General features: G+C 44.0%; 1 protein-coding gene across 2 annotated transcripts; it reads right to left on the reverse strand.

Moving 5' to 3' along the window:
* Window positions 1–8,443: 8,443 nt before the first annotated feature.
* Window positions 8,444–45,083, reverse strand: LOC146195835 (evasin P1180-like). 2 transcript variants are annotated; one of them, XM_084596289.1, is made up of 6 exons: window positions 45,013–45,083; window positions 30,627–30,674; window positions 25,570–25,619; window positions 21,813–21,881; window positions 17,861–17,981; window positions 8,444–8,773 (listed from the first exon to the last, which is right to left on the reverse strand). In XM_084596289.1, the coding sequence occupies exons 1-6, from the start codon at window positions 45,059–45,061 to the stop codon at window positions 8,703–8,705; spliced, it is 408 nt and encodes a 135-aa protein (XP_084452415.1). In that variant the 5' UTR covers window positions 45,062–45,083; the 3' UTR covers window positions 8,444–8,702. The 2 variants fall into 2 exon arrangements, with proteins under 2 accessions (XP_084452415.1, XP_084452416.1); XM_084596290.1 differs by lacking the exon at window positions 17,861–17,981 and having other exon boundaries at window positions 8,448–8,773.
* Window positions 45,084–60,997: the final 15,914 nt, after the last annotated feature.

The raw sequence follows: 60,997 nt of genomic DNA on the forward strand, positions 1-60,997 counted from the left end.
ACTGACACAGAAAATAAAAAGGGTCGCAAGAAAATGCTAACTGAATATGTATGTACTTCTAAGTTCCAGGAATATGTCTCTTATCTGACAAATCTGGCACAGTAGCTGTAATCAAGCCTGCTTCCGGTATAAAAAATAATAAACATTATTTATTTCACCCTTATATCTCTGCACGTGGCAGTAAATGATTTTTTTTTTTCGAATGTTTTGCATGCATCAAAAACAGTTCTCCTTTTCATACTGTCCATGCATAAATTGATAAACCTCAGGTTGAACTCTGTGCTTTGTGTTTTCTGAATTTGTGCGACCTTGCTCAATGATCACGGCAGAGAATTATCTCAGCACGACTCCTTACCACCCATGTGCAAAGGGCTGGTGGAGAATTTTTATGGCGCACTCAAGCAGATGTTGCGGAAGCTTAGTCTGGAGCAACCCAAAATATATGGGATCAGTATATCACCGCGTTGTTGTTCGCCTACTGGGAGGTATCGCAGGCGAGTGTGGTCTTTTCCGCATTTGAATGAAGTTTTGCACGACATGTGCGAGAACCGCTCGCAGTTCTCAGAGAGCTCTGGACAAGAGAAGAGCTGAGAGATAATACAAAGAAGATATATGATTACGTGCTTAGCCTGAGTGAACGTATCGAACAGACCATGTGGGCAGAACACCAAAATTTGATGCGTGCTCAACGGTCTCAGTATAGATATTATGACAGGAGCAGTAAGAAACGGTTAGCAATCTAGCCCACCTTGTTTTGCTGAGTAGCCATAATAAATTCGTAATGCAGTGGGAAGGTCCCTTTGTGCTTCTGGAAAAACGATAGAAGTATATTATTGGATGGATTTCCACAGCGCCTTCTGTCTGTTTCCTTGCGTCCTCTGCGTCGTAAGCGCTGGTTTTTAAACGATGGATAAAAGATACGAAGAGGGCGCACACCAAGAGTACGCGCAGGCGTCACTCATATTTTGTCATAATTAAAGAAAGTAACTGGGAATAACAAATGCCTATCCTCACAACCGAGCTCAACCGAGCTTGATGAAGAGAAGCAGGAAGAGATTTGAAGTTCATTTAGAACATATGAACACATCGTTTCCGATATCTCGTTTTGTGCCAACTTTGCCTCTCCACTTCGGCTGTCGTGAATACTCTGCAATGCATATTGCCCATTTCTATGAGTTGGTCGAAAGCAACATAGACCAGATGGTCAAATTAGGGGTGCTTGAGCGTTCAAAATGTCCTTACAATTCTTGACTCGCTTTGGCCAAGACGAAAGCCAACCACATGCATCAAACTTACACGTAACAATTATGTTCTTGTGTCCGACGTGGAACCCATTTCAAGAACTAAAGAATTATTTACGGAGGTGTAAACTAAGGTATACGTTTCGAAATTTGACCTTGCTAAACGCCTGCTGGCAATTATCCTTGCAGGAAGTTTCAAGACCGAAAACAACGTTCACAACAAAACTCGGTCATTATCAGTTCATCTACATGCACAACGACATCAAGACAGCATCGGCTATCTTTACACATCTCATGCGCATTCTGTTGCAGGACATAGAAAATGTTGTTCAATACATCGACAATGTTCTAGTAACGACGTCTTCCTGGGAAGAACATATTCGAACTTTAAAGTGGCTGTTTATCAAGGTGCGTGAGGCTGGCCTCTCGAATAAACGGCAGAAGAATGAGATATCCGTGCCGTTAAAATCAATTATCTTGGGCACCAGCCTGAATAAGGGAAAATCCGACCATTGTAAACGATGGTAGAAAAGCTCATGAACGTGCCGCTTCCGATGATCAAGATACAGTGCGTTCATTCTTCGGGCTTGCCGGAGATTACCTTGGGTACTTACCTGGATACACCGACAAAGTCCAACCGCTGGTGGAGATAAGACGCAAAGCTGAATCCAACTTTGCCTCCTGGACAATTGCTTTGGACGACCTCAAAGAGGCACGAACTTTTATGCCCGTGTTAAGAGCTCCAGTTCTCAGCCAGTAGTTCTTGCTTCGCACTGATGCTTCCGAGGGTGGCATAGGCGCTGTTCGCTCACAGGAATACGATGTTCTCCACGCGGTATCATATGCTACCCGACAATTGTTACCTCGCGAATCCCGCTGATCGAGCGCTAGTGTTTTGCGATAGTCTGCACTGTGATGAAAGTCCACATATTCCCATACGGAACACTTTTCGTAGTTCGGACTGAACACCGACACTTGCATTATCTGACGAAAGCGAAGCACTTAAATAGCAGGGCACTGCACTGAAGCCTAACATTACAAATCTATACCTTTCGTGTAAAGTACATCAAGGAGCCAGAACATGCATGCGCTGACTACATGAGTCGTTTGGCAAATGCGGGGGGTGATCCCCACCCGTCGCGTAAGCCCACGCACAAGTGCGGAAAATGTCGAAGTTCGTGCTTGGCGCGAAAAGCGGGGAGGTGACGTCTCTGGAAATTGAGGTATCGAGGAACGCAGGAGACCAAAGGAAAGGTATTCAAGCGTAGAGGTGAGCAGAGAACCGATTTCTACTTCATGCTGCTAAGAGGCCTTTCTTTAATTTCCCGCATAAGACGAAGTGCGTACAATGGCATCCACAGCGCAACAGGATTCGTGCGTAGGAGTGGGCAGTTGATGGACGCCTGGTCCGTGCAGCCGCGAAAAACCTTTCTTGGATCACCAGTGAAAAGCTTGCCTGATTGAGCTTCCATCGTGACTTGACGCCCAGGACGAGTCCGGCGCTTGGGTCGGACTTCGTTACGTGGCCGCTGCCAAGTTTCAGGGGCTACCGATGTAACTACACCGGCGTCTCCTTTCGGTACTCTGTGCTCCTGCTTCAACTTGGCTCTTCGTAGAGAATTCTTGAGCACTGTTCACCCAACTACGTCAGCCCTAGCTGCAAAACGTCAATGCTTTTTCCTGGATGTTTGTATCCTGTGAACGCTTCCATTTAAATAATAGCGATTAGTCCTACAAAACCTCGGCCCTCAGTCACCAGCGGCCGCAGAGCAACTGACCACAGCGGCGGTCAGACCTGTGACGCAGCAGGGAGTGCTAAGTATCTCTGGCTGCGCTGTACAGGCTGCCATTGGAAACTGAGCCTGGCAACGTTTAAGGCTAGAACGCTATCTAGTGAAGCTGGTTAACAGTCCGGTTAGAGGAACTAGAGAGTTTGAAACGGGATGTCATAGGGCTAAGTCAGGTTAGGAGGCCGATTGAGGCACATACTGTACTGAAGGATGGGCATGTACCGTGTTATCGATGTTTACCGGAGAAGCGAGAACTAGGGGCAGGCTTCCTTGTCAATAAGTATATAGCTGGTAATATAGACAAATTCTATAGCATTATTGAAAGGGTGGCAGGCCTCGTAATTATAAGCTTAACAAGAGAAAAAAACTGAAGGTTTTAAAGACCTATACGCAACTATATTTAGTCATGATCACCAGGCAGCTGAAAGCTTCTATGAAGATGTAGATAGAATTGGCAATGATGAAAGGAAAGACGCAGTATACTGTACTATTGGGCAGCTTCAATGCAAAGGTAGGGAAAAAGAGGCAGGGGACCAGGCAGTGGGTGATTATGGCCTTAGTTCTAGAAATAGCAGGGGGGAGTTACTAGTTGCGTTTGAAGAGCGCAGCAACTTAAGAATCATGAACACGTTCTTCAGCAAACAGAAGAACCGGAAATGGGCATGGAAAAGTCCTAACGGGGAAACTAAAATGAAATGGACTTCATAATATGTTCTAACCCCGCATTGTGCAGAACGCAGAAGTAATCGGGAATGTGCGATGTAGCGACCACAGGATGGTAAGGTCTCGAATCAGTCTAAATCTGAAAAGGGAACAAAACAGCTTAGTAAGAAAGAAGTTCATCTACTAATTCGCGGTGAGGGGAGGGCAGAGGAGTTCAGGAGCTCGCTACAGAATAGATATTTAGCTCTAACTGAGGATGGCGACATTAGCCTAGAAGCAATGAACAATAATGTCAGTGATATCATTACTGAGTGCACTGTAGAAGTAGGTGTTAGGTAGTTAGAGAGGATACCGGTAATCTGTCTAAAGAGACGAAGAATTTGATTAAGAAACGCCAAAGTATGAAAGTTTCTAATCGGACAGACCTGATAGAATTGGCAGAGATATCAAAGCTAACCAATAAGCTCAAAATGGCCCATATAAGGAAGTATAACGTACAGGAAATTCAGCATGCTTTACAAAACGGGGGAAGCCTTAAAGCGATGAAGAAGAAATTGGGCAAGGCAAAAATCAGATGTATGCGCTAAGGCATAAGGCAGGCAATGTCATCACAAATATGGACAAGATAGTCAAAGTAGCCGAGGAGTTCTACACTAATCTCTACAGCAGCCAAACAAGTCCAGACAATAACGAGATTGGCGGTAGCGAAATGCAGCCAGACGTTCCGCCAGTGACGAAGGACGAAGTTAAGAAAGCATTAGAAACTATGAAAATGGGAAAAGCAGCTGCAGGGGATCAGGCAACTATAGATTTGTTGAAAAATGAGGGGATATCGCTCAAGAAAAACTGGACACACTGTATCGCAGTGCTTGCAGTGTCATTCACGGTACCGGAACCATGGAAGAACGCAACCATTATCTAAAGTCATAAGAAAGGCGACGCTAATGACTTGAAAAATTACAGACCAATCAGCTTACTGCCTGTTACGTATAAGGTATTTCCGAACGTAATCGCTAATAGAATTAGGACACCTTTAGACTTCAACCAAGCAACAGACCAAGCAGATTTTCGGAAATGATACTCTACTATCGATCATATCCATACCATCACCAGTTGATAGAAAAATGCTCGCAATATATCCAGCCCTTATACACAGCATTCATTGATTAACAAAAAGCATTTCCCTCAGTAAAAAACCCCGGTGGTGATGCAGGCAGTGCAAAATCAGGGTGTAGACGAGCCGTACGTGAAAGTGCTTGAAGGTATATATAGAGCGTGCACAGCAAGCAAAGTTCTGCATAAAGAAAGTAACAAAATTCCCATAAAGAAAGGTGTTAGGCAAGGGGACACGATCTTTTCAGTACTATTCACAGCTTCCTTAGAAGAAGAATTCAGAAACTTGGAATGGGTGTAGTTAGTGGTAAGAGTAGGTGGAGAATATCTCAGTAATATGTGATTTGCTTATGACATTGCCTTGCTAAGTAACTCGGGGGGTGAATTGCAGAGAAGGTTTGATGACCTAGACATGAAAAATAGAAAGCATTGGAAGCAGAAGGCGAATATGTCTACTTAGGACGGGTAGTCACCGCAGATCCGGACCATGCTTGAAAAGGAAATAACAAGGAGTATAAGATTGGGATGGAGCGCATTTGGCAAGCACTCCCACATTATGACTACCAGCTTACCGGTATCGCTCAAGAGAAAATTATACAACAGTTTCATCTTACCTGTACTTACCTAAGGGGATGAAACGTGGAGGCTAACAAAGTGGGTTCTCATTAAGTTGAAGATAACGCAGAGGGCTATGGAAAGAAAAATGGTAAACATACCATTAATAGATAGGTAACGTCAGAGTGGGTCATAGAAATAACTCGTCACTGACAATCTAGTGGAAATCAAGAAGAAGAAATGGGCACGGGCAGGACACGTAGCGCGGAGAAAGAATAACTGATGTTCGCTTAGGGCAACAAACCGCATTCCAAGGGAAGAAAGCGTAACAGCGGGTAGCAAAAAGTTAGGTGGGCGAATGAGGTTAAGAGGCTCGCAGGGATCAAGTGGATGCAGCTGGCACAGGTTCGGTTAATTGGGTGATAATGGGAGAGGCCTTCGCCCTGCAGTGGGTATAGACAGGCTGAGGATGATGATGATGATGATGACGTGGGTGATTTGCGTGTTTCTTTAGCGTAGTTTCTTATTTTCGTTCTAACTATATTTGGAAAAATGCTTGTTTTGCATTGTTTTTCTCTTTTTGACCTTTTGCAGACCTACATGCGATAGCTCTCCCCTTAGTATTTTGGACGCGTTCACGAAATAGCGAAAATGTTCCGGCATTTGATAGGATGATGTGCCATGTTCGTCTTGATGTTCAACTGGATACCCCCCCCCCACCCCCCCCCCCAAAAAAAAAAAAGTCTCAGTCTCTTCTTGCACGTGCTTCAGGAACCTCTCAAGTTCCACTTGACTTTCTGTATTAATGTGGTATCATCCGCGTACCTGAGGTTGTTGATCGGTTTTACAGCAACCTTCACTACAGCTGAAGACTTGTACAGCCTTGTCTTCCCAATGAGGTATTCAAAATATGGTTAATAGGCAGGATAACGGTATGCAGCCTTATCTCACTGCTTTCGAACAAATAACAAATCAGTAAGACAATGTTCAGTTCTGGCTGTAGCTTCTTGCAATCAAAACCGGTTCCTCAAGAGACTGATGAGGGGAGTCGGAACTCCCATCTCTACAAGATCTTGCAACAATCTGTTGTGATATATGCTATCAAACTCATTCGCACAATCAATAAAGCAGAAGTAGATAGGTATCTGGAGCCTGTTTGTTTCTTCCATAATCTAGCGAAGGTTGGCAACCTGGTCTGTAGTTTCTGTTCGCCTACGAAGCCCACATTGCATGCGTGTTAGCTCCCGATCCACATACTGCTCGTGCCTGGCGTGGAGAATTTTCAGCATCCCCTATGTGTGATGGCGCAGTATTTAGAGCAATGTTTGACAGTGCCCTTGTTTGGAATGGGGACATAAACTAGTAAAATTGTGTTTATAACAAACTGGTTTACGAAGCATTTTTTCTTCCTCATTCACTCGTAAACGTTGTTATCCAAATAAAAAAAATAATGCTTAAGAATTACTATAGAAGGCGACAGCACATAAGTTAAATAATAGTTTGACAACCAAGGCCTGCACTCTGCCAAAACCCCGCCCTACTGGCTACTCTTTGCGAGTGAAAATAAGAGCATGCATCTTGAATACCACTTTTTCTATAACACAGAAATTTACACAAAGAAGAGAATGACAAGGTATAAGCAAACGCTCACGTCTGCCTATTTATGAATTCAAGACACGCGGTTTTCGACACCGCGTTAAAATGGCTTATAAAGATTCTATAGCGTTTCGCTGCTTACGTTTGCCACTCAGGCCATATATTATGTTTTGAGAATAGCATAAAATTGATTTGTTTTATTATTTACGCTTCCCAATCCAAATAAAAAACCCCCACCTTAAATTTATGGAATACAAGAGAAGCACAATTTCAGCAATCGTTTCAGCTCATTAGTTTCCGTGAATCGGGTTGTTAAAACAATGTTTTGCATCCCAATAGTTACACGCCTACCTGGACAGCAATAACGCTTCCATGTTCACTGTAATGAGCCCTATTGACGTGCAACAGTATTGATGGGCATTTCAAAGTTACACAGGATATCATAAGTGTGCAGGTAGTGGGAGTTAGTTCGCTCCTAAAGTATACGGAATATAGCTACTGTGCAGCACTGCTTATGACGTTTTGCAGACCTCTTTCTTTCTTGATATATACTAATTTCGTTCGTGTACCGACGACCCTTGTATAGCGCCCTAGGACAGCCGTCGGTACTGCGTCCAGAGAATTTATAAAACCTTGATCCATAACTATAGCCCAAAAGTCAGGACAGAGATGAAGGAGGGAAACCACACTGCACTGACTCGCAACTGGAAGCTTTATTGCATACATGCAGGTATAAATACCTCCCTGGCAGCCTGGCAGCCAGAAAGAATACAGTACGCACTTGACATGCCTGAATGGTATACCACAAGTATACCAGGCACGTGTCAACACGCAACTGACTTGCGTATGAATAAAATGTAATTAGTGAGCAGGCACTTGTCAATATTCACAATCAAGGCACCATTCTTCCTTTTCTGACAACTCGAGAGATAAAAAAGCACTGATGTAGCGTTGACACGTGCCAGGTACACCGGTGGTATTTCATTCAAGCATGTGTGCACTGTACTTTTTCTGGCCGTGAGAGTAGTATTTATACCTGTTGGCATGCAATAAGGCTTTCAGTTGTCAGTCAGCGCTTTGTGGCGTCCCGCCTTCATCTCTGTGCTGTCTTTTGCTCTGTAGTTATGCATCATCGAAAACACCAACTTGCCCAAAAGCTGCTTTCTTCTATAGAACCTTGTTACGGATGGGAAATTTTAGCAGTTACATTCGAGCAATAACTGGAACATAACGGTTCGGGGAAGAGTGCTCCATCCGATAGCAGCATTACTCAAAATTACAATTAACATAACCAAGATATTTCTGCGTGATGAGCTACTTTAATGTGACGATACTCTTATCACAATAATAAAAGAACACGTGCTATTCACAATATTAATCTGCTACTTTAGCGGACAAAATCATTCAAGTATTTTCGATTTTTATAAATTTGGTTTCATACGATGGGAAGTATGCGGATTTGTTGTTTTTTAAAATTATGCATTAAAAGAAGTCACACAAAAATTCAGTTCTCTATTGTTTAACTTGCAGTGTATTTATTAGAATTCACATGAATGTTTACATACAAATGGTGGAGGGAAATTATAAAACTGTAATCGCACGTCCAAGAGCGAAAATAGACAAAGTTCCTAATTATCTTTCTTGCCTTCCCATGCTGCTACAAATCTATCTGGAGGGACCTGCCCAATATACTGGATACTTCTGGCAAAATGTGTATTTGCCATCACGCTTGCAAAATCCTCGATCACACGTGCCGTGGAAACAGCTGTACGTTAGATAGTCGGTCATCCTTTGAACCACCTGAAGCGAAACATCCTGCAACAAAGCAAAGAAACCGTTATAAAATATTCAGTTAACGAACTGCCTACAAAATGTGTCTTTTTGTTTTGTGTTCACTTTTTACTTGCTGTTTACACTTTATGTGATTTGCTACATTGCAAAGAAAGAGTAACGAAACTTAAACCAAAATGGGACAAAATGAGAGTGTTTACATATCAATCGATAAAATGAGAAACTAGGAATTATAGTAACTGCTACAGTGCGCGAAATAAATTTACCTAGCCTAAATGGGCTTCACTGATTGGTTAAAACATGAAAGACGTCCTTACCCTCCCAAATGTTAGCTGACAGGAAACAATTTCTTGCCGCTGTTGTTCGTCAGATGACACCGAAACCGACTTCAATTCAAGTAAGTACATAGTGCTGAGTTTACATCAGGGACAAGAGCAGTATTCACTGAGGGTACTTTCTCGGAAACGGTCAATCAACCGCCTACTTCAAAACATTACACTTTTGCGTCAAATGGCCCAGAAGTTTTCAGTCGTGTTCAGACTGTCTTGTTTCACAAGTGCAGTGACCGCAGAACTATTTATATTTTTGGGAAGGAAGCTAGCATTACGTCTAAAGATCTATGATCAAACTTGTGGGCTTAGCCATTTCGTAAATATTTAGGCCTTACTAAAGCGCTCCAGTTTGAAAAAGAAATAAAGAATAGAGGCACTTTTTCCCTGCATTGAAAAATGTCGATGCATGTTCGCACACCAATCATATTGAATCGGTCTCATTCTTTGAACGACTTATCTCGTTACTTCATTCGGCGGGGTCTGGCATTTTCATTCAAACAAAAGGATAGCTCCAGTTACCAAACAATAGAAACCTGCCATTTCTTTAAATTTAAAACTGCATAAATTATTCGAAACAATTAGGAATAAGCTGAATTGCACAATGTGCCAGGATTTGTTCCATGTCATAGTACTTCACAGCATGGACTCGGCACCGGACAAGTTTCAGCTTCACATTCTTCAGATTTCTGAATCGAAGTTGCCAAGGTTTTTATAAAAGCTTTTCTTGAACAATTTTTAATCATACAACACCCAGCGTATGCCACTTTCCACAAGGTCAGCAACAAGTAGGTAAACATGGGCAGTGCAATAACCAACAAACGACTTCGAGAAGCATCTAAAAAGCATATAATCCTAGAAAAAAGGTTCTAACTGTTCATATTTTTACTTCATCTGCACCTATTCGAGGTGATCGTCGATTTGGCGGCAACGTGTAGTTGACACGCAGGCAAACGAAGAACGACGACAGACAAAATAACAAAAAGTATTTACAAAATATAGGCAACTACACTTGCACAATAATCTGAAATCTAAGCACAACTCCTCAAGCTGGCCGCTAAACGATACTTGAGGTCACAGCTCTCCTTTACAATATCGCTAAGCCAAGGCCTGCCTGCTACCGTTGTGGTACCATCATCCAGAACCGGTGATCAACACACGGCGCGGTCTCAAATAGCCGCGACCGAACTTTCCGAATGATGAAAGGGCGCTGTGAGAGAGCACGAACACCGGAGCTCTGGCGAGCTATGCCTCTCTCCTCCGACCTTATAGAGAGACCTGCAATTCTCCAGAAGCCGTGATCAGCATTCACTGCTTTTCAAGGACACAGCATCAGGAAGACCGGTTGCCTGCGGTGGGATGCATGCGGGAGGTGGGGAAACACGGTACTTATCCTCCATGTCGTTCGGACTGAAGAGGTATAGCGCGGTGGCTACGATTGCGCGATCGACTGCGCTTGCTTCTGGAGGTTACTCGGTTTTCCGTTCCCGCCAACGTCTTCGGCAAGTGTGCACTAAAACTTAAAGATGGATCACCGCGGCTTGGCTTAAACCCCCCGCCATAAGCGGATAGCTGGCCTTTCTCGCTCAGCCAAGCCGAGAAGGTAAAACATGCCGCTGTTTTTCGTTCGTTAACACCGAGTCCGGATGTAGAGCCTCTCTCCACAGTCCCTTCGTGGCACCACGCATGACAGTCAAAATAAGTCACTGACCTTGCCTCCACCCCCCTAAAAAAACGTACGCATGCACATTTCGCGTTCTCGGACTCTACACCACAGGTCCCAGATGTTGGAGTTGTAGAGTTGTACACCCACGACGCTTTACGAAGGTACTTCCGTGCAGCACCGTTGTTTGCTGATCACTCGCCGTAAACGACCCTACACATGACCATGCACAGGAGAAAGGGACCACCAACGTTCTTCGGCGCAACATGGTTCACGCTTGTCTGGCGAAGTCGTTTTATTCTTGTGTCTAACCAGGGAGGCGGAACGCATTTTTTGCTGGCCTATGTTTAAACTGCATGCTCATTTTCACACACGGTGCTCGCTGCGTCGCGTAGCCTCTCGGGCACTCCATTGAAAGCGGTGGCTAATTACGCGCCTCTCGCGGCTCTGCTCGGCACTTCCGATCGGGACAGAGGCCGTCGATCAATTGATCGCATTTGCTACAGTGGATGCGTCATGGTTTGTCGGAACGAAGTCTTCACGATGGCGATTTTCTCACCATGTTCCTAGTGTTAGCAACGCTCGCTACCGTCAGTGTGTTAGTACTACCGCCTCCTCTGCGAAGAATTGCGTTTCAGTCGCTTGCTGCTGCGCGCTTTACTGTCCACCTGACGGAGCGTTGGCACCCTCGGCAATTTAAGCACATTCGGGAGTTTCTACTGCTACGTCTTTCGCGGCGTATTTCACATCGCTACCTTCTCCGGCTGGCATCGCTTCACATGCACCGAATGTGTCACTCGATATGGTGAAGGTCGTCGAAGTCAGCTTCGTGCTCGCGGTAGCGACAAACACCACGGCTGCTTCGTCACCATACACAGCTTGCAAGCACTGCCCAAGGCCGCTTTATTGCTTTCGCGTTGGTCATCTGATATTAGCTGTACGAGCTCTGTTGAGATATGTGCTACTCTGCGCTTTTATCAACTCGGGTTGCTGGGACTTGGAGTATATTAATCCAGTCTGGCTTGATCACGTGAAATGTGCATCTTCTCTCAAGTTTAACGAAATGTATGGCCCGCTTGAACACCTTAGGTAGGTGTAACTTGATGCTTTTACGATCCAGCACTGTATTTCCTAGCTCTCTAAGGAATACCGAAATAGCTATGGAAATAAAAATGGTTGGGGCAACATTAAGAGAAATTACTTTGCCATGACTTTGCCAGCTGCGTCGGCAAAGTCATGGAGAGAATGTTACTAACACGCGTGGAATGGACCTGGAGCGATACCAAATTTATCCTGATTTTATGGCCAGGTTTTGCCGTGGCCACTCCTCTATCGACAATGTGGTTAACCTCATAACGTCTGCGCAGCACCAAAAGGCTTTGAAAAGACTGACAGTAACAATGTTTTGGACATCAAGGGCACCTACGACAACGTAACACATCAGGCCATTTTGGACGCCCTGGTGGCTGCTGAGATCGGGTGCCGCATGTTTAGCTAGATACGCAGCTTCCTGTCAGAGAGCTTCCTTTACGTCCAGACTGAAGGTGGACCAAAGTCTCTACATTGCATTTCTCGTGGAATTCAACAGGTGGAGTGCTCAGCCCAAGTCTATACAACCGTACTGTCGTAGGCTTCGCAGACTTGATTATTACCACATTCTGCTCAAATCTTCATCTATGCAAATGATATATGTATTGGCTATCCAGTGTGACTGGGCCCCAAGTACGTGCTAGGCTAGAAAAGGCTTCAACAATATTGACGTCGTACCTTCGTATGTAAGACCTAGATTTTGAACCGAGAAATGTTCCCTTGTGGCATTCACTCTCAAAACAATGTCACGTTACCTCATATCCAGCAATGCCAAATCCATTCCCTACGAATGAAGCCACCGATTCCTCATAGTTGTCATTGACAGAAATCTTTCGTAAAGTTCTCATACCAGGGGAATTAGAAGCAAGCGTGCAACGATTGTCCAAGTTCTCTCCTTCCTTGGGGGAAAGTTCTGGGGCACACCAGTGCACTCGATGCTCCAACTGTACCGGTCATTATTTCTGGGATGCATGCGATGCAGCTTCCCCATATTTATTAACATTAGAAAAACGAACCTCAGGATCCTTCAGTCTGCGAGCTCAAGCTCTTCGTATATGCCTTGGAGTTCCCAAATGTGCCTCAACAACAGCGACTGTTCTTATCATCCGGGATCATCCTGTTACCCCACCTATTGCTGCTGACACAATGGGAACGCATATTCGGTCTCTAACCAGGGTCCGTAGTCATCATCTAGCGACCCTTCCAATAATTAGACCAAGCACTGCATTCGCCAAAGATATAGAAACCCATCGCACCTATATTCCTTCGCAGTTCAGCCCCGCTATAAGACCATGCATCCCCATATGGAGTCTGCATGAATCAAGGATGCAAATTAATATTTCAGGAATAACAAAGAAAGCCGGAATGTCATCACCTGCTCCTAAACAATTGACATTGGGTTATCTGCACTTCGAAAATCAAAATCTCATACATGTCTGCACACATGTCTCAGTTATTCTAACCAGTTCCGCGGGATCTGTGGTAATACTGGCCATTTCAATCCAGATAAAAGTTAAAATATCATACATGACTTCTTCAACTGGTGCTGAACTTGTTGCCCTATGCGCGGCAGTTGAATTCATATACAAAGAACATCCGCATTACTGGATATAAGGTAAGATGGAGTCTAAAGTCAGACTCCGCCCGCACCACTAATGTATCGCGGGGATGTGTTTACAGATTCTAAAGCAGCCCTTCAAGGCCTGCAAGCAGCACTACGCACGGGTCACGTGAACAACTCGTTGGAGGGATCCGCCAGCTGTACCACGACGCAGTATTGAAAGGTCACAATATTATTTTTCAGTGGCTGCCAGGACACTGCGCCATCAAGGGAAACCACTAGGCGGACAAGGCTGCCCATTCTGCCCAAAGTTATAGCGTTCTAGTTAAAATCCCAGTAACGAGGGTTAATGTCGCATGTGCCCTACGCCGTTTGGCCCTGGAGGTCACAATTTTAACATAGAACACAGGGGAGTTAAGGACCCACTGCCTCAGGGCACTGGATCCCGACCTGCGCCTCCGCCTACCCCATCAGATTGCTCGTAGAGAAGCAACGTTGCTGTGCCATTTATGTCTCGATGTTGCGTTCACAAACAAGTATACGTTCAGGACTGGAACGGCCGATAGTCCTGCCTGAGAAGATTGTGACTGTGAAGAGACCATCGAACATCTCTTATGTGAATGCCCTGCATTTGTGAGTGAAAGACATAAGCTGCGTTGTGTGTAGGACCGCCTCGATCGTCGCTCTTTAACGGCAGTTAAGATCCTTGGTCCATGGCCACGGCAGTCGACAGCTTTTAAGGCACACAAGCACGTTTAGTTTTCTAACAACCACCGGCTTGTGTGACAAACTCTCACTGTGCTCCGAGTTCGTTTTTTATTCCCCTCTTTAATCCCCTTATCTTTTTCCCCAGTGAAGGGTAGCCAACCGGAGGCCTTTCTGGGGAGCATCTATCTATCTATCTATCTATCTATCTATCTATCTATCTATCTATCTATCTATCTATCTATCTATCTATCTATCTATCTATCTATCTATCTATCTATCTATCTATCTATCTATCTATCTATCTATCTATCTATCTATCTATCTATCTATCTATCTATCTATCTATCTATCTATCTATCTATCTATCTATCTATCTATCTATCTATCTATCTATCTATCTATCTATCTATCTATCTATCTATCTATCTATCTATCTATCTATCTATCTATCTATCTATCTATCTATCTATCTATCTATCTATCTATCTATCTATCAATCTATCTATCTATCTATCTATCTATCTATCTATCTATCTATCTATCTATCTATCTATCTATCTGTCTATCTATCTATCTGTCTATCCGTCTATCTGTCTATATGTCTATCTATTATCTATCTATACCTGTCTGTCTGTCTGTCTGTCTGTCTGTCCGTCCGTCCGTCCGTCCGTCCGTCCATCCGTCCGTCCGTCCGTCCGTCCGTCCGTCTGTCTGTCTGTCTGTCTGTCTGCCTGCCTGCCTGCCTGCCTGTCTGTCTGTCTGTCTGTCTGTCTGTCTGTCTGTCTGTCTGTCTGTCTGTCTGTCTGTCTGTCTGTCTGTCTGTCTGTCTGTCTGTCTGTCTGTCTGTCTGTCTGTCTGTCTGTCTGTCTATCTATCTATCTATCTATCTATCTATCTATCTATCTATCTATCTATCTATCTATCTATCTATCTATCTATCTATCTATCTATCTATCTATCTATCTATCTATCTATCTATCTATCTATCTATCTATCTATCTATCTATCTATCTATCTATCTATCTATATTTTGTCTCAGGACGCCAGACTGTTCTGTTATGAAGGATGATGAATTGATTAAATTAATTTAAAAGGTATGCCAATTTTATGAAGTCCAAAGTGAGCGATGATGTGGGCACAGGCAATATATTCAGCAGAATGCAGATATAAACCATACACAGTCATGCCCTGTCTAATTCTTTTCTATATCAGTACAAGGCAGTCACACAGAAAGTGGTGCATGTCAGCTTAAGTGAGCTCACACTTGCATATTGGACGCCCTGAGCGGTGGTATAAATGCCGCAAATGAAGCCACATCCGAGTAATGGCAAGAGGGAGGGCAACGAGAACCCGGATGCTTCGAAGTGCAACCTCCTCTACACGTATGGTACTGCTGGGAAAATTGAGCACTCAGGGTGAGATAACAGCATGTGTTCGTCCTGACATTTAAATGTCCTGATAATTTGCTGGCCAGCGGCAGACACAGCGGAGCAACGAAAATGCTTATAGGGTGCCAGTAAGGATGAGAACGTGGGCCGCAGACGACATAGTGTTGCATTGTCACCCATTAATAATTATATTTTATTAACGATGCGCGACTAGTATTGCGCACACTCCCAGACACCCTTAGAGTGTGTAAAGGTAGCTGCTTCGGTCCTAAAGAAGATGCCCTCGACTTGGGTGGGAAGCTGAGCCGAAAGTCAGCTACCTGTAGTGACAGAAAAAGGTGGCCGTTTGGTGCCCAGCTTTTTTTGGTTTGAGCCAAAGTAAGACTATGTGTCAGATGTGTCAGAAAACCCACTTTATGCAGCAAGAGACGATATATAGCACTAACAACACTTAAACCATACAAACTTATTATCTCCGTGTACAGCATCCAACGACAGAGGCTCTAATAAAAACAGAGGCTCCAAAGCAATACAAAAGGCACGACCAAGAGAGAAAGAAACCTTATTATTCACCAGGCATTCTCGCAGACCAGAATTAAGCCTTCAAGAATGATACTACTACAGACAGACGGACTTTCGGCAACAAATGAGGAACATTTACACTTGTGGCTATTGTAAAATAATAAGAACAGGAGATTGCTCAGGTTACTTGAAGGAAATAGACTGCATGACTTCTTTTAAGTTAAAAGACTGCTTCATTTTATGCCACATGTCACATGTGGAGAGCCGTGATGTGGCTGTCCCGCAGACGATCGTCGCTTCCTCGCAGATTAGTGGGCTTGCCGAACAGCGACTTAACCCCAGGAGTCGAGCATTAGCACTTGATGACTCGCTGAAACACTCATTACGACACTGACTATTGGCCTCGATATTAAGTAGAGTCGCCCCCTAGCGGCATAGCGGCGCACCCTAGCCAGTGTGTATGCGTGTTCGCGTTGCGTGACAGCCCACAGTGATTTGCGTGCGTACGTGCGGCGTGTACAAGACTGCTTTTTGTTTGTTTCGCGGTTCCTGTGTGCTTTTGCTCACCAATTAGCCTCTTCCAAAATAAGCATGAACAGGCTATTACCCCACGCTTCATTAAAAAAAATACTTGTCTATGTCCAGTATGTCACGCTAGATAAGGGCATCATCACTCGCAGTCATCGGTGCTTGCGATTCTTTGTCAAGCGGTGTCTCAAACGAAGCGCTCTTGTTGTTAGGCGCCGAGTCAAAGCCATCCAGATTGCTGCAGTCAATGCAACTTAATTAAAACGCTCAAAAATTGCATATTCCTGTTCTGTTTGGGATACCAGAACTACTGAAACTTCCGACCGCCGACTGCTGCATAGCAAAATCCAGTTTGAACAAGCCACTATTTGCATTTGTATCCACATAGAGATCTCTGAGTAATTTTGTCTGCTGTTAAACCACTGTCGCGGTGTCTCAGTGGTAGGACGCTCGACTGATAATTTCGAGAACGCAGGTTCGATCCCGGCCATTTCGAAAGGCGCTCATCGGCTTTTGGATTGGACTGCATGTCGCAAGGCGCGTTAAACCCATATATGCATTTCATTTCTTTTATTTTCTGTTGAAGGATTGTGCGCATCCGTAACAGTGGTAATGCGCACATTTCGCTTTAGAGAAATTCACAATTGTTTGAGAAACAAATCTTCGCAGCACCAGTTTCACTACATATTACATATTACACACAGATCAATGAACACTGGTCGCCCATTGAAATCATTATAACCCTTTTCCTATAGGCTGTCTTTGTTTCTGGTTGTTTCAGACAAGGGGAGTAAAGTAGCTTCATACGGGCTTAGCCATCGGTGTTTAGTTCGGGAACGAATACATATTTATAGTCACATGATAAAAATAACACCATTTCTATCAGGATAGTTTTATATCCGGCACCTGTTTTGGAATTAAACAGCAGAACCACCCCAACTCACTGCTCAACAATAATTTCAACGACAAAGAAATCTTCAGCCTTCAAAATTCCTTGCCACAACATGACAATGACCAAACGCAGTTTTTACGATGTCCTCGCTGCTACTGATTTGTCGCTTGCACTTTAACCTTACTGAATATTAATCACTGATAGCCCTACAATTTTTCAAGTGTGTAAAAGTTCTTTCACATGGACCAATTCATTATTTTACAAAATAATTACACTATTAATTTACCATTTTTAAACATCACACTCATCAGAAATTCCTTATACTTCCCTCGGTTTCGGGAAATCATTTTGTCATTTCTCAGTGCAACACCAGACTATCGCCGCAAGAAGCATCCGCCTTGTTGTGAGCTCAGCAAACTCAATGTACTCACCGCTGTGCACTTGAGCAGTCAGCTTTTCTGTACTGCGGGGTTTCCTGTACAGTGTCGGCGTTATCTCATTTTTGGGGAATACTTGTGCTGGTTGCTTAGCCACAGTTGATGTCCACTCAGTCTACGGCAGCGCGCCAAACAGTACTCTCTCAGTGCTACATTTAACATGCCTAATCCTTGAGTCAAGTATGATATAATAAAACAGACTGCCTCGATTCATTCTAAAGTACTGCAGGTCAGGGCCCGAACCTTGTCTCTCCGTGGGATTGACACTAAATTTGTCTGTCTCACTCGTATAAGACACGCGCATGCTGTTGAAAAAGCAATACGATACGTCATGTTCAGGCCTAAGTATCAGGACTGTGACCGCCGTACAATGCAAAAAAGTGGTGCAAACGATGTCAGTAAATCTAAAATACGGGTTGTTGCGTGCCTTGTTTTCCTAAACTCCGCGCATCTTTTTTTTTCTGCATTGGCGATATACACTAAGTATACCACAATATTGAAACACTCTAAACAGTAAATCTGTTATACAATGCATAAGGCACGTTTTATTCACCAACAAACTCGCCGTAAACTCGGAAGCAGACATACGCCGCGGGCGTTTCTGCGAGCTCCGCCGGCTTCCGATCCCCATTATGAATAAATGGATGGAATATACTAGCGTTTCCTTTGAAACGGGGTGGTAGCAGTTGCTATCATGCTCGGAGTGGCGGTGGCGCCACCTCTAGGTCGATCTCGCGGAGAATATCACTCGCATACGTGTTGAAGCGACGTGACTTCAATATACAGGATGTGCCGCGTCCATCTGTTACAAAGACCCAAAGCACACGCGCACACACCCGTAACATCATTATCCCTTTTTCATAAAATTCACTACAACAGCTACCAGAAAGAAAGATTACTAACAGGACCATCTTACATATCAGTGCGCATTGATCACCGCCATAAAGTCGGGGCTCCATCTAGTCACACAAAATGTTTCCATGACTCATTCATACCTAGAACTTGTGCCAGTTGGAATCACCTTCCCCATGCTATCGCACGTATACCAGATAACGACGCATTTCGCAAAGCCATTGTTTTTCTTTGAATATATCTATGCTTGATACTATGTTGTTATTTGCCCTTTACTTCATGAATATAGTTTTTACTTATCCCCACTGCATTCTGAAGTTTTGTTTTCCTTTTTCTTTTTGCGCATGTTTTTGTGCACTTGTATTGTTGTTTTTTGTGTACTTGTACTGTATTTTTTCTGTAACTTTGCTGTACTTTCATATACTTTTATGTATCCCACTCCCCTCTGTAATGCCCTCGGGCCTTGAGGGTAAATAAATAAATAAATAAACTTTAGTGACACAAGGGTCCTCTCTTTCTCCAACCAAGACGTGCGTCGTGATCGGTCAGATTCGGCAAAACATTCTTAGGGCCTCCAGCATCTCTCCGCTGGGTGGGTCATTGCACCCGCCGAGGGATTTGAAGGGGATGAAGGCTATGCGCACAAGGCGACACGCAGTGCTCGAGCGGAAAAAGAGAAATTTCACTAATGTTTTGGAATCCCTTACGCGACGTGGTGCGCGCGCTTCCTTCGGGTAGCGCCAGCCGAACGAGAATATAGGACGATTTCGTGAAAGGCGGCTACGGAGTGGAGTGTCTTTTGAACTGCAACTAGCTCAGTACAAAATGATGTGGGTTGTTTCCTTAGTCGAAACGTGGAGGTCTGATTAAGCTTTGAAAGGAATGTGCTTGGGCGTTTGGTTCATCGTCAACAAAGCAAAGCGCAAAAAACGACAAAGGGCAACAAGAGCGCTTGTCCCGTCCTCATCTCGTTCTTTGTCGTTTTTTGCGCTTTGCTTTGTTTTCTCATTAAGGCCAAGTATTCACGTACACTATATGACTGTTATTGCTTCGCAACCTTGTATGCTGGCATCCACGTATATACCAATGGACCCTTGAGGCAGTTGAGCCTCTTGTTCATCCAATCACTGCCCAAGCGACATTGGTGAAATTTTGGACATTGGCCTGCGATTACTGTTGGTTTGTTTTCGCTAGTTGCGAAACCATCAAGGGAGCAAGAACTGGCGCTGGCGGCTAAAGAATGGAGGGCCTAGTTGCATAAGGCATCAGTGTTTACGCGAAGTGTCACAGACAGGCCTTAAGTATTCAGCATCACCATTCCGCTGCTCGTCGATGGTGTTTAGCAGCGCATTCTATTCCAAAGCCGTTACCGGTGTGATGCGTACAATGCGTGTATGGTTCACATAGCTTCTCTGTTCACTGCGTCAAGGTGATCCCGTTTCGATCTAGTAATGCATTGCAAATGTGCTTGAAAACCAATACGTGGCTGCAAGACTGCCCTCACCAATTGGCGTGCAACGGACGAACCAGCGCCGCCCTATTCAGTAGCAATTCTCATAATCAAGCGCGAATTCTGATAGCTACCTTTTTCCCTGCGAAAGCCATGCTATCGATCTCAGTGCAAGTGGGGGGACTCTCTCGCACACACTTGTCCAGAAAGAAATCTTGCTGCACGCCTATATCTTACACCTTCTGCATCTTATGCCTGAGACACGTATTCCCGCTCAACTCAGCAATGGTTGTGCTTTTCTCGCCGCAATGCTCCTATCTTTGGGGCACGTCCGCTCGCCGCTGCCTCTGGCCATGACCTTGAGGGGTTTCTAGGTTCTTGCAAGCGTCGATGCGCCCCCCCGACTGGTAGATCTCGGTGAGTGCCTATAAGGCTAGCCTTAACGAGTGCTGTGCTTGCTAAATTGTCCTCTCGGCTGCACCAGTAAATACGATTTGATCTCTTCTTTTTTCTTCATATCGTCTGCATGTCTTCCAGGAGCTCTTCAACATGGCTTTTGACGTGTAGGTAACACACAGACGAACGAAAGACAACGATGGATTTCATTTCTATATTGTCGCTTTTTGCGGAATACAATAAACGAGAGGGCGAGAAAACAAACAGCGCTCCATCACTGATTGAGAAGCCTGCTGCTTTGAAGCAACAGGCAAATTAACAGTATAAATAATAACAGTAGGTACAGAAACATATTTGCAAAATACAAAGAGGCAGCTGCACTTGTGCAACGGAGGCTGACCGAATATTATGCGCAGTTACTCGAGCTTGTGTGCTAAATTGCTTGAGTTCATAGCTCTCCTTCACGACTTCGGAAAACCGGGGCCTGTCTAATACCAATGTCGAAGCATCATTCACAACGTGTGACGCTGATCTCAAAGAACCGTGAACGAATATTCCAGATTGAGGAAGGGGGATGTTGTGACACGGCCATTGAAGCGCTGAAGTCCGCTTTCTACTACCGAGCGGCCTTGGTTGTGATGTGCACTCGTGGCCTTCCCAAGGACACAATGTGAGGACGACCGGTTGCCGGCGCTAGGATGCATGCGGGGGGCCATTGTCCCTTCTGGCCCGTGTCAATGGGGCTGAGGAGGCACAGTGCCTCAGCCACAATTGCGTAATCGGCAGCGCTCGCTTCTGGAGGTTCCTCGGCCTTTCCATTTGCGTCGCTTTCTTCGGCAGATGCGCCGAATCATTTGAAACAGTACCACCGTAGCATTATAGTTCAGCGGAGAAACTAGCTGTAGCGCCCAGCTAAGAGGCCTCATTATTACCTGCCCATAGCAAGAGTTTATGTTATATCCATATCAATTCCATGCTTCATTGACAATGAATCTTGCAACGAATATGCATTACGCGTCTGCTTTTGTTTAGGAAACTATTGCCTTTTCACTAACATGTGTGCTATAAAACGAGAAACATACACAGGTCAAACAGGCTGGGGTCTCTAGAGCTTAGATATACTGAGATTACAAACACTAGTTGGTAAGCACATATATTCCGCACTATAATGTTAATATATTTGGCCAGACCTCCACCCATATTGTTTTGTTTCACTGCGATTACTGACTACCAAGGAGAGAGACTTACAAGGCATTCAGCTCCGTCCTGGAGAGTCTTATTTCTTTGAACACAATGAACAAAACAGCCTGCTGGGAGCTGAAAGGAAAAAAGAACATATGCGATTAAACAGTTCTGTGAGCAAAATATTTCACTAACGCATTATGACTACTCACTGAGTAGAACGCGAAAGACAGTCTCACTGCGAGTTCTGTTGCGAGATTCAATCACCAAATGACGTACAGGGAGTTTTGCATGACTTGAACCGATGATTAAAGAAACTGTGCAGTCATGCTTTGTGAAACCAACGACTTATCATTTTCCGTCGTGTGGCGCCCCTCAGAGTATTTACATTCCGCTCAATGTTTTAATTACTAGGCCTTTATTTAAATCATTGCTACTTTGGGGCCTAATGGATGTCATCAAGTTGTGTGTGTGTGTGTGTGGGGGGGGGGGGGGGGGGGCGGGGGTTTAGAACAACCTATCCAGCTTTTTGCTCAAGTACACCTATGACGTGGCTATGTTTTCCAGAATTCGAATAACACTCGCACAATATAAAAATCGCGTGACGCGCGCACATGCCTTGCATTATTGCAGCTCTCCACCAAACCTTTGGACAAACGAAACAATCGTGAGCAAAAATAATACACAACACGCAGCCGGTGGCGGAGTTCGGGAAAACTAAAACTTCAATGCAATGCCTTCTAGTAACAGTGACCGGGACAGCAACAATGACGCATACATGTGGACAAAATGGAGCTTCGCCGCGATTGTGTCGATTCCAGATAGGTGTTGCGGACTGGTGTTGAAACTTATTTTATTTATTTCTTTGTACCCGTTGAGGGCATTTGTGTAGGGGGGGGGGGGGTACAGTAGCAAAGCATACATCGTCATGCAGGTGAAGCCTCGCAAAAAAAAATACCCCCCCCCCCCCCGCATGACAAAATAATTAAAATACAACGCGTTGCAATCCTGAGCAAACTGACAACAAAAGAATCATGAAAGCAGGAAAGACGTAAAAAACATGGCATATTGTAATGTAAACCAATCGCACACAAAAAATTAGAATGCAGTTTTTCTGCGATCCGCCACCGACTGCGTGTTGTATAAAACATGTTTTCACAACTGAAATGTACGCGGCGAATGGGCCCTAGTGAGCGACCGCCGCTTATGTTGTGGGGTAGTAATAATACAAATAAATAAAAAACGAACCTGCCTTGAAATAGGTGATTTGATAGCTTTTTCATTTTCTTTTTTCTTTAGTCAGCGTGACAGCACGATAAGGCTCCGTCCGAAGTGGCTGTTGGTGGCCTACATACCACCCATCGCTGATCGCGGCTCGGGCATTTTTTTTGGCTTCAGCAGAATGCGCTGGTGTAGCTCTCAGAATATGCTGATAGTGGCTTCGGTCAGCAGCTCCTTTCGAGACCATGAGCATGCAGGCTTCGTTAATTCAAAACTCGTTTGGCAGCGCTGCAATACTGAAGCCCGGCAGAGCAGCGCCAAAATATTGTTTTCTTATTTCTCGAGTTTTCTTTAATACTGGAAAAAACATCACTTAAGGTACCCTAACAGAAATAACTAAGTCACTTGTATCTTAACCCCGTCTACCACCTAAGGAAGTGCACTTGCCGCTAAAGTGAATAATAAAGATTTTGCTGAGTTAATTAGCTGAGCCTACTATAAGAATACTCTGAAAGGCAAGCACTACATGACGACCAACATTATACCCTTCGGCTCAGCCAGCTAAAAGCACCGCTTTCTTTAAATCCTTGGTTAAAGTTACGTGAAACACCTTGCCTAAAATGCATTAGTTCCAAATCATACAAGCACGGCTTTCCCACTGAAGTCAGTAACGTGACTGTGCCGCGAACCAGGGATAGGTAGTTCGAATCTGGTAACATTTTCTTTAAACATAAACAATTCTGTTTTAAAGGTGACTTATTTAACCCTTTGATGAATGCCAGGACACGTAAGTCCCTCATTGTATGCTTACTTTCCATACTGAAAATAAAATGAAAATTCAATATAGAATTCCGTTGCATGGATGCCTGCGTGAAGTTTTATAAAAGATAAACATTGAAATTTTTCTGAATGTATCAAGACATTTAGCCACAAATAAGTTCGAGCTGTTTACTTCAGTTTTTGTCCCACTCTTTCGTTTTCTACCGGTTTCAGAAGGCGCACGAACAGCTGTCAGATGCCTGATAGATGCGTTTAGATGCGTTTAGATGCTTCTTGCCATTTAACAACGTTGAGAGAAAAATGGACTCAATTTCTGCCAAAATAACTTTTCATATGCCAACCCTGTGGCATTGGCGTAGTTTCAAGCACGTAGTGCTTGGCTTGCAGGTCTAGTGCGTGCACGAATATGACGCTGATACTGAATCCCATGTTTTATGTTATTTTATTTTCCTTTGGTAAAGGAAAATGCTTGAGCACTGGGAAAGCTTCAGGGCCTTTTCCAGTTTCACTGCCACAGCCAGTTTACACTACTCGGTAGCGAAAAATAACTGCGCGCCATCTTCGCCCAGAAAGAGAAACTAAGGAGGGAAAAAGGTTAGTAAACTTTATGATGACTTAGGCGCTATTTTTAGGCCAACGGATGATGTCGAAGTTATTCACGATAATTTGAGCAAATCACAGTGCTTTAGGATCGCAAATATGTCGAAAAGAAGAAATGCAGTTGATGTATCCATGCTGTATTCACGCCTTAAGAGAATGTCTGGACACAGTGTGTCTCACAATACTTATATCCGAAATAGTTAGGGGTACGTAACCCAGCATTTTTTTTTCCTTGAACAAACAATATTTATCGGAGCTTATTGCTTTACATAAGTCTCTCATAAATTGTCTGGCAATGAAACAATCCCCTAAATTACTTCATCTCATGTTTCCACATAAAGGGTAAAACATGCTGCGACATATATCACATTGCATGTGAAGCTTCATTCTCTTTCCGTCATTCGTGACATGACGTTTTACGTCATCATGCTGGGGATATGAAAAGATTGTCATATGGCAGTTACTTCACTGCCACATCTAGCTCCGAAGTAGATATACATCGGGAGGTGTTTTGGCGACGAGACAGATATTGATTGGCAATTAAATAAAAATGATTTAGGCATCCGAGACAACAAAGTAGTCCCCCTTAAAGTTGTCGGCAATAATCACCGACAGTTAAGTAGCTTGAGCAGCTCCAAAGAGCTTAGTTGTGGACCAATTGGTGGAGCAATGTGAGAAACAACAACGCAGTAAATAAACGCAGAACAGAAGCAGACAACACAGTGCGGTCAGTAGTGCATGTGTTGTCTCCTTGCCTCGGTCCTGTGTTTTCTGCAGTGATGTTTGATACCAGACGTTGAGAGCTGGCTCAGATGTTTTACTTAAATGATACGTGCATGTGGATACATATTCACTAATTGTTTTGAGAGTACTCCCTCAAAACAGCCAGTTGAGATAATGTGCATTCAATTCAGTGGTAACAGCATTTATAAAAGGATGAGTCCGGAGACACGATGAAACTGCAGTGCATACATTTTTCGGTGCCCTGCTTTCTATTCCGCGTATTTTTAGCTGCTGCTTCTGAAACCTAAAATGATTTAAGCATTTGTTATAAGGTTAAAGTATTTAGATGATGGCCTAGATCCTTTTAAGTGATTTCAATCTTTTTACTGCTACTTAACGCGTTTTGCTACATTACCGAATATAATTATGTCAGTAATGGTTATACGTCGCATAATACAAGCCCAGCGCGTCTCGCATCCCAGCAGTCGTATACTCATACCGCTTTTTCCTTGTGATGTGGTGTCGCCAGGAAAGGAATCAGGCAGGGCTCTGCGTAAACAAAAACATGATGAAAAAAACAATAAAAGAATGTTATTACATCCATGGGAAAATATTTATAACTGTTTGATATACTTGCGGAAGGCAATTCTTTTAATGCAATATGTCTCTCATGAGCCTTTCACTTGTTACCTCATGCGTCTAAAATTTTACATCAAATCTGTTAACAATATTAAGCGCATATGCCTTTCAAGGGAAGTAATGATAAACCTCATCTTTGTGAATGTAGGATGGAAACTTGTAGCAAAAAATAATCATCTCTCGCATAGAACACAGTAGCCACAGTGGAGTCAAGGACTCGTATTCATGTCTCGAACGACGTTCATGAAAACAACATTTCATAAAAGGACACTTTTTTCTTATCGTTGCCATCTTGTATAGAATTTACTTTGTACTTTCGCACTTCCGACAAAGCAGGTTGGTTTTAAGAGTGTACAATTGGGCGTAACCGACTTACAGGCACGCAGGGAGCCTGGACTGGAGCGACAGGTATCAGCAAGCCTCAAACCAGCTATTCGCATGGGACATTATTCTAAATACACCTAAAGCTTTCAATCATTCGCAATATTTTCTAACAATAACTGAGCCTAATGGCCACGCAGTAAGGATAGTATTTCATTGAGTGCTGATCTTGTTTCCATTATTCATTTAAATACAAGAAAAACAGTAAATATTGTTTTATTGCATTTAAATAAATTTTCAAATATACAGATTACATCAAATATCTAATTCAAGCATTAGCCCTCTGTTTACGTGCTTCATTCTGATTTCAATGAGGGATATGGTCATTGTCTGTTGAATGGTGTAGTGAACATATTTCATTTAAAACTTCAGGTAACCGAGAAAATCAGGTTACTAATTTAGGCTGTACCCTTTGAAAAAAATATTTTGTTGACAAAAATTTAAGCGGCAAATTTGAAGGATTAAAAATCGCGTGTGGAAAAATCTGAGGAAGATTTATTTCTTGTCTATTGCATAATGATCAGGCATAGCAGCAAAAATGAAAGGTAAAATCTCTTTGCCTTCCTGAAAATGCTAAAACTCTCGGTATCATTTCATCTGCAGCTTGGTAAGCTTCACTTTCGGTTGACATTGTTGCCATCCTCCTCTTTTACTTGTCACATGTTACGGTTGCCTTGGAAGTCAGCTAGCTGAATGACTTGAACATTTTATAAATCCTGGTTTTAGAGCTCGGGTAGAAACAGTAATTTTACAAACGCTTCGTGAAGGTTCACTTATGACCACAGCATGCCTGAACCTTGGGATACCGAGTAACGCATTCTGCTCCGAGGTCACTCGGACTTGTTCGTATGGCGAGGTTAAAGCGGATATCAATATATATATGTGTGTGTGTGTGTGTGTGTGTGTGTGTGTGTGTGTGTGTGTGTGTGTGTGTGTGTGTGTGTGTGTGTGTGTGTGTGTGTGTGTGTGTGTGTGTGTGTGTGTGTGTGCGTGCGCGTGCGTGTGCGTGCGTGCGTGTGTGTGTGTGTGTGTGTGTGTGTGTGTGTGTGTGTGTGTGTGTGTGTGTGTGTGTGTGTGCGTGCGTGCGTGTGTGTGTGTGTGTGTGTGTGTGTGTGTGTGTGTGTGTGTGTGTGTGTGTGTGTGTGTGTGTGTGTGTGTGTGTGTGTGTGTGTGTGTGTGTGTGTGTGTGTGTGTGTGTGTGTGTGTGTGTGCACCTCGCAGTCATTGACGGAACATCACGGTTCTCCCAACAAGGCTGCCTCTAGCCGGTGATGCCGAGAATATACAGGGATACCGTCAAATACAAATTCCGTTTGCTAAGAAAAACCAACGCAAAACTGGCTTTTCTGCGCGTTTCACTTCGTGCTTCCGCGTTATACCTGTTATACCTGTCAACCTATTTTTATTGCTTCACTTCGGTTTCTGTTTCAGAAAGCTGCAACCTAATTTTCCAGGTGGTGTGAACAACGGAAATACCTAAACAAATGTAACGTCCAGTAGCAAACACAAACACGCACCACATTCACCCGACTGCAACGGTCTTCGGTATATGTTTGGGCTTTACTCCTTAAAATATTTGTTTTGGAACGTTCAGAGTATACACAAACATTACAGTAGCTATCTAGCCGATCCTTCTAGTTTACTGAACAGAAATTTCTAGCCTTTTTATTTGTTCTCTATGTGGCGTAATGAAACCATAAAAATTACTGTTATTAAGAAGCACTTGTTTAACTGCAAAAAATAAAGTGCGAACAAAAGAAGCAAAGATTGACAATTGGTTTTGCAGCAGGCTTATAATAGCAACATAAATGATTGATGTTGTTACGTCTTATTAGTCTGAGAAACCTTTTTCTTGAACCGTAATCAACAGTCGTCGAATTGGAGGTCAATGACGATATAGTGAAAAACATCTCGCGATAAGATCTGTACCAACATTCACCTACTACCTCAGAAAGGAATCTGCTCTAAACTCTCCTTTTTCACTACCTGCAAGGGCACAGAAAATGACTTCCACCTGCTACCATCTGCTGCTGCTGCGAACGTTCTTGTCCTGGATCATAATATAGGTCTGATTTATTTATATTAATCAATCAAACAAACAGGGCCAGGGCTCTGTCGTTGCCGTTGGCCCAATGGCATTCTTTCGTGCAAAACATAATGTTGTGCAAAGCATAATGTTGCGCTGCATATAGTATCAGTTCCCAAGTAGCACATATTACGTGACCCACCTGGGGCCCGCATGGGCAAGTTGGGCTTGGGTAACCACAGTAACACCCATGAGGGCCCCCTTTAAGGATCAAGCGGGCAAGCCCAAGTTGGGCTTGCCCCTGCTTTTTCTATCTGGGCATCATATAGGCGCGGAAAGGGATAACTGATTACATATTCCCAAATCTGGCCCTCAAGGGTCCCGCTTGGGAAATTTTAGGGCCGATGCAAATAAATTTTGGGCTCTGTGTAGGAAAAGCCTGGGCTAATCTAATTGGGGCTGCCCACTCAAAAGCCGAATAGGTCCCGCATGGGCCGCGGCGGGGCCAAATACGAGTATGCCCGCACATTGCCTACATGGGACCCTTGAGGGGTACTTGAGGGAAGGTCAGACGAAAATGTGGAATTCATGCAGAAAATTCCTGGGCTGCCCCAAATAGGGCTGCCCACCAAAAACCTAGATAATTTCCGCATGGCCGTTAGCGGGGCAGGCAAGTACTCCTTCCCGCTTCTGCCCGCATCGGTCTCTTGCGGGGCAATTTAGGGCACATGCGATGCAAATGTGGGCCTAAAGCAAATAGATGACGGGCTAGTCCGATTGGGGTTGCCCACGCAAAACCCGAATAGGTCCCACATGGTTTGCGGCCGGGCTGAAAAGCGAGCACACCACCGCGCTGCCCACACGGGTATTCCTTGGGGTACTTGCGGGAAAATGCAACATATATTCGTAGTCCATGCGGTAAAAATAAAGTCAGCCCAATTGGGGCGGCCATGAAAGGCCGCAGTGGGCCCCAAATTGGCCGTAGGCGGGCATACCGCTCTGAAACCTCTCCACCATATCTTTAAGGCACCATTTTATTTATGTAAATCATGTTATACCGGCCACTAATTGCCTCTTCTGGAGGTTTCACATAACTGTCCTAAGCATATCTATGCAATGAATAAAGACTATCTATGTTTACTCTATAAACTACGCTAATTATGCAGTATCGACATAAAATATGCAACAGTAACTGTTCCACTTTACGAGTATGTACTGAACGACCTCCAAATGTTTCCTACGGCATTACTATTCTGCACGCAGCCCCGAAATAAATATTCAGACCAATATGTTGGGGTGATGTGGGCCAGCCCACATTATTGTAGTGTTGGGAATAAATTTCTCTCATGTTACTGAGTGTAGCATAGAAGCAAAAAACATAGTGCTTAATGTTTCACACTTGATTATTGGAGCTTGGGCAGCCCTGAAATTGCCCGATTCAACCCATGAGGGCAGCACGTGGGTCAGCCCGAAACGGACTGGCTTTCGCAAATCCCGCGCCTGTATAATTCAGGCATTGGAGGGATTAATCGACTTTAACATTAAAACCTTGATCAATGGGATGTCACTGCCTGCACAAACGTGGGACCCATTAATGCTTCTGGTGTGCTGCCCCCATTCGTCTACCTGGGCTGAATGCGGGCAGCCCCATTTGGGCTGCCCACACTGATACAGTTTGGGGCCGATCGCGGCTAAATTGGGCAGCCCACGCGGGGCCCCTCTGGGTACGTGTTGCAAATCCCGCATGGGGCCCGTATGGGCTGCCCTCATGGGCCCAACGCGGGCCCCCGCTTCATAGCCCACTTTGTGCTACTTGGGTTATTGAAGATCGCCATAGAAATGCAATATTCCTCAATAACACCCTTAAATTTATATGTCAAAGAAAAATGGTGGCATCGAAGCTTCAGTACATAGCCTTATTCATTATATCACAACTTGCTGATACGGAATGCTATGTTTTTTTTATTACCAGTGGTGGCGAAATTCACTGTTAAAAAATAAAAATGGCGTAATGTTAGGAGGAATCAGGAAGTCTTTTACAGGGTCCATCGTGCCACGAGAGCTGCTAGGGGTTTATCTATTTGCAAACACCTAGCTTGGCAAGTATGAACTTTTTTTTTTTATTTATTTCGCACAAGGTTTCTTTTAATCAAGTTCAGTGAACGTACCTGTACATGTTAGTCGTAGGTATCCGACTTCCAGACCAAAAATAAACGAGTTCGATTCTCACATCACCACAATTTGTCTCGCCACAAATTAGTTAATATTAACATTTTGCATTTATAATAGCTTGAGTCTTGCTGCGATATTATCACTGCAATTAATTGCATGTTGTAATAAATATAATTTCACTTTGGCATTTTTTCTTTCGCAAGTCACCCAAATTTTTTGGACATATCGCCGGCGGAGCACAGTCGGCACCTCCGTATAAACCCAAATGTTTTATACAAAATGAAGTTCAGGACGCTATTTGTTTTGGTTTGCCTTTTTACTCCTTCGTTACCACTTACCATTAGGATCGTATTCTTCGTTGCAGTACGTGTACGCAACCTGGCAGCCTGCCAACAAACAAGAGTTAGATTAGGCAAAATTGCGTTTTTAGGGAAAAAGTTTTGAAGATTTATTCATTATTCTGCCCCTGTGATAAACTTTTATGTACAACTTCAGGTAATGGCGACAACGCTGTAGACAATTCATGAGAAGGCCAAAGTGTCACTAGACCGAAGGCCTTACTAGTCTGAACTACGTCCACAATGAACTGTTTTCGGCGGTCATGAAAGAAGCTAGTGCGGTCAGCGGTCATATGTCGAAGGACAGAATACCGGCTGCTCTCGGCCCCGATCATTGAAGCTGATGAAATTCTGAGATTAGGCGAGGAAATCGCTTGTATTCCCTGCAGAAAAGCATAGAAGCAGTTCCGTGTGGCTACAAACATTGCAGATCTCTAGTGTGGTTTATTCTCATTTATGTCCAAAAGTGAATCTGGCGATAAGAGATGCCGTTAGCAGTGGACAACTGAGATTGTCCGGCTGACAATTTACTGTACACTGAGGCCCTGTTTTGCGCTACCATTAAAACAATGACGACAAGGCCGGGATAAAACTCGAGCTTTCCTTCACTGCAGTCGTAACGTCCGAAGAGTAAAAGGTACAATGCACAAATTTCCTTGGTCGTCTGAATGTTTTTGGATGTTAATAGCTGACTACAAGGTACCAAACAGCCCGGAGGAAGCTGCGTGTTTCTTGTTATCTGTACCTTTTTAATCGCAAACGGTACAATTGATTACTGACCAGCTGTTTTGGGAGCCCCGGGCGTAAGCGCGGCCGCACATGACATTGAATTATTTCTAATGAACCTTCCTGCGGCGCCGCAAAGCACCATCTACTGATTAAAACATTTTAGACTTCAGCAACTGTACCGTTTGGCCGTTTTATTTCTACGACGTGGCAGTGGATGTAATAGGTCTCTAGAATAATAGATTTATTCGTAATGTTGGTGTCCGGAACAGGGCACACTAAGCGCGAATCCACCCAAAGCGGATTAAAAGGCTTGTCCTCTACGGTCTCCCTAAACAAGGTTCGATATAAAAAGCAATTTGTGGGGTAACATTTTACCGCCAAAAAAGGAGCAGTCGCGGGTAACGCAGGGGTTCATTTGGGGTTGAATTTCGCGTAAACATTTACGGTGCACTAGCGGTTGGTAAAGGGTGCAGATTCTCAATGCAAAATATACATCCACTAGCGGTTAATATGAGACGTTGTTACCGGGGCCTTTACAATACTATCAGGTTCGACTCAATTTAGCAATTATGGAGCGCACACCGCTGCCACACATCGCGGTTTGTTTCTTCCGAGTAAGGTGATACGTTGTGGATAATAGCGGCGTCATGTATGAGCACGGCGCCGCGTTTTTACCCACACAGGTAAAGAAGGCGTTGTGATGCACTTTACGTTTGGCGCTCGCGCCCTGTTCTTAAAATATAGCAGGAACTGCACTATGTCATAAAACATTGAAATTGCAAAAGGACTTAGCAGCTGTGACATATCAACTTGAAATATTCTGCCTAAATCTTTAAGAAGCAGTGTAGTAAGGAACACAGTGAAAATGTCAAAAGAAAACTCTCTCAGATCGTTGAATTTATATAATTTAGGATGCCGGCTTTGTTACATCGTGATGCCATAATACAGCCCACGTCGCTGCCACGCGGAGCCCATCGCCGTATGTAGTACAAGAAAACAAGACCACATTTGTCAGTACTTTTTGTAATTACAAATTTGAATCGGACCTAACAGCTGTGACAATGTCTGGCGTCAAAACCTCGCACACTAACCTCTGACCCCAAAAATGACAATATAGAAACGGTAGAAAAAGGAAAAGGGTTCGGATTGCCCTCAAGCCCGCTTCGACTCGAACAAGGCATCAATTTCCATATTTATACCCCGTCCAGGGTGACCTGTCTGTAACTCCCAGAATAGCGAGGCAGATATTCCCCACTTGTGAGTTTCCCGGCACTGAAGCCGAAGAATTCGGCGCCTGACAGTAGTGGGTCTCTCGCCAAACTGCATGTAATCTTGTATTGCTTGTACTGTGGATCCTCATCATTGCTTCCTCTTGGAATATAATACAACGGCCAACCTTTATCTTTCATGTATTACCGCTTTTTTAGAACTTCTTTTATGCCCTCAGCCAATAAACATTATATAAAAAGACTCGAAGCACACGTCAACATGAAGAGGTGTGACAAAGATTATAGGCAGCACGCTTCGGCATTTCCAACTTTCTTACTCATTTCGTACTGAAAATATGACGGTTCCTTAGCTCCATACGCTAATGCACGAGCGGAATGAGGTAACCATGCATGAGTTTATTTTCTTCCTATAAGGGGTAACAGGTTAAAGCGCGTTCCACAACGTCGGCCCCAGAGCTGTGGTCTTGCATTTCTTCAAAAATAACCATGACTAGGGCCAAAATAAATTAATTAACATGAAAAAGGAAAACGCGTGAAGGAGAGGGCCTTAAACGTGCAATCTTGATTGACAGAAAAGCAAGGCACTTATGATTTTCAATCACGAAAGTGGCGTCTAATTCATGAAACAAAGTTGCCAAAGAAAACAGTCAAGTTCAAACTATGGCGAATGAGCAGGTAATTGAATTGCTAACCAGACGTGCATGATTCGTTTTTCTTGAATCCCACAAGAAGACGCTTCAGAAACGTCCGGCAGGACAGAAAGCATTTTTTGTAACGAGCACAGGAGGAAAACGCATTCCTCATCATTCCTGGAACTGCCAGGCAAGACAGTCGGGAATCAATGCAGGTGCTGCAAGTATGCCCGCAAACAAAAATGAGTATTATTGCTGGCAGCGCTTCACAGAATTAAGATGTCGAAAAGCTACCTCCACTACCAAAAGCAAACATCAGGGCAGACATATGAGAAGACTAGCACAGAGCGTGAGTTCTGTGGTCGGCGGAATGTGACGCAGGTGCACCATGCACTAACAATGCTTCATTCACACGCAGGTGTATAGGCATGAATATTATATACGCAAAGTGCTCTTGAAATAGTATTTCTGGGCTAATATGTTGCTTGATTCTCCTGCACATGAGCGGTCTTCACTGCTGGCTTGACGCTATTGAGCCCGGAGGCACAAAAACACAACAATATTTTCGACCCTGACAGACACAAGGCAGAAGCCCTAACAATGACCTTTTTCGCCCAGACAGAGAGTACGTACGAGGGAAGAGCATTGCAGCAGCTGGTAGTTTTCCAAGGCAGACGTAACTGCAGACAGGCCAACAGGGATGATTATCGGCGACGACGCCCTGCCTAGGTACTAAGAGCTGTCGCTTGTCTTCGAAGTTCCGTCTCCGATCCGAACAGGACATCGCAAATCGAAGACTGAATTTAAAAGCATTTTCTGTTTCTGAATGCAAGGCTTCGTTTTCTATCAGCGTATAGCGCACTTCTGCTGGAGATAGAGATATTTAAGCCTACGCAACTTGGCGCTGGTCCCCGTCTGGCTGTGTTTGTAGCTGGCGCCCCCAAACCATGGGCTGGTGCATCCGATGACAACGTTGAAGGTATAGGGGATATTCTGCTAAACGTTTACAAGAAAGTGGGAGAGCTTTCATATTCGTGAAAAATATATCATGAGTAGGTCCTCTATGATGCATTTTTGAGGAGGTAGCAAAGCTGAGCAGCTTTTCGGCCAAATGTGGAAGAAACCTAGCCAAATGATTCACCATTCCCAAAATCTGCGGAGTCCTACGATATCTTTGAAGAAGGAAGAGATATCACTCCTAAACGTTTCTATGGCCGGGGTGGATACTCTAACGGCTGATGACACAACCCAGGAACGTGACCTCCTTACCTTGGAAACGCATTTTGATTGGATCAAGGCATCCTAAGGATGCAAGTCGCTTCAGCGTTGCGGCATGTTTACGGTCATGCTCCACTTGTTCCCGGGCAGAAGCGAAATATCGTTTATGAGACTAACTATTATACATGCCTTTTTGAAAATATTCAGCGCCAATTGGCGCTGTGCGTACATGCGCGTACATTTCATACATTTACCTCGATGGCGCAGCAAGCGCTTTCCCGTAAGAACGCGGGAATGAGTCCGCAATCATTATATAGCTTCTGACAGACCTTATTAATATTTACTTTGCATTCACTGCATTTATTGCATTATAGGCATCTAAAAGTGTTATGTAGTAAATGCATACCTGCAAACTGTAGACGCTAAGCAGTTGATGAAATGTACGTTATTGAGGCTTGCTATTACTACGCTGCGGATAAGCGAGCTTCCGAACAGTTTTTAATAGCGAAGTGTTGTATTAAACCTTCAGAGCCGAAAGTTTAAGAACGTCATAGATTTGAAGAAGCATTTACTAACAATGTAAACGCTTCCTGAAAATGATGTCATACCACATGTACGTGCAGGGGTCTTTGCACAATGTATTTGTCTACACGAGCTCTATTTATCTATATAATTAAAAGGAAAACATCTGAATCTAATAGCTTTCTGCCAAACGGGTAGGCTTAAGCGCTTAGCAAATTCGCCTTGAGACAAGTGCTGCTCATGTGCAACAAGAGCTTCGACGTACCATGTATATTGGAACAACATATCATCTGGGTTAGTCTAGAATGCACCCACTGCGCGCTTGTGGTCCTGCCGCTTTACTTTGGCTTTGTGTAAAAGGGTTTTCTCAGTAGAGGAGTGTTTGAAGCTGAACAAAATCGCACCAAGGATTGTATATTGCCGTGCATCAGTAACCTCCGGACGGCTGCTCTACGGCCGCCTTTACTAAGGAGTGCAACACGCTAAAGATCCTCCCGACTTTGTCTCTTTGTGGCTAGTGTTAATTGTTACCAACCAGGTCAGATCCGCCTCACTCCCATAATAAAATCGAGTGTTCCTGGCTCATGCGGCTACGCGAGGCTTGCGGTGTTGCGTGTTGCGAATTTTACATGTCATGTCTTCGACCTCAACATAGTGGCTCGTTCAGTCCCGACCCACTCTCGTTCCTCTTCACTCCTTTCGAATCCCAGGAGTCGCTATATTAAATTTCTAATCCCAGATTTGGTCCTTCCAGACGCAGCTGCGAGCAGTGGCCATTACCCCTGAGATTCCTTCCGTATTCTAGACAACGCCTTATCATTTGACCCTTCAGCAGCACCGTAAGCCCCAGTTTCGTGGTGTTGTTGCGGAGTCGTCGGCGACTGGCTTGACCAGATTAAACATATGGATGATTTCAGCTATTAGTGCAGCGCTAAGAAGGTTCGCAACATTTACGTTGCGCTAGAAGGCTCTGGCAAGGCATGGTACGAGAAAAGGAAGACCATTTTTTGAAACCGGTATAACTTCCAACAGCAAGTGTGAGACCCGATTACTTGCACAGACCGTCGTGGACGAGCATGCGACCAAATGGAACACCGAATTCAAAAGTCCGAACGGGAGCGCTGCCATGTTCGCATAGGTTGTGACCATGTCTTCATCGGCAAGTTGCTCCCGGTGGAAGCCGAAAAGTACCTCCACCTGAGTCAAGGGGCTAAGGAATGCCTCTTCTCCGGTTGGGAGCTCAATCCCCCTCTCAGTCTGTGCCATGGCTTCATCGCTAAAACCATTTTCGCTGCGCGACATCTGCCCCTACGTAACAGACGCAACGCGTATGCGTACAATCCGCCCTTCAGCGGTGTGACAGCTTTCTGCTCCTAAAATCAGCTTTCATCTGAGTGAGCTGATCCGGCAGGTAGTTCGAACCGGCTCTAGGAGATCCCTCTCGACTGGCTTACTGTGGCGACTGATCGCCGTTGTCACTGAATCTGTACGCTGGAAGACACAAAAAAATCTTTTGAACCTCCTCAGTTCCTTCACACCACGCTCCGTCAATCAGATTGTGAGCTCGCTGTTTCAACAGAAAATCGTATGCAGCTCAACTTGCAGTCTTCATCTGCTGCGAAATCGGTCTCTGGTGGTTTGTACTATTGCCAGCTCAACTGTTTTTTGTCACTTTTGCTGTCGTACCACGATGCGGCTAGGGCACACACCAGGTCACCTTTGTGTTTAATCTCTGTCCCCCATTGCAGTCAATACATGATGGAAGAACATCGACATTGGGCAATATCTCAACATAGCGGTTAGTCTCCTTCACTTGCCCCTAGTTTTAAACCTCATCTTAATCTAAATCGTTTCTTATGCAGACGCATGCTGGAATCTGCAAACACGGTGCCATCATCGTTGTATCTCATCGGTATGTGACATTTTCAATGCCTCAAATATCTTCAGCAAGTATGAAATGATCATGCATAACTTTGTACATCATTTATGCGAACTTGGTTACGCCTTCAAGCTCATGCGCTTTCATTACCGTCAGACGCGACGACCACTCCAATGCTGCCGGGAAAGGCGAGCAGAACATTAAGCTTGTACTACAGCTTTGCTTCTAAGTTTCACGTTTCTCTTTCCGACTAGCCCCATAACAGCGTACTTCTCACAAACTAAGCGAATGCACAAAAACTGATAACTAAGGGCGTCATGGTAGCAGCCGTGAATTAAGCAACCCAAAAAGAACTGCTGCTTTGCATTTTAAAACGAAAGATGAGCCAGTAGGAATTCGCCCTTGTGAACTTCGCTCCGCCACCACCCTAGAAGCATAAATATTCTGTCTGTTAGGGAATGATGAGCATTTTTCGAGAGAATCCAGCAGTAAGAAATATTTCCTTCAGCAAGTATTCGTAGTAACAGACGACAGTATCTGATCACTGATCAGTCCAACAAAATGAATAAGCCGGTGTGATCACGTGAGCATAAGTGATATCCAGAAAATAGACGAAATGTTGAATGACGATATCTTGCTGCGATCGTTTAATCCCTTGGCTTTTGCTAGACTTCTCGATAAGATGATGGTATTTTATGATATTCTGTTGAAGGCAGTATACTTAACCAAGTCATACAGACCGCTATCCTTTTCTGCAAGTTGATGACTGAGTAAGCAGCGCCAACCGTGCCGCTTTCTTTCATCACATTTAATCTGCCCTTATTAGCAGATCAAAGCTGGTGAATGCGGTCTCACAAAACAGCGTTCACCACGCCGCATTTACATTATGAATCCAAATTCGTAATTTTCGGATTTTCTCCAACCCGGCGATTTGCAATGCATGATAGACTCAGATTTTTCTAGCAAGTAAAGGGAAACCAATTTAGTCTACCTGGGCGACCTTGTTATACTTTCGCCAACGTTCGAAAGGCACTTCAAGCTCCTTCTCATCTTAAATCAGGCTGTAATTTGTCGTTAAAAGCTGCAAATATCACTGGCCGCGTCACCGGCCATCCAGGCTTTTGGCCCTACCCGCGCTACCGCAGTCGTTAAACTGCCTTACTCCGAAAGACGAGAGAACGGTCAGGCGTTTATAGCGCAATAGCTCTATTACGCTATGTTTCAGCAAGGTGGCCAGGCGGAACAATTTGACATTGAAGCCGACAGTTTAGTTTAATGTTAAGTAGGCTTTTAATAGTGGGCTGACCAATTATTCTAATGACGTTGATTTCTGACGTTTTACATGCAACTTAAGAATACCTGTTACAAGGCCAAGCACGCCTCTCGCCCTGCATCGAAGTTTTGAAGAGTTCAACCTACAATAATATTCGACCACCGATTGATCGAAAAATTTCAGGAATCACTGCCGCGTTCGGCACGTCTCAGGACAGTTGATGTTAGCCTCACCTGCACAGGAAACCAGCAACAGGCATTCAATGGATTGCGGACCAACTTGCAAACAGCCCTATTTGCCTACTTCAAGGCTCGTGTGGAGAATAGTTAACACGATATAAGCAACGAGGGCACAGAACTGTGGTAGTCCAGCGGCGGGGCGTCGACAAGTGAGTCAATTCTCTCACCAGTTGAACTGTCATGTCGAATCTAATAATTTATCTACTCATAAAAGAATACTGGGCTTTTGTTTTCAGCAGTGATGAAAATTCAATAGTATTTGTATGCTCAGAAGTTTCGGGTTGTCAGCGAAAACATTTTTCCTGCTGTTTCACAAACTTAGTAAATTTCTATTAGCGTTTTGCACACTAAAAACAGCGTTAAAAGGAATTTTATTAGACAGTGTACAGGTGCATTTTTCGCCTTCCATGGAGTCTTGAGTAAGGACGAAGAGCTTAACATTCCTCTTATAAAATTCATCGACTCGGGTCCTGCTTCGCCTCAGCAATATTAGAACGATGAGCTCGCACCTCTCCGACTTCCTTGAAGTGCGTACAATTCATGGGCCTTGTACCTTCGCTTTCTGGAGTCCTCATTTTTTATGCAGCTAAGGTGGTATACATTTCTAACTGCACTTGAAATACAATATCTCTGGATCATGACAGGGTCTCCGGAAAGGCGCTTTACTGGTGTATGATTATAACGCCACCGTCAGTCATCTAGGCTACTCCTCAAATCTGGTAGCAGTAAAAACAGATATTATTTGCCAAAATTTGCTGGTGCAATGAGAAAGTATTCGTGAATGCACCACGTTTAGCGGCAACGGAAAACACCGCATCTGTGACTGGCCGGTTTCCAGCAACTTTTACCATTGACAAGACACCCATTTGAACATGTTGGTGCGGATCTTCTGCGTACTGTTCCAACGTCGTTTAGGGGCCAAATATGGATAATCTTCGCTGCATATAAACTATCGCGCTGCGCTAAAAAAAAATCACAAATATATCTGGCACTTAAGGACGCTGATGAGCGCTAAGGTGAGAGTTTTGGGGGCTAATTATACTGAAGTGTTTATTTGAATATCACAAACCCCCGCCTTTACGCTCAACAGAGGCGTGGGATCCCCTTTACGGCTACCTGTCGTGCTTATGTGAGGTTTGAGAGCACGTTTAAAATTCGGCGGTCAACCAGTGAAGTACGTGTTTCAGTGTGTGGGTGAGGGATACGTCCAAGAAAGTAATTTTTTTAAAAACAATGGGAATACTTAGAGCTAGTAGTCCAAATTACACTGCAGAATGATATAGCAAAAAAATAGAAAAAGCTTAACACTGCCACGGCACGATAGTGATAAAAGACGACCCGGTAAATGACAAAAGAGAAAATCCGACAACGAACAAAACACTGCGATAAAAGAACACTCTAAAGTCAACCAAGCACATCTTCCAGATATAATAAATTGCGCCAAGAGTGGCGCAGAAAAACACAGCGCAAAATACTAAGCGAGATCAATATTTAAACAGAGGCGAAAGCAATATTAAATTAACCAGCAGTGAGTGTTAAAAGAAATTTTCAATGCTTTCTTGTTCGATGAGGCGTTGTTGTCGCGAATTTGATCTTTAGCGGCGACAGTACAGGATTCAGAGAAACAATGAGTTGATCGCGGGCTCGGTGAAAACCAATGACACTTTCCCAGACCGACCGGCCACTGGAGAGGTCCGGAAAACAATCTTCCCAGAAAGCACTGCCCGTTGGCGTGCTGCGGTCGGTCATATTATACTTTTGGCTGGTTGCGCTGCAGCCCATAGTCAAGGACGCGAGCTTGCCGGTCGCTGCCCTGGAGATTAATGTCGAAGCATGCTCTGAGGAGGGGGGACATCGCGTAAGTTCCGCTTTATATGTGAGGCAAGAGATCCCGCAACTTCCACTCTATATGTAAGGTAGCTTGTGACACTGCCTCTTCCTTTGAAGAATATTGTCTCGGAATATTCTAGATTTCCGCAAGCGCCAATTCTTGGTGAACGACGTTATTGCATCCCACAGAAGGATGCAGTGGATTGGGTCCGTTCGATGCACTAATGACAGGCACCATATATGCATTGATCAGAACCGTGAAACCACAGCAACACTCAAGTTTGGCAGTCATGCTCTGAGCACATGTCACAAGTCACTGATCATCGATAACAATCAAGCAAGCAGAAATATACAGGCACAACATGTACGATTTCATTACACTAATCAACACAATGCAAGTAGGCAGCAGTGCAAGCTGAACAACTAATCCAGTCGGATCATGTAATCTGCTCCCACGTTCTCATTGCCTTTAATATACTCGACACGGAAGTTGTATACCTGAAGCTTAATACTCCAGCGATGAACGCGGCTGTTCGTAAATTTCCTCCTTTTATAAACTTCAAAGGCTGCTGGTTCTTTCGAACGAGAAACATTCTCCTGTAAAGGAAGACTTTAAATTTTTCGATTCCCCATTACGAGTGCTAGAGCTTCTTTCTAAACTGTTGAATAGGCTACCTCTATAGGGAGCAACTTGTGGCTCACATAGGTAAATGGGTGCAGTATTTCGTCAATCTCCACTATCCGCAGTTTAGACACTCGTTCTGCCTCCTCTTTCCGCCCTGCACGTTCCTCACTGCGTTCCTCTTTGCGACGAGCCCACTCCAGGTATACACATTTGAGTAGCACTTAACCCTCAGAGCCAAAATTTCGGCCATACAAAACAAGTTGTTCTACTTTTGATTCGGCCATCTTAAGTGGGAAGCGTTATGTAGGGCTAGGACACAACCCTAAATAACGTTTGTACCTACTCCTCTGTCTATCACCGATACTTGATTGACACGTCCTGTCCGCGGACGCCAATTATGTGGCAAACCCCCGCCTTTACGGTTAACAGAGGTGCGGGATTCCCTTTACAGGTACCCGTCGTTTCTATATGAGGTTTGAGAACATAAACGTTAGGGAGAACCCGTGAAGTGCATGTGTCGGTGTGTGTTTGAGGAATAAGTCCAAAAAAGGCACTTTTTTTACAAACAATGGGAATATTTATAGCTAGTGGCCCAAATTACACTTCATGATAATAGAACACGAAAGATGAAAACGCAAAACCTTTATGGCACGATGGTGATAAAATACGACTCGGTAAATTACAAGAAGGAAATCCCGACCATGAACAAAACACTGCGATAAAAGAAGATTATAAAGTTAACAAATCAAGTGTTTCAGATATAATAAATAGGGCCAATAATGACACAGAAAAACACTGTGCAAAATACTAAGCCAGATCAATGTTTATTCAAAGACGAAAACAACATCAAAATAACCGACAGCATGTGACAGAAAGAAATTATCAGGGCTTTCTTGTTTCGATTAGACGTCATAGTCGAAGAGTTGATCTGTAGCGGCGGCCGTATAAGACGAGGAGAAACGATGAGGTGATCGCGGACTCGTTAAAAAACAATGCATTTTTCCAGAGCGAGCGGCCGCGAGAGAGGCCTGGAAGACTCTGCCGCGGGCGTGCTGCGGCCTGCCTTTTTATACTCTCGGCTGGTTGAGCTGCGGCCTATCGTCAAGGACGCGCACTGGCCGGTCGCTGCCCTGAAGATTCATGTCGAAGCATGCTCGGAGGAGCGGGAAGATCCCGTAAGCTCCTCTCTATAAGTGAGGCAGCTTGTGACATTGACTCACTCCCTGGATAAATATAAAGATGGTAGGAACGCTAGAGGATAATATATAAGATGCAATTGTCACTTTACCGGCGTGACTTAGGTGGTTCGCGCGTTCGGCTGGTGTTCTAAGGGGTGGGAACTCGATTCCCAGTTTAGGACAACGTTTTCTTAGCGCTTAATTGAAGGTTATTGGATTTACTGTAGTGGCTGAGGGCTAATAGATGGGATTGTGTACTGTTACGGTTATGGAGAAAATTTTTGTTAATCTTGTTATCAGGACTATGTTCGACTGGATTTGAGTCGGCCGCGTCAGATGCACGCACCGATAAGCTGCCAAACGATGTCGCCTTAATAACCTCCTGGTCAGCAAGCAGCCTAGGCACTTAAATTCTCCGGCCAGTATATCGTCCTGAGTTACGGCATCCTGACACTTACAATAAAGTGCCAAGGCACCGCTTTCACTGTCAAGCTGCTGAAATCCATCATGCACTTGAATGGTACTACCTATCAAAAATACATCGGCTACAATCCAGGCAAGAATAGCCTGATCTAAACTGTCAGCTAAACTGCCACTGGCATGATGCCTCTATACGTCGCTGTTGAACATCCGTCTTAAAAGAAGCTACCGTTGTATGTAACACGCGCATAGAGCATGGCACAACCAGAAACCCTTTCTCTCTATTTTATCGCTGCGATGTATCATCATACAATATGGCTGCGGGGACATGTAGCCCCGTAATAGCTAAGATATCGAAGTCGCTACAGAGTAATTTATTCAGCTTGCAGAAGCCCGAAATCTGACAACACTGCCCAAACAAAATCAGCGAGGTCGTGGCACCCGGCGTTACAACCGCCGCCAGAGACAAGTCACGTTTGAACTCAATTGCAGATTGGGCGTATGGACTCCGATTCCACGTCAAGTACTTTATCCGAAATGTATAAGGCAGTACGTCTGTCCCTACAAAGTTCTCCGGCAGCTATGCGACGTCACATACAAACTTTCTGTGGATAGTGCTTTCATTACTACTTGCAGTCGCAGGTACCTGAGGTAGTCCATTTGCCTCGGAACCACGGCATTTTTTACTGCTTATATATATATATATATATATATATATATATATATATATATATATATATATATATATATATATATATATATATATATATATATATATATATATATTTTTTTTTTTTAAAGCGGTTTGGCGACATATTGGGGGAGAATATGCCGGGTCTGCGAGAGCAGCCCCTGTGAGGCTGCTCTTTATGAGCCTCGTGTGCCGAAGAGTGAAAGCAACTAAATATCCGCTCCGGTGGGGTCTCGGCTCTCTTCGCTTGTTTGTCGGTGCTGTCCAGGTCAGCCTCCGAAAATGCCGAGTGTTTCCAGCTAACAAGGGCACAGAAACACTTTTTACGTCTTACAGTTCGTTTCAACCTTAAAGAAACCATGATAAAGTTCAGTGTAGTAAAAGAGCCCAACTCATTGGTCCCAAACTGGACTTGCCAGAAAACCTTAAATTTTTGTATTCAACATGTTCTCAAATCGGCAACAACTTCAGCTCATTTTTGTTGCTAATTTCATATAAAGGTACGTTAAAAATCTTTGAGGATAACTTATGCCCTATATTTAAGGATATCAGGCAGCATACTGAAGGGGTTCCATCTGCAGCTTTGTTTGCGAATCCTCTTCAGCGCAGAAATTCATTTATGCGCTTAAGAGAATATGATAGAACCCTGTTGCCACTCTTTCACTTTCTTCCTTTCTTTCTATCTCTAGGTGTACAGGAGCCCACATGGCGTCGTCTGGTTAACTTCCTACTTTCTGTTGTTTTGTTTCCCTTTCTTTGTCTCTTTAGCCCACATAAACATTGAAACTCGCATAATCGCAATTTTCTTGCTTTCTTCGCATACACACCAACATGGAGAGTAGATGGAGTAATTTTACGGGTATGACACCCCGGGGAACTATTCAAAGTCCTTGCTCTTAAGTTTACAGTTGTCAGTATGCACGGAAGTCTCCGGTCCTCATTACACCCATGAGAGATAAAATTACAATTTTTCTTTACTTTCTGCAATAGCGGGCAAATATATTTGAATAAATGCTTTGAGTGCAACACACTTCCAGAAAAGGTAGTATTCGACAATGGCGATTGCTCAAAGTAATACTCTTCCACTCGCGCCTTATTTGAGTCATCCACGGCGACGCCATCGACTCTTTTACTTTTTGCAGTCTTTTTTACATGTGGCTATCTAACATGAGTTGCAGAATCCTGAATGGCACGCATATGGCATGGGCCAAATGCAACATCCCTGAAGGTGAAATTGAGGCACGTATAAAAAAGCCTAATTATCATGCCTATGCAACTTATCGGCGACCTTAGCTAACAGAACGTGGAAAAGAACTGCAGCAAGAAATTGCTTGAGTCGGCAGATACCGAGACACTCACCTTTACTTCAAATAAAAGAAAATAATGGAAACATTTCTGGATACGGTTTTCTGTTAGCTCATCATTTTACACAGCAAAAGATAAGTCATCAGTGGAGTGAACGCATGCTACTTATATGTATACATACTCGATATTGAAAGTCACGGCATTTCCCTCACTATGAAACATTCATTGCTGTGTCCTAAACAGTCTAGTGTGCATGGTGCATTGAAAGGTATTCTCTCTGCTAAGTGCGGATAACTGTGGCTATCGCTTCTTCGAATGTCATGCGTAAAGCGAATTCTATCACTTATACTATCAGCTCGTATTCTGCGTACATGATAAGCATATCTATGCAATAACACTGCTACACCACGATGCTGTCGATAAATTGTCCCCAAGTCATAACAAAGTGCTACGACATTTGCTTAAACTCGCTTGCGAATACTAGAGCCCGACCAATTTGATATTATCTGTTCAGAAGTTGATCCAGACCTTAAACGCTAGAGTGACGTAATCAGTTCTGTGTTTCACGATCACAGTGTTACATCTTCGCAAAGTGCGGACGACGGTAGGTACTTACCAAACAGAACCATTAGTACCAACCAATTACGCATGCTTCTTGTGTGCATGTTCTCGTTTTGGAAAACCACTACCGACAATGTTCCTCGTAATGTATGGCCTTAAATATATCTTCCACAAGGTGAAAGTGAAAAAAAAAATATTTTCTTGCATTGTTCAGCTCTTGAGCCTCAAACTTCAGCCATGGAAATGTATGAATAAAGATCAAACCTGCAAGTTTTTTATTTATGCTTTTTTACACCAGTATTACACAGACGTCCAAGTCCGACATCAAAGGATAACAATGTCACTACTATTTTATTTCTTAAACATGAGCGGGGAAGAGAAAAAAACGATCGTAGCAGAGAAAAGTAGGGCAAAAGTTTTTTTTTTCAACACTCTTCGATATAGCTACATAATGATTACCATAGTGTGTAGCTAGCGGCAGTATCACATAAATTATTGCTTTCGGGGAAGCAAAGTTGGAACTTACGATTGATCATAAATTGTGTGTATATACAAGGACACAATCGCGGTAGCGAAAGAATCGCGAAGGAGCATATGCATTTGTGGGGAATAGTCACAGACTGTAACTGTCGTGTCGGCCCTTAAGCATTGCAACTACACCGACACAGTGGGGAAGGAGCGGAATATTCTGCCCACGACATCCTATTGTGAAGCCCTAACTTCGATTCTCTCAAGCTTGAATGGCATGCGATGCACACCATTGTCTTCGGCAGCCGGACCGTTACGGAACGCTGTACTTCGCGCTTCTGAACAATTCTAAACTAATACTCGTTGGTTTAGACTGGGCATAATTATTACGTGGAGGACGATGTATACTCTTTACTATAAAACAAGAGCAAGCTCACAGCGAGTTCCTGTTACGGAATTCCCGTCCCTTATTATTCTGACTATCAAATGCGGTACGCCGTGCCCTAAGCTTTAGCTACTAAGCCAGCCCTCTGGTGAGCAGACTGTTTTCCTAGGAGGTGCTGGATTGCGTATAGAAGATTGCCATTGCCATAATATGTGAACATTCTTGTGGTAAACGTCGACTTGTGGTCTTTGACATTTAGTGTAGTGGCCATTGTAGCAGATTCGGTAATTTTACGTGGAATTAACAACCGGGGACATGAGTCAGTTTGCAGTCGCCCAAAGGATGATTTGTATCTGATTGAATGCTGTAGAACTGTGCATGCGGCCCGATGACCTGGTAGCGTAATTTGAGTGCTTGATACACTTGATAGCCGAGTGAGTCATCCTGGTTGGCGGTTACAAAAGGATTCCGTCAGTGCCCAGACAAAATATCTCAGGCATACACTTAGCTCGTTGATTTCCAGGGAACACTGTCTCGCCGGATCTTCATGTGAATACGAGGGGTCGAAGTAGCTCCGGTGCGCCTTTGAGAGCACAGAGACAGCCTTCATTACCCTCTATAAAATAGATAAAGTAGAAATAGCACTCACTAAACTGAATAATTTGTGTTTGATGTTCACTTCGACTGCTCAGGCAAAGCCGTTGCAGACAACAGTGCAATACCAAGAGAGACCTGTACAGTTGGATACAAGTTTACCTCTGTGAAGCACAACGTATCTTATAATGCATATTCTCATCTGATAGTACCAATATCCTGGAGAACAGACGAGCATATTTAGGCATCAACGTAAATAGCTCTTGTGACAGCTGGAAGAGCCTGCAATGAACTGAACAGCTAAATGACACCGAGCGTAACAAGCGTCGGGGCTATCGTTGAAAAATAGAAACCTCGAAATCATTCTTTCTTCGCAATCATTTTAAAAGTTTTGAAACCTATTCGTGTTGCTACGAATAAGCAAACTACAGCATCTACATCAACTTGTACGAACTTCACATGGTTAAAACTATTCTAGATAAATAGGGTTCCATGCTCCGTCTGCGAGGTAGTTATATTTTATCATGCTTTCCGAACCAAAAGTCAAATAAAAGTCATCACAGCAATTTGTTCCTCTTACGTTCTTGAAAGGCAAATAGATTGTACCTCATCAAAGCCATTACAAGCTAATCGTTTCAAGCATTTTTGGAATTTAAGTTTCAAACATTTTTGGTATTTAAGGGCACTTCCAGGGTTCTATCAAGTCTGCTCATTTTTCCAAATCAGCTGGCTCCTTCGAGCATTAAAATAACTTGCTCGTGTGAGCAAAAAACCTCAAATAAAAAATCAAATTAAGGCCTTATTACTCATTAGCGACGAGCGGAGCAATACCTTTTCTAGAAAGAAGGAATATAACGCTGCTTCTGGGGCTCAAAGCAGTTAAAGAGAAATTTGCCCTCCTACAGGAATTGAACCCAGTGCTCCCATTTTTTAGGGTATTAACACATCCAGCACCACTACACAAAATGACTTTCAGATGATAGGCGAACGTTGAGATAAAAAATAACCCGAAAACCCCAGAGGATCAATCCAATTATTTAGGAGAACCCTCAAGAAATGACAGGCATAATATAGTTCGGGACCAAATATTCATTAGTGTCCCAACACTCGCCTTCATACTGCCAAAGCAGAAAGGCAGTTTCCACTGTACCCGTAGTGCTAGGCTCACGTGCACAAAATTAATTTCTAAATAATAGATTCTCTTCCTGAAGGGACTCCCGGAAGTACATATTTCACAAAATATTTCGAAGTGTTTCGACAAGCACACACATATCGTTCACCATCATCCAGAATTGCAGAGTTCTGCTTCTGAGCAATATTCTTCTTGATGAAACACTAGCGTCATTGAATATACTCTTTCTATGAGTTTGGATACCAATCACTCGTACGTATTCCTACTCGTTGCTTACCCGGTGGTTCACGAATGCTAATCGATCATGTCCTATTCAACTTCATTCCATTAGAAAACTGCGGTAATCTAGAGGCAAATATAGCAGATCATTATCCCGTTTTCGTTCGTTCCGAGCACTATTCTGTTACACACGACCATTCATTCCTGAAGACACCTGTCAACAAAAAGATTTTATTATGCGCGCAAGCATTGTAGATTGGACCAATTTGAGCTTAATAACTGATTCTAGTCTTTCTGTCAATACAGGTGCGATAAAACGTGTTCAGACAAGGCCACTGAAATTAACTAATACCAGAAATAATCAGCTCCTCATATCCAGGGGTTACATGTGGCTTAAAAAATTCAATGAGGAAAAATGTTCTTTACAGAAAAACAAAGCAATGTAATCTCAGTATACGACTTAAAACACGATACACTTATTACTGCAATACTGTGAACAAATTAAAGAGAAGCTAAAAGAAAGTACCATGATTCCAAACTTAATGAAGCTGGCAACAATATGAAGCAAGACTGAAAATATGTCAGTCTATTTTTGAACACCTCGAAAAAATATACAAATAACTCGCGCACAATTACTCAGCAGTTCCATTTGCGATCAACCTTTGGACAAAGGAAAGGTGCTCAACTATCACTTCGCCAAGAGTGCATCAAATTGCGCTGCCATCCTTCACTAGTCATATACGCAAAGCTCCATATTGTTTTTCTCTTTCCAGCAACCTCTAAAGATGTTCTAAAGATCATTCTTGAATTAAAAAATAATAGTGCAGGTCTTGATTGTATTCTTCGAATCCACATGAAACAGGTGGCTCATCTCATTATTGAGCGGTTTTTTCAAATCATCAACTTAATTTTTTAAACTATAGTTTTTCTCGTCTCCTTGAAGATATCTAAGGTTAAACCTGTTTTTAAGAAAGGGGATAGAACTTTCGTTTCCAACCATCGTCCGATATTCATACTACCGTTCTTTAGTAAGACAATTCAGTAGTGTTTTGAATCCCACCTCTGAATATTTTTCAATACTTAACCAACTATCCCCACGTCAATTTGGATCTTTCGGCGGAAGTGGAATGTCTAATGCTGAAATTTAACATCTATCCCGGCCTACTATGGCACATCATACAGAGACGAATACTTTGAGAGAAAGGTTTAACCACACCTTTGGTGACATGCTCTCCATGTACGTCGCGCCTGGCCATTCCGGCTGAGACCAGCTCCAACCATTGTTTATGTATTTACAACATCGCCATGCAGACCACTTCTTGCTTCTCACCGCTTTTTCTGCTTTGAGGGCACAAACCTTCCTCTCTGCTGGACACGATCCTCCCTTATGGGCCTGAGGCGTCCGAATGCACTACTGTCTCTGAAGCTTCCAAGCAAGCTGAGGAATGCCGTCGACTCGCTCGGTTTTTGATGTCTTGACAGCAGGGACGCCAAAAATCTCTCTTCGACTCTCCTGACATCTTCCAACCAAGCACCTTCACCAAGTTGTAACAGGGTTTCAGCAGCGAAGAGGACCCGAGAGCACCTCGCAAAACTGACTGTGTTAACCTTCGTGCTAACAACTCGCTCTCACTATGTGCCTGCTGCCAGAACTCATCTTCTTCTTTACACTGCACTAATAAATATATAAATAAATAATTAGATCTCCACGACTATTGCCTCGCCTTCCAGGCGGTTAGTCCTAGAGCGCGCGCGTCAGTTGTGCAATCGATTCGGAGAGAGAACAGGACCACACGACATAACTCATTCTTCAGAATACTTGTCTGTATAAAATTCAAAGTTAGCAAAACGATCGCGCAGATTGCCTTCTTCCTAACGTTTTGCTGGAATGCCTACTCCGTAGTACCCTTCATACACTTGTAAGACGTCAAACATACGCAGCCTACTGATCTTGATCATCCGAATTCTAGGCGAAAAAACACAATACAGAGCCTACAAATACCAGTGTTATTTTTATTTATATTGAACTTGTTAGACACAACAGCACATACATGCGCACATTTCGTCCCCTTCTAGGTTGATTTGTATTCTTCAAAGTAGAGTTATAAGCGTAGTATATCTTTAGGTCATCGCATGTTGGGCCACCTGCTAGTGCAAAATAACTTAGCTTCGTAAACGCCACTGAAGCAAAGCTGAAATATCAAATATCCCCGATTTATGTGCATTTAGAACGCTAGATATCATAATATTGGGACAAAATGTCGTCCACGGCAGCTATCGCCGTTTGCTCACAATGAAAGTAGCAAGCCAATAAGCTGTCAACGTGACGAAGAAAGATTTATACACCTCTTCAATTAGGAAGTTGCCGTTTTTCGGATCAAATGGTTTGCTGCAACCAAAATAAACAACGTCAACATGAGAGACTGCAGGAGCTATACAACTTAAAACAAGATCACTTTCTACCGAAAGATATTTTTTAAAAGCAAAGCACGTGGTTTAGAAAACAGAACTTAGTTGTGAATGAATTCTTATCTCGATCGTAACTGCAAACGAGGAGAGCAGGAATATAGCAGGAATTTGAAAACCAGTTCGTGCTCCGGCCCTGTTATTCCAATGACGTTTTTCGGACCGGCTTGTAAGGTTCGCGAGTAAAACGAAGACGTGGTTGCTTCGCCGCAGAGTCACGTCCCAGGACGTGGCAACAACCATTAAAGATGAAAGGCGATTTGCCGTCCGCTCAGCAATATATTTAGAGGGTAGACGGCGGATAGTGTCAAAACATCTAGTAGAACTACGTTCTTCAATACTCATTACGAGCCATTTCCTACCTTACTGGGTGTGCCAGAGGTTTTCTCTCTGCATACAAACAAGGTCACGAAAAAAATATCTCAAAAGTTTATAAGGATGTCCCCAAAATCGCCAGTTACCGAAAAACCACGCAAAGAAATCTTATGTTGGTCAAGAACCTTTTCCAATGTGACTGCCTTTTCTAGTCGCGGCCGGCCGTCTGCGAAGCCTCACATTTTTACCCTAATAAAGCGATATTTATTCCGCCTGCTACGTGCTAAAAAACAATTCTCAAAAAGAATTCATTAGATTTTATGAAGAAATATCGACGCAGGATATCTACAATCAATGTCACATCTCATTTTGCTTCCTTCCGCGGCGTTATCTTACTGTCTCTGTAAGCGAATGTCATCGACCTATAAAGATCGCGTAAATCACTTTATTCCGCACTCTGACCAAGTGCAGCTGCATCTATGAAGCCATGAGGCTCGTGTAGCTGAGGCACTCAAGTCAGTATAGGCACTAGGTGTGATGTCGCGATAAGACATCTTTCGCTCGAATTCACAGGCGCCACGAAGTTTGGCACCGCTTTTAAATTCACAGTTTACCAGATTAGGTGCTTCCTTACCCAAAGCAGTGCAGGCTTCTAATCTCGATTTAACCATAGAAAGTCACTGTTTAAAGTTTTTGCCGGCTAGCGAGCCCGTAGAAAAGAGATCTGCCTTGGCCACCACGTTTAGAGCAATAAGCCATCTTGGTTGGCGGATTCTTCACGTGCTAAACAACTCGCCTTCAATGGTCTGTTTCGTATGTAGCCGTATTATTCGAGTTCTTATAAGATGAACTCAAGTGGGAATGACCGGTATTAATTTTCTCTCGATGGCTGTACTTTGATACCTGTCCAGCACGCGGAAAGAGGGACGACGCTACACGTCATCTCTGAATGTAATTCGTTACCTTCCTGCCCTCTAATTTTCTTGCCCTTAACGGCGTCATCGCTTTGCCTAGACATGGCTGGGCAGATTGGGACTGCTCTTTCGGATTGGTCTGGAAGCTAATGCGAATTCGCTGGCTTCGTCTGTAAGATATTACCGCATACCTCAATAAAACGACACAGAATGCGCGAGTGAACTGATCATGTGACTGTGCCTAAACAGAGGAAATCAATTGCAAAGCATCGAAAGGTGCGCCGAGAGAGCCCTATGCTTCACTAAGTGCTATTTGTGCTGTTACTCCAGTAATTAAACAATGCGTGCTACAGAATCCTTTCTCCGAATGCGCTGATGGAATGTGTGTTGATATGCCTGTGTGCGGGTGCATGAATGGAAGGGGCACACCAGCTACCATTTCACTCTTATGGTTCCATATACTCAATTTTTAGAGAAGATAATACAATTACGTGATACGTTTTTGCCTGCTAATATTTAGGCTCTCAAGCACACGTAAGTTACTATGCTTATAAAACAACTCAAGTTTTTTTCAGTGCAGTGCCAGGCAAACTCGGCATTTAATCGTTTGCTTGGAGTGCTTATACCAGAGGTTTTAAGTTGCCGCTAGGATGGAATCATTTTTGAGCTTCATTAGCAACGATGACAAGTAGCTTTTAACACCTCATGATATCAAGGTTTCTTGTGTAGCAGGCTATTAATTACAAGAAACTCATGATGATATTTTTATAATCAAATGCGCCCGGGGAAGCCACATACGAGAACGCTTCAGGGAGCTGACTAGGCTTTAAAGCAGTATTTTAGTTTGCGTTGTAATGAAATACCTTGTCCAGAAGGAAAAAAAACATTCACCCTGTCTCCTTTTAAACCGTATGCAAAAGGTGATACAGGGTGCTGTTTAGCAAGTAAAATATTGTTTTATTGGCAGCAGGACATGTGTAAAACATATCATAAAAAACGCCACCACAAACAAAATGCGCTGTCAGACACTCATGCTGATTTATCTTCTCTGTTTGTTGTAATTTTCTCAGCAGCTCCGTATTTACACAAAGTCAGTGAATTGAATTTTTCTCTAAGTTCAGAGTATTGCCTCTTACGCGTATCATAAGTTAGCGCCTCTTATTGTGCTGCCTGCTTCATGAGGAGCTTTGAACCAATATTTTCAATAAATGCTCATGTAGAGTGTCTGCTGTGTTTTTCTAAATCATCTGCGCTTTTCACGTAATTAAATTGCTAATCGGCAAGTAAGCATTGTTATCATAATTTGCTTATCCTGCTCACGTACTGGAAAAGAATGGAGATTTTAACGAGTTGGTAAGATTTGATCGCGAAAGAGCAGCGTGAAGAAATAAGGATTCGAAAGGAAGTAACGCAGGCGCTCTCTTCAAGATCGCTTTCTTGTACCCAACTCGGTGTGCGTGGTTGAGAATCTAAGAAAAGGAAATCGTGTCAAATGTTTAGCAATTAGTCTTGATGCAAAGGATCTATTTTATTTTATCCCACATGGAAGGCCTCCTGAAAAGCCTAGAATGTGTATTTTAGAGAATAGACCCACATGAAGGCCTCATGAACAGCCTGCGTATGTGTATTTCCGAGAATAATGACTACCTTGCGTTTAGAAAGAGTTGCGCAGTTCCAACTGAGTCTTTTTGAACTAACATCATTTTAATACAAAAACATGTTTCTAAGTATACAAATATACTATATGTTCAATTATCTGGTATCTGCATTAATTAGAAGGTTGCCGTTGTGCTAATAAATATTTTCTAAAGCAGAGTAGACGGAATTGTTACCAAGAACTTACATGGTTATGAGAAAGCCTTTTAGAATTTGTTTATCTTCTACCAAGGGTGTGCTAGAATAAGGCCTGTGAATATTAAATTTGTTTCAGCAGCAAGGTCTCGTTATTTGGTTTACAATGAAACAATTTACTGAACCAAAAACGCTGCGGCATATAAACGTTAATTTGAAGTTATCAACGCACCGTGTGTTTTGGCGATATCTGTGCAGGGAGTGTTAGATCACTATCTGATTACAAGTCCAACCATTCAAAGCTTCTCAAAGATAGCAGTCGACAACACCCAGCTTCGCAGCGAGCCCTGCCGCTGCACCTAAAGAGATGAAGACCTCGCCAAGGAAGCAAGACTTCGTGAAACTGCCCAAGAGAGGATTTCAAATTATTTTTGACTGATGAACCACAATTTAAGGGTGAAGGACTTGAAACCCAAAGACTACAATCAAGGCGTGGTAAACGCGTGTAACATAACATACACTGGCGACATGCTCGTCGCGGTCAATGACACTTCCAACATAATGATAGTTCGTACACCGGACGGCGCTAAGGCAGAGATGCTACAGCGGACAAGAGGCAAGACCTACGAGTTTAATGCATATTACACGACATCAGAGGGCACAATACGAGTAGTGGTACACGGCATCCACGCCGAAACCTCACAAGAAACTTTTATGGCCAACATCCAAGTAACCACAGAAGGTGTCAGGGTGGACTACGTAAGGATGCTAGGCAAGTCCGAGACAGCAATGATCTCCTTTGAAGGCCCCTACCTGCCAACTAGGCATGTGTGCTTCAGATGTCACAACCAGGGCAATTGAACGGACGTTTTCCCGGAACCACAATTCCTAGCTCAATGCCCATTGTGTAAACGCACGAACATCGAAGGACACATATACGGCCCTTCCAAGTGTGAGTGGTGCGGTGGTGGTGGTGGTGAAAACTTTTATTGTTCGGAAGAGGCGACACCGGAGCTCCGGCGCCACTCGCAGGCGTCCAGGGAGCCCGATGTCACCCCAAGAGGCAGGGGCTAGTAGACAAAGCGGTTCGCCGCTTCGGTTGCCAGACGGACAATGTTGGCCTGTGTCGCCGGGTCTTCGCTATGAAGCGCGGTCTCCCATGCTTCTGCATCCTTGAATAAATTGTAGCCCGGGGAGTGGCTGCACTCCCAGAGGATATGTTTTAAAGTTCCTATATCGCTACAGAATATGCAGAATTGGTCCTCCGGATTTCCAGTTTGCGTGAGGTATCTCCATCTGGGAGACATGTGGTTCTTGGCTTGCAGGCGGCGCCAGGTGACTGCCTCTGTGGATGTGAGGGACCTATCTGTGGGTGGATATTTCCGCCGTCCTAACTTGTAGTGCTCAATGACTTCGTTGTAGGTCGCGGGCGTCTCGACCTTAAAGTTAAGTTGAGGCCGGCGTCCCCCCCCCCCCCCGGATAATGAGCGCTCGGGCAAGGGCATTGGCCGCTTCGTTTCCTGGTATATTGGTGTGAGCGGGGGCCCAGGTTAGGGTGATTCCTCTGTCTATGTTGCTTTTCGATAATATGTTCAACGCGTAGTGTGATATTTTGCCTTTGCAGAAATTCCTTATTGCTGATTTGCTGTCACTGATGATCACATTCGCGTTCGTACTAACGCACGCTAGGGCGATCGCCGCTTCCTCCGCTGCCGTGGCGTCTACTCCGCTTGTATATATCTTGCATTGCTCTATTCCGGACCCGTCGACTACCACCGAGACAGAGTTCCCGTCATCGTCAAAAGCGGCGTCTGTGTAGGCAACCGTCTCGGGTGGCATTCTGCTTAGTTTTGTTACCAAGTGTTTGGCTCTGTGCTGGCGTCTTTCCTGATCGTGTTGTGGGTGCATGTCCTTGGATATCGGTGAGATCATGAGGGCTTTCCTAATTTTGGACTCAATGTGGAACGTCTGGTGTTTAGTGCCTCTGTTCCCTTGTACTCCTACCCAGTTTAGAATTTGCTGCCCTGTCTCAGTTAGACTTAGGCGTTCGAGTTGCGCCGTTCTCGTTGCTTCCGCTAACTCTTCCCATCTGTTATGCACCCCCATTCCATCTAGTGCCAGGGTTGAGGTCGAGATTGGGAGTCCCAGTGCTCGTTTCGTGCATTTCCTTATTATGGCGTCTAACTTGTTTTTGGCTGCTTTTTTGATGTTAAGGAATTGGGCTGAGTAGCAGATCCGACTCAAGATAAAGGCCTGGACCAGCCTCAACTTGTTCTTCTCCTTTAGCCCTCTACCTCTGACCGAGATTCTTCTAATGATGCCTACCACTTGGTTTGCATGCGCGTCTAGCTTAGTTATAGTCGTGGGTTTGTTTCCTGTTTTGCTTATGAGCATGCCCAGAATTCGGATCTCATCTACTTGCACAATTTCTTTCCCGTTCAATTCTATCAAGATTCTGGGAGGAGATGCGTTGGCTGTCCTCGTCCGAGGCCTGATTATTAGTAGTTCCGACTTCGTCGGTGAAGCCCACGCAACATGAGAGAATGGATGCAAAAAACTACTAAAAAATATACCCAAAAAGAAGACAAAAGACAGCAAAACCACCCATAGACTGAAGTGGTTCCACAGCGAGGAAGCCGAACGAGAGGGAAGGAACGGTGTTTCAAGATCCAAGTCCGGGACTCGGGACGCTGGCTCCAGGCCACCATACGACGACGCGGATTTCCCGAGCCTACCGAACGCTGGTTTCGACTGGGGTGCGAAGAACGCCAAGAGGTCACCGCTGAAAACGATTACTCGGTTCAGAAGTGCTTGTTCCACTGCTCACGAACAAACAATACTAGCCAGAATAGAGGCCGCAGAGGCCGATAACCGTGAGCTCAGGGAGGAAAACGAGAGACGTAAAGAGAGGGTATCCATACTAGAAAAAAGACAACAAAACGAAGCAAACGCTGCGCAGAGGAATACGCACGAGCCACAGCTGCGAACGCCGCCACCAACGCAACACCACCTGCCCCTAAAAAAGCCGCCCCGATCACTCTAGAAAGCATGGACCTCACGCAACGACTGAACAACATGATGCTAGCGTTGCAGCAGATAGCAAACAGACAAAACATCATAGACCAAAAAAATAGAACTCTATCGACGAGATAACAAACGGGGAGCGGAACCAACAGCGTTTGCGGAGACGCGATGATCTTCGCAGGGCAGGCGTAAGCGTTAAACGTTATTCAGAAGACGAAATTACTAACCATATGACAATGCAATTGCCACGGGTTTAAAGGGAAGGATGATTTTAGCATCCACGTTCTGAAACAGAAAGAAACCACCAAAGTCATAGCTTTGCAAGAAACCAACTCGCCTCCCAAGATGGAAAGCTACGAAGTTGTCACAGATGAAAGACTCAAGAACGCCGCAACACTGCGCTACAAAGACACCACAATTAACAAGATTCGCACAAAGGAGGAGATCACTACTCGCCTCCCTGACATCGCATAGCTAACTTCGATGCAACAATGGACGAAGTAGTAAAACAAAGCCAAGGATAACCACCTAGTGATAGTGGGGGACTTTAACGCCCCGCACAGACACTGGGGGTATAGGATAGACTCGGCCAAGGGAAGATTTATCGTAACCAACATGAATGGGCACAACCTGAATCTTCTTACCGACCCCCATTTCCCACAAGAGGAGAAAACATTGTTCAAGGGATACATGCCCCGACCTCACAATTATCCGGAATAAAGAAGAGTGTATATGAACCAACACCAACGAAAATTTTGGTAGCGACTATTACGTTATCCAAACACAGGTAAACTTAACGGAGTACAGCAGACCCCCACGTAATCCTAAAATAACCAACTGGCACAAGTTAAGAGGCCAGCCAAATGAGAAAAGAGATCATCAGCTTACAAAAATGGCCAGAGGAGATTAGAAACGTCCATAAGAAGAACACAACGGAAGTCACGTCCACGGACGACTTCCCAATTGCAGACGCACACTTACTCCATCTATAGGACGCACGTAGGGGGATGACCAAGCGATTTAGAAAGCAAAATATAACAGAAAACTCAGATAGTTGCCCAAATCAATAAAAAAATCAGTGATTACTCCCTAAAGTTACGCGTAATAATTGGAACCAGATTTGCGCATGCTTAAATGGAAATCTTAGCAGTGCAAAAACGTGGGCACTGCTAAGACATCTTATTGACCCGACAAAACTCAAAGAGAGAACACAGTGAGACACTAGAAAGGACTACGAATCAGTTCCGAGGACCTGATGAGCAAGTCATTGACCACCTTTGGTCAAGATACGTGGGAAACACACACACACACCATAATGCCCATACAATACACGGGAGAAGACAACCAGTAGCATAGACGTCCAAATAACAATGCATGAGGTACATGCTGCGGCCAGATAATTTGACAATAATACAGCCCCAGGCAAAGATCAGGTTACCAACGCAATAGTTATAAACCAAAATGAGAAGCAAATTCAGGTACTAACAGATCTTATCAAGAAACACTGGGACCAAGGTACAGTTCCCGAGAAATGGAGACACACGGAGATCATAATGATCCCCAAACCAGGCAAAACTCTTAGCCTGATTGATGTCCGACCCATTTCGCTGACCTCTTGCGTGGGGACCCTTTATGAAAAAGTTAAGACAACACTGCGTAACTATCAGGAAGACAATGACCTGTTTCCGGACACGATGTTCGGCTTCAGGCCCAGGCTCTCGACACGGGACGTCCTACTGCAGCTAAAGGAGACTGTCATAAACAGAATAACGGCAAGAAATGGGACTAGCATACTGGCCATAGATTTGAAGGGCACATTTTACAACATTAGCCGCGAAGAGATACTGAGGGAACTCTCGGCAACAAATTGTGGAAGAAAGACCTTCGAGTATGTCAAGCCGTTCCGCACAAACAGAACAGCCGCCATTGGGATTAATAAAATACGGTCAGAAACGAGTAAAACCCCCCACAAGGGCACGTGCACCACAAGGATCAGTTATATCTCCAATACTGTTTAAAATTGCCATGATGGGGATAGTGAGAAGACTCAGGAACATACAACACATAGAACATGCAATCTATGCAGACGATGTAACAGTATGGACCCAGAAGGGCTCCACCGGGGAAAGAGAAGAAAGACAACTCGCTGCGCAAGACCTTGAGGAATTCGCTCGTTCTAGCGGAATGCAGTTCTCTCGGGAAAAATCACAATACATAAGATTACACTCTAGCAGGTACAAACCACTGGGCATCGACATATCAAGAACGGACACCCGAGTCGTCAGACGGACAAAATGAGAGTACTAGAGCTGTGGTTACAAGAGGGAGGCAAGCGTGATCACGCGATCAAATCTCTTACCACTGTGACCAACCAAATCTCTAGAGTGATAAGCAGTGAATACGCTTGGTGACAGCCCTCGTCATCCCACGTCTCACCTACAGTCCCCCATGTCTTAAACCAACCAAGACGGAAAGGAACAAGATAAACGTGCTAATCAGGAAGGCATACAAACTGGCTCTGGGATTGCCACCGTATGCATCTAACAGCAATTTAGACGATCTCGGCATGTTCTGTACCTTCGAAGAACATAGCGAAGCTATGCTCGACTCCCAGATCTGATGACTTAAACAAACCAATACCGGCCGTGCTCTCCTTACGAAACTTGGATATATCCTTAAAGACGACAATAGCGCAAAAACCACAAATACCGCACCAGACATCAGGGACTTTCACCCTTGACAAACAACTGAACACAAAACATTTTGTGATGTACGTCGACGCAGCGAAGTACAAAGGCAGAGAGGCGACTGCCGCCGCGGTCACTGACTCACGAAGCAAGCTCATGTACGGAGCAAGTACACAACCCAAATGCATCCGCACAGCAGAAGAAGTAGCAATAGCCGTAGCAGTCTCGGAAGCAAATCGAAGACAGCAAAGTTACTGGATAGTCACCGCCTCGCAAGCCGCCTCTCGAGCCTTCAAAAACAACAAGATTTATCGCATAGGAAACAAGTTCCTAGCCGGTCGGCCAGAAGTAACAGACCCAAGTAGGCAACACACGATTTTTTGGGTCCCCGACGCTGGAGTGGAGGGTAACATTAGAGTAGATGCTGTCGTCCGAGGTTTCATTAGCTGGGTGGTGGAGCCATCGGCAGAGCTTTTCGCGACACCAGAAACATACGGGGAAACATTACGAGCGTGTAAGGAGAGGCGTAGAACGTACGCACTTCCACATGATACACTAAGCCGAGAACAAGCCACTACACTTTGGCGCCTACAAACAAACACATATCCAAATAGAGCCCGGTACCACAAGATATGGCCAACACAATACAAAAGCGAAAGTTTCTGGTGCGGAGACACTCGGACGTACAGCATCAGCTCATGCTGTTGCAGCGGGCCAGAGCCGCTGCTGAGGCCAATGGACTCCTGGACAGAGGACTGACGACAACTGCTCTTTCCCAATCAACTACCCCTAATTTTCCCCGCAAAAGCTTATCAACGAATTTTCGCCGATAAAGCTTATCAATCCATCAAAGATAGCATTGCAGTATCCAGCTGGATTCAGTATTGATTAACTCGTGTTTTCACCACATGACGATGTTTTAATCACCAAGTTCCTAGGCTAATGAACGCATATTTTTCTATTCACGTTATTGAAAGAACGTGCGAAAACCTAAAGAAATTGAATCCTCTTTGCCTGAATTTGCTGGACCCATTTATGCTTCCTCGATTTAATTAAACATTTAGGTGGACATCTAAGTTTCGAACTTTCTTAAGTACCTATGGAGGTGTCAGAGTAAGGTCAGTCCGCTGCCGTACGTCCAGTGAAATGCATGTGCTTCTAGACTTTAAATTAAGGTTGGTCTAAATTGTAGTTCACAAGTAACAATCCAATTTTGTAGATGACTACGAAGGAAAACTTTGTTGCGCAACCAATGTACAATTATTTATGCTGCAGCTGCGTTGTCAGAGCAGCAGCAAGTGTTTGCATTTCCCGTTTTATTTCTATGAACTCGGCATAGCTGCAGCTGCCAGACATGCGCTATTGTGCAAGAGCAGCGGGAGGGATTGCGCTATGTTACAGGCTACCAGATCAAGGAACGTGGCAAGGAAGCATGAACTTAGCGCAGCGGCTACTTTGAAAGAGGCACTGGAAGGGTGCATTGATTAAGCTTTCATTAGGGGGTATTCAACTATTGACGGAAGGAAGACAAGCTTTTATTATGGTGTCCTAATTCCGTTAAGTGGCGTTATAAAATTCGCCCTTATTTTTGATAATTGTTACGGGGAAAACGAAGCCCATTTGTCTAAATAATATAATCATCATTATCCTGACACTGCTCACTGCAGGCCGAAGGCCTTTCCCATATTCCTACATATGTCCTGTGCTAGCTGCACCCACTTGACTTCTGCGAACTTAATCCTGTTCGCCTACCTAACTTTCAGCCACACCCAGCTAGGCTTCACTTCCTTTTTGATCCAATGGTCACTCTTTTCGACTACCGGTTATCCTCTCTTCTCACTACATGCCCTACCCATGCCTATTGATTCTTCATTTCAATTAGAATGTCATGAACTCAACGTATTTCTCTGATTCGTTCTATACATTTCGTATCTCTTTACTTTACACCTAAAATGTTTCGTTCCATTGCTGTCTGCGCTGTCCTAATCTCGATATTCCCTTTGTCAAATATGCTCTACTTGAAAGATGCGTTATAGAGGAGCTTT

This window comes from Amblyomma maculatum, chromosome 3 (genome assembly GCF_055883805.1).
Source record: "Amblyomma maculatum isolate TAMU_Amacu chromosome 3, ASM5588380v1, whole genome shotgun sequence".
Taxonomy (NCBI): domain Eukaryota; kingdom Metazoa; phylum Arthropoda; class Arachnida; order Ixodida; family Ixodidae; genus Amblyomma; species Amblyomma maculatum.

Excerpts from the sequence above, each read along its gene's own strand:
- LOC146195835 (XM_084596289.1), bottom strand. The coding sequence starts at position 45,061 with ATGCACACAAGAAGCATGCGTAATTGGTTGGTACTAATGGTTCTGTTT. Across the intron at positions 25,620-30,626 it reads CGAAGAATACGATCCTAATG|AGCCCTGCCTGATTCCTTTC; the intron begins GTAAGTGGTAAC and ends TTGTTTACGCAG. Across the intron at positions 21,882-25,569 it reads CACATCACAAGGAAAAAGCG|CTCCCAGCAGGCTGTTTTGT; the intron begins GTATGAGTATAC and ends TTTTCCTTTCAG.